Raw genomic sequence first — 72,089 nt, forward strand, 5'->3', positions numbered from 1 at the left:
CGGCTATTTACGTCAGCCCGATAGAAGTGGGCATTCATGGGACTTCCAAAAATATTTTCAACGCTCCCACAGGAATGAAAGGAGGATGTCCACGCATGCGCGGTGATCCCTCCAGCACTTTCCAGGCTCCGTTCTAAGTATAGGTGTGTGTCTTATAGGGTTAACGCACCTATCATACATTGTTGACATATCCTAGCGATATGCCCCCAATATCCGAGATGGGAATACCCCTTTAAGCCTTATGCAAAATACAGATTCTGTCCATGTGTCATCCACATTTTTTTGTGGACCTATTGACTTCAATTTTACTTGTCATCTGACTGGCTTGCTCAGTTAAGATAAGGCTACTTTCACACTTGCGTTCGGAGCTGATCCATCTGGTGTCTACACAGACGGATCCGCTCCTATAATGCAAACAATGGTATCCGTTCAGAACGGATCCGTCTGCATTATATTTCACAAAAAAATCTAAGTGTGAAAGTTAGTCAGACGGATCCGTCCAGACTTTACATTGAAAGTCAACGGGGGACGGATCCGTTTGAAATTGCACCATATTGTGTCAACTTCAAACGGATCCGTCCCCATTGACTTACATTGTGAGTCTGGACGGATCCGTTTGGCTCCGCACGTCCAGACGGAAACCCGAACGCTGCAAGCTGCGTTCGGGTGTCCGCCTGCTGAGCGGAACGGAGGCCAAGCGGAGCCAGACTGATGCATTCTGAGCGGATCCACATCCACTCAGAATGCATTGGGGCCGTACAAATGCGTTTGGGGCCGCTTGTGAGAGCCTTCAAACGGAGCTCACAAGCGGAACCCCGAACGCTAGTGTGAAAGTAGCCTAACTTGTACAAAGAATTTCTGGCATTAAATACTGGTGACCCATGCTTAAGTCATCATAATCTCTTTATGTTGTCTGCTTTAAACCCGACATCACACTGAGGCACCAACTGGTTCACACAAAAGAGCCAACGCTAAAACACAAAAAAAGCAATTTCTCGTGCATGGCATTGGGGGACACACACCATGGGAATATGTCCAACTACCACTAGGAGGCGACACTAGACATAAAAAGTGTTGGCTCCTCCCCGTTGGGCTATACCCTCTCCACAGGCACTAGGCAGCTCAGCCTTGTTCTAGTTTCCATAGGAGGCAGACCTGACCTGCTTTTTTTGTGCAGGTCATCCTGCTACTTTTTTATTTTATTTTTTCTTCAATCATTTTTTCTTTTTCTGCAGGTTTCGGCCTGCAGCAGGGGTGGCTCCATCGTGTTCCACTTTAATTGCCCCCCTGCGGGCAGGTACCTGGCAGCCACCCAGTCCCCACTTGTAACTGCTTCCGCAGTGGAATTCCGGTAGACCCACAGCTCCCGTGTTGAGTCCGCCGAGGGGGTGATCTTTGCTGCGCCTGAAGACATCGGATGGTAAGTAGGGATCCGGATCCATTGTGGGGGCCCTGTAGTCCCCTTCTCCCTCCCTCCTTCCCCCTCCCCAACTCCCTCCCATGGCCTCTTAGGGTCTGAGGCACTTTGCTGGGTGGTCCATCCACTTTATCTCCCCTATCCCCATGAAGGGGGTTATTTTGGGGCCAGGATACCTGCAGGGAGGCCCATGTCTCCTCTGGGTCTGGCACTTCCACGGATGTCGCAGCATTCCCGCATTAATGGGGGTAATTTTCGGGTGTTTTCCTGAGAGGGCTTTCTCAATTCCCCTCGGCCCTGTGTTCCTCCCGCTCCGCGGTTGCTTCCGGTCGCCTCCGCGATCGCGGGCGTCCGTTTCCGGCTGCACTTTCCTAATCCCCTTCCCGACAACCCTGGCCGTTGGTTGTCGGGGTATGCGGGCGGGAGGCTTATCGGAATCTGGGAGCCCCCTTTAATAAGGGGGCCCCCAGATACCGGCCCCCCACCCTAAGTGAATGAGTATGGGGTACATCGTACCCCTACCCATTCACCTGCAAGAAAAGTGGTAAAAACACAAATAAACCACACAGTGTATTAAAATATTTTATTTTTCTGCTCCGGAGGCCGCCCCCTGTCTTCTTTATTAGCTCTTTTACCAGGGGGGGGCTCTTTTTCTTCCGCTATCCCGACGGGTCTTCTCCGCTATCCGGGGGGTCTTCTCAACTCTCCGGGGTTCTCCTTCTGTCTTCTCCGCTATCCGGGGGGGTCTTCTCAACTCTCCGGGGTTCTCCTTCTGTCTTCTCCGCTATCCGGGGGGGTCTTCTCAACTCTCCGGGGTTCTCCTTCTGTCTTCTCCTTCTGTCTTGTTGACTCGGCGCACCCCGGTTCTTCGTCTCGCGAGACTCGGCGCACCCCGGTTCTTCGTCTCGCGAGACGTCTCGCGAGACGAAGAACCGGGGTGCGCCGAGTCAACAAGACAGAAGGAGAAGACAGAAGGAGAACCCCGGAGAGTTGAGAAGACCCCCCCGGATAGCGGAGAAGACAGAAGGAGAACCCCGGAGAGTTGAGAAGACCCCCCCGGATAGCGGAGAAGACAGAAGGAGAACCCCGGAGAGTTGAGAAGACCCCCCGGATAGCGGAGAAGACCCGTCGGGATAGCGGAAGAAGAAGAGCCCCCCCTGGTAAAAGAGCTAATAAAGAAGACAGGGGGCGGCCTCCGGAGCAGAAAAATAAAATATTTTAATACACTGTGTGGTTTATTTGTGTTTTTACCACTTTTCTTGCAGGTGAATGGGTAGGGGTACGATGTACCCCATACTCATTCACTTAGGGTGGGGGGCCGGTATCTGGGAGCCCCCTTATTAAAGGGGGCTCCCAGATTCCGATAAGCCTCCCGCCCGCATACCCCGACAACCAACGGCCAGGGTTGTCGGGAAGGGGCCCTGTCCTCATCAACATGGGGACAGGGTGCTCTGAGGTGGGGGGGCCGCAGTGCGCCCCCTGCCCCAGAGCACCCAACCCCCCCATGTTGAGGGCATGCAGCCTGGTACGGCTCAGGAGGGGGGGGGGTGGCGCTCGCTCGTCCCCACTCCCTTCCTGGCTGGCCGGGTAGCGTGCTTTGGATACGGGTCTGGTATGGATTGTAGGGGGACCCCCTACGCCGTTTTTTTCGGCGTAGGGGGGGCTCTCCTTACAACCCATAACAGACCTAAGGACTTCCCCCTCAGGATTCATAACAAACGCCGCACACGTGTAGAATTGGCGGGAATCCAAGTCGGATCTCCCGTCGCTTCTATGACGGCTCTGTCTCCATCGCGGCAAGCCAGCTCGGCGCTGGCTCCCGCGATGGGGCTCGTAGGTGCTCAATCTCGCCGAGAAAGAGAGCGAGATTGACACAAAATCGGGTTCACCTACTGTAGGTCAGCCCTGCTGCTCTATGAGGGCCTCCTCTCCCAGCCTCCTTATCGGATCGCCACGTATTTCACGTGCGTCCGTTGTCTACGGAGGTTTCCATGTGGTCTGCTTGTCGTCGTCCCCCTTTCCACCCTTTTGGGTAGGTCCCCCCTGAATGGGCTCCCTCCCTGTCGAACCATGCCTGACTCGCCCAATCCCCGACGGAGTCGCTGGAGCGCTACCTACGAATTGCGGTCTCCCCCCCCCCCAGGCTCACGCTCAGATACAGGGTCACGCAAGGAGTAGCCCACGGACCAACCTCTGGTGGTCTTAACTAGCTTCCACCCCTCCTCGGCATCCTTGGGTCGTCCCAGGACAGGCCTGAGGCTGGTGACGAAGCCTTCTCTGTCAGTTGCCTCTGGGGACACCTCTGCACCGATTCCCTCGGAACAGAGCATCAGGCGGTCTTCCACCATACAGAATCCCTCTGTGAGGTCAAGACAAACGTGCTCGGAGGAACCTACCCTACCCAGGTTTCGGTGCCCCTCTAGTGGACTTTCGGATGGCGCTCTCCTGCCTGCACAGGTAATTACCGCACTGGTAAGGCAGCCGTCTCCGTGCTTAGCAACTGGGACACCTACGCGGTGTCTCTGGTACGTACGCCCTCGTAGGCTGTACACGACAGACCTTCCTGGTTTCCCTATCCAGGGGCTATGTTCCAGGCAAGCTGATACTTCAGGCAAACGCCTCTTGTAGGGTTGGTAACCCTCCTCGGCCTCTAAAGGTTCTTTTGTAGTAGAGAATTGTATAGTGGGCACTCAATATCTGCAGCTACACACAGGGTACAACACGTTTATTGCATAACATTAAATAGCATTCAATAAAACACACAAGAATTGTATTAAAAGATTGTTGGCAAAAAAAAATTATTGGCAATTTTAGATAAAAGAGATATTAATTATATAAATAAATTTCATAACCTATATTGTTAATTCATTAGAATAAAACCATCCTAAAAATTCCTTAAAAAACTCCTTCACACTAATATATATAGCGTGAATAAAATGTGGTTGTGCTAGTCCCGATAGTTCAAGCACTTTTGTGCTATGTCCGTGCTGTTCCACAAGGTAAAAAGTCACAAATATTGATGATCAGGGTGGTACTTTAGATTTATGGGTTAGTATAATGCAGTATATAGATTGTACTCACTGCTTGTAGTCCAGTCTTTTTTCTATTATTGGCTGTAGTGGCGTCCCACTACAAGTCAAAGCACTCACCCCTCTTCTTCTATCCAGTAACGTGTGTAGGTTTGCGGTTTGTCCTAGTCACGAATACCGCGTCTGCTTGGTAAGCTTCTTCCGGTTTCTGCTTAGCGTCCCACGTGTTGATGGTATCTCACGTGATCGGAGCTTGAGGGAGTTCCAAGTGATCTGTGTTCTGTTCCGGAGGCGGTACCAACCTCTGTACGAACAAATGCTTACACAGATATTTTCCTGGGATTTTTCACAATAATACCGGTAGTTATGATGCTGTACAGTGTCTTCTTAGTTTGAGGATCTCATCCGCTATCTTTTGTAGTAGCCTGTATCAGAGAATACAGGCCGGCTTTTATTGCCGTGGCGATTAGTTCCTACACTTACTCCAGATGCTGTAGCCATTACCCCTGGTTGGCTCGATGGTGTTCCACGTGGCACTATTTCCCCCTGCCGGGTGAGATATACAGGCCGCCTTCAATTGCCGTAGCAATTGCCCCTGTCTGTTTCCAGCCACTTTGCTCCCTTCATAGGTAGAGTTCCTACACCATCTCCAGATGCTGTAGCCAATACCCCTGGCGGGCTCTATTGTGTTCCATGCGGCAACATTTCTCCCTACGGGCGAGATATAGAGGCCACTTTCAATTGCCATAGAATTGCCCCTCTCTGGTTCTAGTGGGCACCAAGTTGCCACCTTGATCCCTTCATAGGTAGAGTACCTGCACCATCTCCGGATGCTGTAGCCGTTACTCCTGTCTGGCTTTATGGTGTACCATGTGCCATTTTCTCTCCCTTACCGGACGAGATATTGAGGCCTCCTCCAATTGCCGTGGCCATTGCACCTACCTCATCATAGTGTGCACCAAACAGCCATCTTACTCTCTTCTTAGGTAGATTCCTGCACCGTCTCCGACCTGCAACCGTTACACCTGTCTGGCTCTATGGAGTACTATACGGCCCTGTTTCCCTCTGGTGAAATAGAGGGCCTCCTTCAGTTGCCATTGCACTTACTTAATTGTAGTGTGCACCTGTCGTTCTTTGTGGTACCGTGTGGCCCTATTTTCCCCCTCCCGAGCGGAATATAGGTAGCATTGCTAACGCGGTAGCCGCTGGACTTCTCTGGTCCTAGGGTGCACCATGCGGCCACATTGCTCTAATCTAGTACCTCTACCATCTCCAGATGCTGTACCCATTGCACCTGTCTGGTCGTATCTCCGCACTACACAGCTGTATTGCTACTTTAACAGGTTGTGGACCTGTACCCTCCAAATGTGGTTGCATTTCCGGATGCTGTGGCTTTGTTTCCACTCTCCTTAGTGTGCAACATGCTGCCACTTTAGCTCGGTTTTAGGCGTGTATTTTTAGCCCACGTGCTGGGCCATATGGTGCAATCTGTGGCCCATACAGTTTCTGTATTACGGGGTGCTTCCTTCCCCGGACTCTATTCTATGCTCCAGACATGGTTACTGCTCTTCTTTTTTGGTTCTTCCATACATCTGCCACTCCGTTACTGTCGTACTCTATGGTCTTCCTGTACTTTCTCAAGGCACTGTCTACAACAGGCCATCCTGGTTCAGCATGTACATGGTAACCATATCTGGCAGGGGTGGGCCAGCCCAACCCCCACCTCCACCTTGTCGGTCTACTGCTACTTCTGGTGTACCCAGTATATGGCTGATCTGTTCTGATCTGGTGGGTGGTCCACATACAACCATGCTCCCTACACCATGGCCAGGTGGTTGTTGGCTTTTGTGCTAGGGTTGCTCTTGCCATCCCTATAAAGTATTTCTGTCTGCGGCACTCCGCGTTACCCCATATTATAAAGGATTACCCGCTTTTTTCTGTTACAGGGCGGACCACTCCTGGTGGAGTACAGTGATCTCCACTGGATCTTTTTCCTTGTTGGGGTACGTAGCTTGGTGAGCACCGGCCGCTGCAGCGGTTTTCGGTCATCACTGGATGTCCTCCGCCACACGGAATCCTTCTGGGGTCAGCGTTTTTTCCTCATTGGACGTCCTCCCTGATGGTCAGGGACGGAAACACTAAGCGCCACACACCTGCCTGGTAGGTGAATTTTCTGCTGATTGCTCTGGCATCGGACAGGGTTCCGTAGTTCCTTCTGGGTCCGGGTGTTCCCTTATATTCTCTGCTTAGTTGTACTATATGACAGAGGGCAGTTCCCTTGGACCTTGCTATTGTCTGCGCCTGTCTGGTACTTTCTCCCCCTGGGAGTCTTCCTCGTGTCGGTCGCAGCTGGTTTCTACATTTCGTGTAGTCACTCCCAGTTTCTTTATAGCGACTTCACCATTCCTTATGCGTATGGGTGTTTGTCGATTTTGTGGTACAACCCAAGCCGCTGTACTTGCCCTCCCCGGGACAATGTATACAGATTGCTAGCCACTATTCTTAGAATGGCTAGTTGTCCATGACCAATCCCTTCCCATATAGCGTTTCTTTTCATTTTTTCTTGTATATTCTGCCTTTCGTTGTCCTCTGGTGGTTCAGTTCCTGGTTCCTTGTGAGCCCATACTGGGTACTCCTTTCTGGAGTCCCTGTCCCCGTTCATGGACCACGCAGATTCTGTATGATAATCGTTGTTTGTTTGGGGGGACCTGGGTTGATTGTTCCCCTTGTGGGTTCCAATAGCCTTGTGGACCTCTTGGGATTCGTGTCTATCTTCCCATCCTCCCACGTCAAGTATCTGGTATTGAGTGGTTTTGTGCTACGCTTTGCATTTCCACCTTATGGTCTCCTTCAGGAGGGACTTCCTCCTGTTTGTAGAATCTTCCTCCTTGGATTGTTGGGAGTACTCTCCTTCTCCTCCCATGTCTCTCAGTCCAGTGTGTCCCTGCTGAGATTTCCTGGGCCTGCATCTCCCTGATACTTCATTTGGCCGGAGTTTCTCCGGTCTTGCGCTTTTCAGCGATATTTTGTTTTCAGAGGCTCGTTCCTCGTCTCCTGGTTTTGGGATGCAGGTCTTATCTTATCTTATCTTTTTTCCTGGCCTTTACTTGCAACCCCCTCCCTTTCCAAGGGTTGGCGGTTTCCCTTGGCGCCTTTGGGGTTTTCACCTTTCAATAGGGCGCTTAACTTCATCACCTGCTTTGCGGTGGGGGGAGACCTGCTCACTTCATTGTGAGCCTTGCTATGGCTTCCCTCACTCCAGTGTGTCCCTGCTGAGATTTCCGGGGCCTGCATCTGGTCCCCTTTTTTCCCTGATACTTTGTTTGGCCAGAGTTTCTCCGGTCTTGCGCTTCTCAGCGATATTTTGTTTTATGGGGCTCGTTCCTCTTCTCCTGATTTTGTGATGCCGGTCTTATCTTTTCTCTTTTCCTGGCATTTTCTTACAACCCCTTCCCTTTACAAGGGTTGGCGGTTTCCCTTAGCGTCTTTGGGGTTTCATCACCTGTTTTGCGCTGAGGGGAGGCCTGCTCCCTTCTCATGTGAGCCTTGCTATGGCTTCCCTCACTCGTTTGGCCTTCAGTGAGTCCATGTTCCCTTGTTCCCCTGGCCTGTCAGGGGTTGACCTCAGGGTGTTTGTGCTTTTGCCTGAGTCAATTAGAATGTTGGGTAACTCCACTACGTGGTGCTGTCCTACTTTCTCTCTCCAGGCTTTGGATGAGCTGGGTGTTTCCGTTTTGCCTTCTTCTTGCATTTGGGTCCTTCTCCCAGGCATTTGTCCTGGGGTGCGGGCAGTCTTCGCTGTTGCTTCATTGGGGTTTTCTCCCTTATTATGAGGCTTCTTGCCTATTCTGTGCTTTCCTCCTGTTGGGTCACATGGTTCTCCCGCACCTGTATGCCCAACCGGTGGCATGGCTGTCCTTTTCCCAGCCTCGGGGACTGCTTTGGGACGTCCCATGGTGCTGTGTCCCCCAATGCCATGCACGAGAAAATTGGATTTTTTGTACTCACTGTAAAATCCTTTTCTCGTAGTAGGCATTGGGGGACACAGATCCCACCCTATGTTGTTTTACTTCCGCTTCTCCGGGCTGGTCTCTTGATTTTTCCTGGTACGGGAGTTGTTGGTTCCTTGCCTTTCTTCTCTCTCCTACTGCTTTTGGTACAAACTGAGCTGCCTAGTGTCTGTGGAGAGGGTATACCTCAACGGGGAGGAGCCAACACTTTTTATGTCTAGTGTCGCCTCCTAGTGGTAGTTGGACATATACCCATGGTGCTGTGTCCCCCAATGCCGACTACGAGAAAAGGATTTTACAGTGAGTACAAAAAATCCAATTATTGTGTATACGGTCCATTGAAAGGAAGATGGCACAATATGGTACAATATTTTTATCTGTTAAATTCTATGTAAGAAAAAACATTCGCATAAGGCCTCCTGCATACGACCGTATGGCTTTTTCAGTGTTTTGCGGTCTGTTTTTCACGGATCCGTTGTTCCGGGTTTTTTTTCCGTTGTTTTTCCGTTTCTGTTCCGGTTTTCCGTTCTTCCGTATGGCATATACAGTATACAGTAATTACATAGATAAAATTGGGCTGGGCATAACATTTTCAATAGATGGTTCCGCAAAAAACGGAACAGAAACGGAAGACATACGGATGCAATTCCGTATGTGTTCCGTTTTTTTTCGGACCCATTGACTTGAATGGAGCCACGGAACGTGATTTGCGGGCAATAATAGGACATGTTCTATCTTTAAACGGAACGGAAATACGGAAACGGAATGTATACGGAGTACATTCAGTTTTTTTGTGGACCCATTGACTTTCAATGGGTCCGTTGAAAACTCGGCTAATGCACCGTTTGTCATCTGTGTCCATGATCCGTGGTTCCAGTCGTGTCAAAAAAATATAACCTGTCCTATTATTTTCGCGGAAAACGGTTCGCGGACCCATTTAAGTCAATGGGATCGCTAAAAAACACGGAGGCACACAAGATTGTCATCCGCGTCCGCGCGTCCGTTTTTTTCCTATCATTTGCATGGCAAACCTGTTTTAGATTTTTTTTTACTTTACTTCATGTCTGGTAATCCTCCAAAAATAAAGGAAGACACACGGAAACAAAAACGGAAACGGATCACGGAACAACGAAACCCCATTTTGCGGAACGGAACACAACAACGGTCGTGTGCATGAGGCCTAAAACTGAAAGCATATGGAGAAATGGTTAGGCCTACAGACCTCTATAGGTGCCGTATTACAGCGTCATACAACTCGCAGATGTAAGAGCCATAATACATCAGTATGACTCAATCCATAGACTGAGTATGCGTTAATATAAGTCTGTTATAACCTGTATAATTTGCCACTCAAAACAAGCCATCAAAATTCCTGTTACTTGCCAAAGTCAGAAAATAAAAAAGTGCAGATACAACTTGAATATAGCACTATACAATTCCTCAAACCACGCTCCTCCGCTTCAATCCTCCTCTAGATCCTTTAACTTCGGTCTCTGTTTAAGTTAACAGCGAGCATTAGAAAAAATAAAGCACAAAGGTAATTTATTATTGTTTTTGCGCCACTTTTTGGCATATTTTTGTTGCAGATTTTGTCGCAAAGGAGTTTTGCAGCAAAATCTGCAAATATTTCCCACTCACACCACTTTTCTGAGGTGGCTAAAAAAGGGGGCTTGGCGTGGGGGCGGGGAAAAGAGTGGGCTGGCCATCATCTTCCACACCATTTTATGGTGTATGGTGTAAACAATGTTGCCCCGGCCGGCCGCACCAAGCGCCAAAGTTATGTAGAGGCCTGCTTCTCTACAAAACTTTGGCGCATCCACCACCAGCGCAGGGGGATTAAGACCGGCGTCTAAATTGACCAACCTAATAAATGACCCCCAAAGTGCTTTTTGGAGAGCAGAGAGGTATACTAAAAGCACTATACTATACATATTGCATAGTTGAGGAGAGCTCCGGTGCCTCGCTATCCAAGAAAGCAGGGTTACGGTATCTCCACGTCAGCATGTCAGTATTGCAGACGACAACATATCCATAGCAGTAGATTTATTAAAGGGGTTGTCCAGGGTTCAGAGCTGAACCCGGACATACCCTTATTTTCACCCATGCAGCACCCCTGATGTTGACATCGGAGCATCTGAGGCTCCGATGCGCTCCCTTGCCCTGCGCTAGATCGCGCAGGGCACTGTCACGCCCTCCTCTGTGGGTGTTCTGAGACAATCTGTCAGAGTTGCTGCACGTGACTCGATCTGACAGTTTGTTTTCTTTTGGGTTTGAACAGAATCCTACCTCCTATTAGGTGTGGTTCGTTTGGTCATTGGGGAGGCTATTTATTCCTCACTCTCCCTATAGCCTTTGCGAGTTATAGTTCTACCTTGTGTGAGCTTTGGATGCTCGGTGGATCGTCCGCTCCTTCTCGTATCAGATAAGTCTTTTCCCTTCTTTTTCCCCTTTTGGTTTCTGTTTGGTCTAGGCCTCTAGTGGGGACGCTAGCGCTTTTGGTGGTAGAAGACGCTGGTTGTCTATTACCCATTTTCCCTATTGCTGAGGGTCTGTTTAGTGTGTTATCGTCTTAGGCACGGGGACATGTGTATATCTACCATTGAGGTATGCACATGGGCTTAGCAGCCTATGGAAAGTGTGTCAGGGAAGGCTAGGTGGTGACCTTGTTTTCCCTAGCTTGTGGGGCCTAGTCCGTTGTTTAGTTTGTCTTCCAGTTTGCTGTTCCCTTCCCTACCTATCGTGACAGGCACAGGCTTTTTTGTTTACAATAACACATTGCTGGGCGGAAGCTCTAAAGCCCCATGGAGAGCCCGGTACGTCACCGGAACTCTTGAAAATGCCTTTGCCTTGCGCAATTTAGTGCAGGGCAAAGGAGAGCATCGGAGCATGAACTGCTCCGATGCTCAAGTTAGGGGGGCTGCCTGGGTGAAAATGGAGGTATGTCCGGGTTCAGCTCTGAACCCGGACAACCCCTTTAACACAAGGCGATATTAGAGGGGTTGTCTTGCTACAGCAAAGGGCATTTATCATGTAGGCAAAATTAATACAAGGCACTTACTAATGAAATAATTTTTCCATCACATTATACACTGCTCGTATCCAGGGGTTATGACCACCCTGTAATCCAGCTGCGGTGGCCGTGCTTGCTCACTATAGGAAAAAGCACCGGCCTATGCGTGCCCTGGCAGTCCCAGGGAGGCCAGCGCCTTTTCCATCTGCTGAAGTGAGACAACCCCTTTAAAAACCATCTATAATCATTAATCATCAAAATATAATTAATCACCACATATATATAGTATGTTACAGATCGCAATGAAATGCTATAATTCAGCTGTGACGTATGCACCATACTAAGTGCAGTCTGGTGAGAATCTCTCATTGATTGAGCAGTGTGGGGGAATTTTTAAAGCCTTGCCTCCAGACTTCGGTCTTCAAAAAGTAATAAAATAGGCCTGCTTCACTTTTTGAGTTTGTTTGTGCAAAAAAACATTTTCCATTTTTACACTTCTCACTCCAATTTTGAAAAGTGGGTGGGAAAGTGATGTGGCCAGTCACTGTTTTAGGCCAGATTTATCAACTGAGACTTTTTATAAAGTCTCAAAAGTTGTCAGATTCTTACTCCAATACTCCAAGGGTGTCGTAGAAAGTGGAGTAAAATCTCAATCCAGAAGTGCTAGACTTGTGCCAAATTTGGCGCTAATTACCGCAATGGAGACTCCTGCAAAATTTACCTTAAAAACGACCCTCATGATAAATCTCCCCCTGTGCATGTGGGGGTCAAGAAGGCTTAAGGCAGTCCTACTGCAATGGTACAATTGTGGGTACAGCTGCTAATAGTTGACTACATTTGACTTCATTGTTTTAGGCTAGGGCTACACTGCGACATGTGTCGCGCTACAATATGTGGCACGACATATAGGGTACAACTACACTGCAACATGTGTTGTGCGACATTCGTGTTGCACCAATGTCTCACAACATATTTTATAATGCTAGTCTACAGTGTTGCTCTGCGACATCTTGGATGGGTTTTACACTATAGACTAGTATTATAAAACATTACTGAGACAAATGTTGTTGTGTAGCCTTAGGCCTCCTGCACACGACCGTGGGTGTCCCGATGCCGTATTGCGGACCGCATTTGCGGATCCGCAATACACTGGCACCGTTCCTTGTGCATTCACTTTAATGGGTCCGCAAATCCGTAGATTCGGAATGGTGCGGAACGGAAGCACTAAGGAGTGCTTCCGTGGGGTTTCGTCCCGTACTTCCGTTCCGCAAAAAGATAGAACATGTCCTATCTTTTTGCGGAACGGCCAGATCGCGGGCCCATTAAAGTGAATGGGTCCGCGATCCGCTGTGACTTCCCCACGGACGGTGTTCGTGCATTGCGGCCCGCATTTTGTGGGCCGCAGCACGACCACGGGGCGCATACGTTCGTGTGCAGTAGGCCTTATACAGAACTGTATGATAAATCTCGATTTAATTTCTGTTTATAGGGTTCAGAACTCAATTTTTCCAGTACTGAGCTTTGACTCATGGGCTTTGGGACGGAATTTGTTTTCTGAGTACATTACTTATTAGTATTACTTACTTTAGCATTAAAGCGCACTAAGCACTAAATATGGAAGTCATAGAACCTCTCTTAGGTGGATATACAGAGATATTATATAAGGTAAATACAGATAATAATTTAATATCTGAACAAATAAGCTCATTTATTTTTCCGGGCTCATCCTTTTGCCAACATTTGGTGGGTGAGCAGCATAGGGCGTGGTTGGTTGAATACTAATCAAATAAACAGGACTACTGGAATACTATCTCACTTATGTCCATAATCCCAGGAACAAAGACAGCTGTCCGCAACCTTTGAATGTACCAGCATCTTGTTCTCTACTACACAGGGCAGTAATAATCACTTTTACAGCCGTATAAACAGTTCAACTACAGAGATTAGTCTCAAAAAGTAATCAAATAAAAAAAGGGTTCACTCCATGTAAAATGAGGATTTCAAGAGAGATTATCGGTAATCACGTTCTATTTAGAAGCTATTTATTCCTATTATATTGGCATGTACAGGCTACTAAATGGAGAACTCCCAGAAGTGTCACATATAAATGTTTTATCAGTATGTTATATTATGCAATATATTCAGAATTACAGTATGATGAGAAGTTTGGAATCTTGGATGTAATGTAAAGGATGTCACAATGCCAGTTGTGCACAAGACCACAGAATTGGACTTCATCTAGAGAAGTCGCCTTTCCAAGTACTCATCATTAGAATTGAGCGGACACCTGGATGTTCGGGTTCGGCCGAACTTCAGAAAAAAGTTTGTGTTCGGGACCCGAACCCCATTGAAGTCAATGGGGACCCGAACTTTTGAGCACTAAAATGGCTGTAAAAATGTCATGGAAAGGGCTAGAAGGCTGCAAATGACAGCAAAATGTGGTTAAGAGCATGGCAAGTGCTCTGCAAACAAATGTAGACAGGGAAATGACTTTAAATAACATAAAATACGTAAAAATAAAAATTAATAATCTTGATCTAGGAGGACGAGGTCCACATGGAGTAGGAGGTTGAGGAGGCGGTGGATGTGGCGGTGTAGGTGGAAGCGGCGGTGGAGGAGGTAGCCTACACTGCTTTTTGTATTAAAATTTATTTATATATTTTTTAATTAGGGTACACCCCAAAACATTGGGAAATATAACCTGTGATAACCCCCTCCAGTTGTGCTAAACACACGTTCAGACAATACACTGGCTGCAGGGCAGGCCAGCACCTCCAAGGGGTAAAGGGCAAGCTCAGGCCATCTGCCCAATTTGGAGACCCAAAAGTTGCAGGGGCTGACCCCTGTCAGTCAGTTCGTGTAGGCGTGTGCATACTTACTTCCCCACCATGTCGCACGTCCCCGTGATGTTCACGATCCAATTTGATATCTGCTCTATCAACTTTCGATGTTCTTTTATGCGCCTACCATTGTGATCACGGGTGGCGGGGAATCAGGGTTCCAGGCCGGAGAGGGAGCATGAGAAAGAGAGACCACATCCAAGGGAGGATTAATTTTTTCAAATGTTAAATTATAGAGCGGAAATATGGGACAAAGTATTAAAGCGTAAAAGTGGGACAACTTTTTAAAGTTTAATCATTGAATGAAAGGATGTGTCGCGCATCAATTAATGAAGAATTTTTTAAATTTTATTCCCTGTCAACTATGCAGAGCAGGGGTTTCTATCTGGCAAAATTTAAAAAATGTCGCCTGACAATCGATTTGACGATTTTTTACGTTTATGTTCCTGTCACCTATGTAGAGGTGCCCCACTGACATCCACCATCCATTTGGATATCTTCTCTATCAACTTTCGATGTTCTTTTCTGAGCCTACCATGTTGATCACGGTTATCGGCGAATCAGGGTTCCACGCCGGAGAGGGAGCGTGAGAAAAAGAGACCAAATTTAAGGGAGATAAATTTATAAAAAATGTTTGGGATCGAGCGGAAATGTGGGAAAAGCTGTTAAAGCGCAAATGTTGAAGAAATTATTGAAGCGCAAATGTACAAATTACAGAAGCCCAAATGTGGGCCAAAAGAGTAAAGCGGAAATGTGGGACAAAGTATTGAAGTGCAAATGTTGGCAAAAAGAGTAAAGCGGAAATGTGGGACAAAGTATTGAAGCGCAAATGTTGGCCAAATGAGTAAAGCGGGAATGTGGGACAAAGTATTGAAGCGCAAATGTGGTACAACTTGTTAAAGTTTAAGCATTAAATCAAAGGAGGTGGCGTGTATCAATTAAAGAAGAATTTCTGAATTTATATTCCCTATCACCTATGCAGAGCAGGGGTTTATTCACGTCTAAAATTGTATAATGTCAACCCAAGAATGTAACAGAAAAATTACAGAAATTTATTAACCTGTCTACTTGGTCTACTTGGGGTCTATGACAGAAAACAAAAATTATTGTCACCCGAAAATGTAAAAGAAAAATTATTGAAATTTATTAAGCTGTCAACTAGGTAGAGGAGGGGTATATTACACCCAAAAATTGGTGAATTTCACCTGGAAATGTAACTGCCAATTTATTTATTTATTTAACCTGTCGACTAGGTATAGCAGTGGTACTTCACACCCACAAATTGGTGAATTTCACCAGAAAATGTAACTGACAAAGTAGTGAAATGACATAAAATAAAATACGTACAAATAAAATAAAAAAAAATTGATTTATGAGGTGGAGTAGGAGTTTGAGGAGGCGGTGGACGTAGCGGTGTAGGTGGAAGCGGCGGTGGAGGAGGACGAGGTAGCCAACACTGGTTTTTTGTTTTAATTTATACATTTTTTTTATTAGGGTTCACTCCAAAAGAGTGTGAAATATCCAAAATACAAGAATGAGCAATTGCGCTGCAGTATAACAATGGCTGGTTAAGGCAGGTATACATGTCTATTCTGCACAAGGTACTGACAAATCCTGTGGGATCCATGCCTGGTTCATTTTAATGAACGTGAGCTTGTCCACATTGGCTGTTGACAGGCGACTGCACATGTCTGTGATGATGCCCCCTGCCGTGCTAAACACACGTTCCAATAATACACTGGCTGCAGGGCAGGCCAGCACCTCCAAGGCGTAAAGGGCCAGCTTAGGCCATGTGCCCAATTTGGAGACCCAGAAGTTGAAGGGGGCAGACCCGTCATTCAGTACGTGTAGGCGTGTGCACACATACTGCCCCACTATGTTGGTTAAATGCTGCCTCCTGCTAAGACGTTCCATATCAGTTGGTGGTGCTGGTTGTTGTGGCGTGCTGACAAAGCTTTTCCACATTTCGGCCATGCTAACCCTGCCTTCTGAGGTGCTGGCGGTGCCCCAGCTGCGTTGGCGACCTCTTCCTCTGCCTTCGCCTTGTGCTTCCACTGTGCCCCCGCTGTCAGGTGGGAATGCTACCAGCAGCGCGTCTACCAGCGTGCGCTTGTACTCGCGCATCTTACGATCACGCTCCAGTGACGGAATTTAGGACGGTACGTTGTCCTTGTAACGGGGATCCAGCAGCGTGGCCACCGAGTAATCAGCACAAGTTAGAATGTGGGCAACTCGACGGTCGTTGCGGAGACACTGCAGCATGTAATCGCTCATGTGTGCCAGGCTGCCCAGAGGCAACGAAAAGCTGTCCTCTGTGGGAGGTGTATCGTCTGTGTCCTCTTTATCCCCCCTGCCACGCACCAGTGATGGCCATGAGCTGGTCTGTGTGCCACCATGCTGTGAACATGGTTCCTCCTCATCCTCCACCTCGTCATCCTCCAGAACTGTGCCCTGGCTGGACAATTGTGTACCTGGCGTTTGTGGGTGCAGGAACCCACCCTCGGAGCCACTTGTGAATGTCTGGCCAGAAACCCTACGAAATGATCCCTCTTCCTCCTCCTCCTCCTGTGCCACATGCTCTTCAATCATCGCCCGAAGCGTTTTTCCAAGGAGGCATAGAAGTGGGATAGTAACGCTGAGAACGGCATCATCGGTACTGGCCATGTTGGTGGAGTACTCGAAACAGCGCAACAAGGCACACAAGTCTCGCATGGAGGCACAGTCATTGGTGGTGAAGTGGTGCTGTTCCGCAGAGCGACTCACCCGTGCGTGCTGCAGCTGAAACTCCACTATCGCCTGCTGCTGCTCGCACAGTCTGGCCAGCATGTGCAAGGTGGAGTTCCACCTTGTGGGCACGTCGCATATGAGGCAGTGAGCGGGAAAGCCGAATTTACGCTGCAGCGCTGACAGGTGAGCAGCAACAGGGTGAGAACGCCGAAAGCGCGCACAGACGGCCCGCACTTTATGCAGCAGCTCTGATATATCGGGATAATTTTTAAGGCATCTCTGCACCACCAAATTCAGCACATGCGCCAGGCAAGGGACATGCGTCAAACCGGCTAGTCCCAGAGCTGCTATGAGATTTCGCCCATTATCGCACACCACCAAGCCCGGCTTGAGGCTCACTGGCACAAACCTCATCGGTCTGTTGTTCAAGGCCCGTCCACAGCTCCTGCGCGGTGTGGGGTTTGTCCCCCAAACAGATAAGCTTTAAAACAGCCTGCTGTCGTTTACCCCTGGCTGTGCTGAAGTTGGTGGTGAAGGTGTCACGCTGACCGGATGAGGAGCCGGTAGAGGATGAGGAAGCGGAGGTGGAGGAGGAAGCAACAGGAGGCAAACTGAAGTGCCCTGCAATCCTTCGGTGGTAGAAAGACATGCGCCAAACTGCTATCCGCCTCAGGCCCAGCCGCCACTGCATTTACCCAGTGTGCTGTTATAGAGATATAGCATCCCTGACCGTGCTTACTGGTCCACGTATCCATAGTGAGGTGCACCTTGCCACAGATGGCATTGCGCAGTGCACACCTGATTTTGTCCCCTACTTGGTTGTGCAGGGAAGGGATGGCTCACCTGGAAAAGTAGTGGCAGCTGGGCATGACATACTGTGGGACAGCCACCGCCATAAGGCCTTTAAAACTCTCCGTCTCCACCAGACGGAATGACAGCATTTCAAAGGCCAGTAATTTAGAAATGCTGGCATTCAGGGCTAGGGATCGCGGGTGGGTAGGGGGGTCCTTCCTCTTCCTCTCAAGTGTTTGGGAGATGGAGAGCTGAATTCTTCCGTGGGACATTGTAGAGATGCGTGGTGGTGTTGCTGGAAGATCCTCTGTTTGCGGGGTGGCAGGTGGCACTGTCACTCCAGAGGTGGATGAAGAGGCCGAGACTGAAGCAGAAGAGGAAGCAGGAGGAGTTAGAGACCTTTCTTGGTTTTTGAGGTGTCTACTCCACTGCAGCTCGTGCTTTGCACTTAAATGCCTGGTCATGCAGGTTGTGCTCAGGTTGAGAACGTTTATGCCTCGCTTCAGGCTCTGATTGCACAGCATGCAAACCACTCATGTCTTGTCGTCAGCACATTGTCTGAAGAACTGCCACGCCAGGGAACTCCTTGGAGCTGGCTTTGGTGTGCTTGGTCCCTTGCTGTGGTGGGCAGTAGCAGGCGTACTGTCTAGGGCAGTGTTTCCCAACCAGTGTGCCTCCAGCTGTTGCAAAACTACAACTCCCAGCATGCCCGCACATGCTCCCTCTTCTGCTGTGCTTTTGGCTCTGTGCGACCACCGCCTCTTCCTCCGAACTACACAGGTCACTCGCATGACCTTGATTCCATGTGGGGTCGAGGACCTCATCGTCCTCCATATCATATTCCACCCAGTCTTCACCCCTGCCCTCCTTGTCGGTCTGCACACTTTCGAAAGCCACAGCAGTTGGCACCTGTGTTTCGTCATCATCCGAGACGTGCTGCGGTGGTCCTCCCATGTACTCATCTTGAAACATAAGTAGTTGGGCATCGGTGCACTCAATCTCTTCCACTTCTGGAGCAGGGCTAGTTGGATGACCCTGAGAAACCCTGCTAGAAGAGTCATCAAAAAGCAGAAGAGACTGCTGCACGAATTGGGGCTCAGACTGCTTGGCTGATTTGCAAGGGGGTGAGGTGAAAAACTGATGGACATCGGCTGCAGGTGCCAACTCTGATCTTTCAGCAGGAGACTGGGTGGGAGACAATGTGAAGGAAATCTACTATCGCCTGTACTTGTTCTGGCCTCACCATTCGCAGAGCCGCATTAGGCCCGACCAAATACTGCTGCAGGTTCTGCCGCCTACTCGCACCTGAGAAAAAGGTTTCACTTGTGCGTGTAGCTGGCACAGATCGACCACGTCCTCTCCCTGCAACAGGATCTCCACCAGCAGCACCACGACCTGGGCCACGTCCCTTATTTGGCGCTCTCCTCATATTTTTCTCGAATTTAGGATCTTGCCCTAAATGGGTGTTTAATTAATAGTAGAATAGAACGACAGTATGTACAGGATGTATCTCACACGCCCTGAACCAGACTAGGCCTCAATTAAATTTGTTTGCCCAAAATGGCTGTATTTCAAATACCTGAATAGAACCCCTGTATATAAATGGTCTATCTCACACGTCCTGATCCAGACTAGGCCTCAATTAAATTTGAAGGGTGTATCTCACAATGACATCTGCAGCAAAGGCTGCCAAATAAACTTTTTTTTTATAACTGAATATGACAGCAGTATAAAACCCTGGAATTTCAAACGTCTTGATGCTGCAAGGGCTGTAAAATGGTGTATTTTGGGAAAAAAGTGTGTTTTTAAAATCCCAGAAAATTATGGCTGTATTTCTAGCTTAAATTGCACACTGACTAATCCTGCAAATGCAACAGATGTTGTATATTGCCAAAAAAGGGTGATTTTTTTCAACCAGATTATTAGTGCTGTTTTTCAAGCTTGGATTTCAATGTCATAAAAGCTCAGATGCAGTGCTGGTGCACTGAGCTTGCATAAAATCGCCGCCGCCGCCCACCTAACCGACTTATAAAAGTTTTTTTTTTTCGGTCACTGGGCTCAGGGCAGGATAAAAAGATTGTGCCCTGCACCCACAAAACAAAATGTATGTAGATCGCTGAGTTAGATTCACGTTTTGAACAAAGATTCAGTCCTATTCTCTCCCTGAAATCAGCAGCCGCATCCTCTCCCTACACTAGTAACAGCAGAGTGACGTGCAGCGCTACGTGACTCCAGCTTATATAGTGGCTGGATCACATGCTACACTGGCCAATCACAGCCATGCCATTAGTAGGCATGGCTGTGATGGCTTTTAAGGGCACACAGTTAAACGCTTGTTGATTGGCTGCTCTGCAGCCTTTCAAAAAGTGCCAAGAAAGCGCCAAACACCGAACCCGAACTCTTACTGAAATGTTCGGGTCCAGGGTCCAAAAATCCTAAAGTTCGGTACAAACCCGAACTTTACAGTTCGGGCTTGCTCAACCCTACTCATCATGTCTCTGGGCAGGGGCGGACTGACCGGTCGGGCACTTCGGACATGGTCCGAGGGCCCGGCCGGGATGGGGGCCCGCCCCAGAATAACATAACACCGGGCCCCGCTCACTGTAATAGTAATATTCCTAAGTGAACAACTTGAAATCCCCTGCGATCCTCTCCCACTTTGTACTCACAACCTCAGTAGCATAGAGGCAGCAGCAGGCAGTGTAATAGGAGCCGACAGTGGAAGCTAGCCCCGCCCCTCCCCGCCCTCCAACCAATTAGAGGCAGCCAGCACTGACTCACAGCACTGGGGGAGTCGTGCAGGGACTCAGAGAATCGTCTGAGAGTTTATTAGTTAAAAGAATCGAATTAGTCAGAGACTGTGTCACCGAGTCCCTGCCAGACTTCCTGCTCTGCGGCTCCCTGTCTCCTGACAAGTCCGTCCGGGGGGGTGGTATAGTATTGCATGTAGCAGGGCTGTGTGTGTACAGTGTGCTTGCAGCAATGTAGCAGAGCTGTGTGTGTACAGGGTGCTTGCAGCAATGTAGCAGAGCTGTGTGTGTACAGGGTGCTTGCAGCAATGTAGCAGAGCTGTGTGTGTACAGGGTGCTTGCAGCAATGTAGCAGAGCTGTGTGTGTGCAGGGTGCTTGCAGCAATGTAGCAGAGCTGTGTGTGTACAGGGTGCTTGCAGCAATGTAGCAGAGCAGGAAGCCTGGCAGGGACTCGGTGACAGGAATTTTTTAACTCAAAGAATCAAATGAGTCTCTGACTCACTTGATTCTTTTAACTAATAAACTCTTAGACCATTATCTAAATCCCTGCAATAACTATACAGTGTAATTACATCAGTCTGCTCCACTGCAGTAGAGCTGTGTTTGCCAGGAGCGAGTCCCTCCAGACCTTCGGTTCACTTCAGAGCCGACTCAGCAAGTGAACCGAAGATTCGATGAGCTGAGCATGCGCATTGATCTTCAGTTCACTTGCGTCTACCGGCTCAGGAAGTGAACCGAAGATCCGATTAATGAAAAAGATCCGAACTTCCCATCTCTAAAACTCAGTAGCAGGCCGGGCGGCAGCGCAACTCACTGACGTCACGCGCCTGCTCCTCCTACTTCATTCATACTTCATTCGGCCTGCTACTGAGTTTGTGAGTACGGAGAGGGAGAGGATCGCAGAGGATTTCAAGTTGTTCACATCGGAATATTAGTATTACAGTGAGCGGGGCCCGGTGTAATAGAATACAGTGACTGCACCGGGCCCCGCTGCCATTACAACACCAGATGCCGGTGTTCCGTTTACTTGACAGTATTATGTCTATATCGTGGGAGATAGTTTTGCATTACGTCTAGCTTGAACTGCTGACTAATATAACATTTTAAATCTTTATTTCATTTCCTTAAAACTATTTTCCACGATATAGACATAATACTGTCAATTAAACGTCACAGAGGTGCTGAAGAGGTCTAGATATTTGCATTTTGTTAACCTTTATTTTTGTTTGCATTTTGTTAACCTCTACTGCGCCTGCGCCAAGTCGTCTTTTTCGCGCATGCGCAGTGTATTGGGGATCATTCACTCACAGGGACACTGTTATGGGGGATCTGTGGATGACACTGTATATGCTGCTATATATGTGTCATCCACAGAGCCCCCCCCCCACAACAGTGTGTCATCCACAGAGCCCCCCCCCACAACAGTGTGTCATCCACAGAGCCCCCCCCACAACAGTGTGTCATCCACAGAGCCCCCCCCCCCCACAACAGTGTGTCATCCACAGAGCCCCCCCACAACAGTGTGTCATCCACAGAGCCCCTCCCACAACAGTGTGTCATCCACAGAGCCCCCCCCCACAACAGTGTGTCATCCACAGAGCCCCCCCCACAACAGTGTGTCATCCACAGAGCCCCCCCACAACAGTGTGTCATCCACAGAGCCCCCCCCCACAACAGTGTGTCATTCACAGAGCCCCCCCACAACAGTGTGTCATCCACAGAGCCCCCCCACAACAGTGTGTCATCCACAGAGCCCCCCCACAACAGTGTGTCATCCACAGAGCCCCCCCCACAACAGTGTGTCATCCACAGAGCCCCCCCCACAACAGTGTGTCATCCACAGAGCCCCCCCCCCACAACAGTGTGTCATCCACAGAGCCCCCATAACAGTGTGTCATCCACAGAGCCCCCATAACAGTGTGTCATCCACAGAGCCCCCCCCCTACAACAGTGTGTCATCCACAGAGCCCCCCCCACAACAGTGTGTCATCCACAGAGCCCCCCCCCACAACAGTGTGTCATCCACAGAGCCCCCCCACAACAGTGTGTCATCCACAGAGCCCCCATAACAGTGTGTCATCCACAGAGCCCCCATAACAGTGTGTCATCCACAGAGCCCCCATAACAGTGTGTCATTCACAGAGCCCCCATAACAGTGTGTCATCCACAGAGCCCCCATAACAGTGTGTCATCCACAGAGCCCCCATAACAGTGTGTCATCCACAGAGCCCCCATAACAGTGTGTCATCCACAGAGCCCCCCCACAACAGTGTGTCATCTACAGAGCCCCCCCACAACAGTGTGTCATCCACAGAGCTCCCCAACAACAGTGTGTCATCCACAGAGCCCCCCCACACAACAGTGTGTCATCCACAGAGCCCTCCCCCCACAACAGTGTGTCATCCACAGAGCCCCCCCCCCCACAACAGTGTGTCATCCACAGAGCCCCCATAACAGTGTGTCATCCACAGAGCCCCCATAACAGTGTGTCATCCACAGAGCCCCCATAACAGTGTGTCATTGACAGAGCCCCCCCCCCCACAACAGTGTGTCATCCACAGAGCCCCCCCACAACAGTGTGTCATCCACAGAGCCCCCATAACAGTGTGTCATCCACAGAGCCCCCATAACAGTGTGTCATGCACAGATCCCCCATAACACCTTTTGGTTCAAAATATTTTATTTGGCTATTCCCCACCCCTCTTGTAATTGTTCCGCTACTTGTGGGCTGCGCGGGAATGAGTTGAGTCACTTCGGTGGCCAATCCCGTCCTGCAGCGCGTGATCCCGCAAGACCTGCCGCTGTAGGTCATGGGTCTCGCGGGATCACGCGCCTCAGGATGGGATTGCGCACCGAAGTGACTGAACTCATGCCCATGTAGCCCGCAAGTAGTGGATCAGTGGAACAAGTACAAGGTGGGTGCGGGGATGATCTGTGGGGTTGCCCAGACGGCTAGGCCCTTCACAGTAGTTATTAACCCCTTTCAGCAGTCCCCCATTCACTGAAGGGGGGATTGCTGAAAGGGATTAATAACTACTGTGAAGGGCCTCCCCCCCTTTCACAGTAGTTATGCCCAGATATGTGCCCCCTTCACAGTAGTTATGCCCAGATATGTGCCCCCTTCACAGTAGTTATGCCCACACTGCTTCGAACAGAGGCTCACTAATGGACGCTGAGATTAGATCACCCCATATGAGAGCATTGAATCAATGCTTTCCTATGGGGAAAAATTTGACCCTGGAGGTCATCATGCAGGGTGTGAGGACATCCAGCGTCAGATACCGGACCAAAGGTCTGTTTTACTCCAGGAAGCCCTCAGGTGGCTGCCAGCCACTAGAGGCCGACTTATTGCTGGAACGTAAACAATGCAGTTTCTCTAGAACATTGCAGCTCGATTTGCAAAAGGGACACTGTACCCAGACCACATCAATGAGCTGAAGTGGTCTGGGTGCCTTTTGTGTCGCTTTAACTTTGAAATCTTATTAAAGATTGTGTAGGGTGTGGCTGGAGGCGGGGCATGGAGGCGGGACAAGGGTGCGGCTTGCAGCAGAACATGGGTGGGGCCTGTAAGGGGGCCCTTGATTTATTTTGCCCGGGGGCCCTGAGGGTTCTCAGTCCGCCCCTGTCTCTGGGTAGTCAGATTCCCCCAGTACTTACAATAGGGCAAAATCTCACAAAAACTGGACAGTCACAAAAACAACATATATGAAGCACATATCAACAATGGCAGAAAACAAGGTATGAATAGACTTACTGATAAAGAGTATGGAGTGGATGGCAGCATGGTGGCTCAGTGGTTAGCGATGGGGTCCTAGCTAACCCGACCAAGGACAACATCTACACAAAGTTTGTATGTTCTCCCCATGTTTGCGTGGGTTTCCTCTGGGTACTCCGGTTTCCTCCCACACTCCAAAGAGATACTGATAGGGAACTTAGATTGTGAGCCCCACTGAGGACAGTTGGGTGCTAATGTCTGTAAAGCGCTGCGGAATTTAGTAGTGTTATATAAGAGTGTAAAATAAATACAGGTAGAGAGCAGAGGAATGACAGTGAACAAATGGAGCAATACTGAAGTAACTCTATTTGAATTCAACCCAACAAAGGACTAGACAACAGCACAACAACAAACAAATCCCAAACACAGCAAGAAAAAAAATTGAACAACAAATCCCAGAATTCACTGAAAACACACTAGGCTAGAACAAGATACAGATCCAAGAATATGCTGTAAAAGAAACAAACTATCTGGAAGTAACTAGCATAAAGCAACACAGAGATTCCTGTTGCTTGTAACACAGGAGAGGCAAACTATAACTTAAATCCAAATATTATGTTCCATTTATATTACTCCCGTTTGTTACAGTCCAACAACGGGTTTAACTGACTCAGACTCTCAGCATCACAGGATTTTCTGATGCTGTGAGTTTGGGTCAGTTAAAGGGGTTGTCCCTCAAAAAAATATTATATAGTTTTCAAACCAGAACCTGGATCTGAAAACTATTGTAATTGCATGTAATTAAAATTTTAGCATAGCCACTGAGTTATTCAATAAAATGTATCTGTGTAGCGCCGCCTGCTGTTTGTTTTTTTATTTCTCTTTGTCCTGCTCACTGAGAAGGCCGCACATGCTCAGTTTCATCCTTCAACTGCCTCCTGAGCTGTGATAGGTAGAGCATGGACACGCCCCCTGAGCTGCAGCAGAAAAGACACTCCCCTTGAGCTGTCAGCTTGATATAAATCTAGCAGAGCAATGAATGGGGAGATCTCTGGATCCATGTGAGGTACAGGGCTGGTTCTAGCTTTGTTAGAAAGAGATAATCATGTGCTATATGATATCTGATTTTCATTTTTTACATTACTCATGGGATAACCACTTTATGGCCTCCTGCTCACTGGCTGACAATAAAATGTTTATGGGGAGCTCCCAAATCTCATCTAACAGATGAAGTCAGAGGGTAGAAGGAAAGGATGCATTAAAGTTATCCCAGGAGATAAGCCGCTGACAGTGTCTGGAACAGTCTTTCTCCCCTTTCCCCACTGAAAACACATACACATTCATTTAAGCCAAGCATGGTTGTATGTAGGGAAGTTGGAAGAGATACAGTAGCTGTTGGCTAAACAAGTGTCCAGCCAACATCTATTGGGGGTTTATGGGCACCTTTAGATAGTTATTGGGAGCACACCATGATTTGGCGCATTAGATTACACACAATGATGGACATTTACCAATATTAAGCTAAGGGGCGAACTGACACAAACCCGACCCAAGAAAGAGTCACAAGAACCATCCTACAGTATATAAATGCACATCCAACAATCGTTATGGATAAAAATTTATGTATAAAGTTTATTAGACACACAAACAAACAAACACATTAAAAATTGTATACAATATGAACAGCATGTCGGTGTGAAAATATATGATGTCACCGACACATACAGAATCCACTGAACGTCCACTGAGTAAGGACATGCAATATGACCCAGCTAAACAATATGTGCACCTATAGACAACATGAAGCAAATGTCAAAATAAGGTAAGACCACTGAGTGAATGAAAGCAAACCACAATAAGGTTAAATGACAAGAGCCAAAACCTGTGTGAACAGCTGGTGCAGTGGATCTGAATAAATGAGAAACGCCCCCAACGCGTATCGCCGGCGCAGTCCGGCTTCCTCAAGGGTAATGAGTAGAGTTGAGCGGACACCTGGATGTTCGGGTTCGGCAGGTTCGGCCGAACTTGAAAAAAAAGTTCGGGACTCGAACTTGACCCGAACTTGACCCCGAACCCGAACCCCATTGAAGTCAATAGGGACCCGAACTTTTGGCCACTAAAATGGCTCTAAAATAGCCCTGGAAAGAGCTAGAGGGCTGCAAAAGGCAGCAAAATGTGCTTAAGAGCATGGCAAATGCTCTGCAAACAAATGTGGATAGGGAAATGAATTCAAAAAACATAAAAGACCTTAAAAAAATAAAAATTAGGAATGATGTAGGAGGAAGAGGTTGAGGAGGCGGTGAATGGGTGGATGTGGCTGTGTAGGCTCACGTGGCGGTCTAGGTGGAAGCGGCGGCGAAGGAGGAATAGGTAGCCAACACAGATGTGTGTTATTTTGCATTTTTACATAGGGGTATCCCCCAAAATATTGGGACAAATAAAAAAAAAAGGAATAAATGCACTTGAGTACAAGGATGGATGGTTGAGGCTGTTAGAACTGTCTATTCTGCACAAGGTACAGACAAGTCTTGTGGGATCCAAGCCTGGTTCATTTTAATGAACGTGAGCTTGTCCACGTTGGCTGTGGACAGGCGGCGGCGTCTGTCTGTAATGACGCCTCCTGCTGTGCTAAATACACGTTCAGAGAGTACACTGGCTGCAGGGCAGGCCAGCACCTTCAAGGCATACAGGGCAAGCTCTGGGCATGTGGACAATTTGGAGACCCAGAAGTTGAATGGGGCATTACCATCAGTCAGTACGTGTAGTCGTGTGCACAGGTACTGTTCCACCATGTTGTTCAAATGCTGCCTCCTGCTAACACGCTCCATATCAGCAGTTGGGCCGGTTGTTGCGGCGAGGTGACAAAGCTTTTCCACATGTCGGCCATGCTAACCCTGCCTTCTGAGGTGCTGTCGCTGACACAGCTGCGTTGGCGACCTCTTCCTCCTCCCCTGCCTTCGCCTTGTGCTTCCACTTGTCCCCCGGCATCAGTCGGGAATGCTCTCAGGAGCGCGTCTACCAGCATGCGCCTGTTGTCGCACATCTTCCGATCACGCTCAGTGAAGGAATTAAGGACGGCATATTGTCTTTGTAACGGGGATCCAGCAGGGTGGCCACCCAGTAGTCAGCACACGTTAAAATGTGGGCAACTCTGCTGTCGTTGTGCAGGCACTGCAGTATGTAGTCGCTCATGTGTGCCAGGCTGCCCAGAGGTAAGGACAAGCTGTCCTCTGTGGGAGGTGTATCGTCTGCGTCCTCCGTATCCCCCCAGCCACGCACCAGTGATGGGCCCGAGCTGCGTTGGATGCCACCCCGCTGTGAACATGCTTCATCCCCATCCTCCTCATCCTCCTCCTCCTCCAGTAGTGGGCCCTGGCTGGCCAAATTTGTACCTGGCATCTGCTGTTGCAAAAATCCTCTTTCTGAGCCACTTCTAAAAGTGTTAGAGATGACCCCTCTTCCTCCTCCTCGTCCTGGGCCACATCCTCTTCCATCATCGCCCTAAGTGTTTTCTCAAGGAGACATAGAAGTGGTATTGTAACGCTGATAACGACGTCATCGCCACTGGCCATGTTGGTGGAGTACTCGAAATAGTGCAACAGGGCACACAGGTCTCGCATGGAGGCCCAGTCATTGGTGGTGAAGTGGTGCTGTTCCGCAGTGCGACTCACCCGTGCGTGCTGCAGCTGAAACTCCACTATGGCCTGCTGCTGCTCGCACAGTCTCTCCAGCATGTGCAAGGTGGAGTTCCACCTGGTGGGCACGTCGCATATGAGGCGGTGAGCGGGAAGGCCGAAATTACGCTGTAGAGCAGACAGCTGAGCGGCGGCAGGATGAGAACGCCGGAAGCGCGCACTTTATGCAGCAGCTCTGACATGTCGGGGTAGTTGTGAATGAATTTCTGCACCACCAAATTCAGCACATGCGCCAGGCAAGGGATGTGCGTCAGACCGGCTAGTCCCAGAGCTGCAATGAGATTTCGCCCATTATCGCACACCACCAGGCCGGGCTTGAGGCTCACTGGCAGCAACCACTCGTCGGTCTGTTGTTCTATACCCCGCCACAACTCCTGCACGGTGTGGGGCCTGTCCCCCAAACACATCAGTTTCAGAACGGCCTGCTGACGTTTACCCCTGGCTGTGCTGAAGTTGGTGGTGAAGGTCTGTCGCTGACCGGATAAGGAGGTGGTAGAAGAGAAGGAGGAAGCCGAGTAGGAAGAGGAGGCAACAGGAGGCAAAGAATGATGCCCTACGATCCTTGGCGGCAGAAGGAAGTGCGCCAAACAGCTCTCCGCCTGGGGCCCAGCCGCCACTACATTTACCCAGTGTGCAGTTAGGGAGATATAGCGTCCCTGGCCGTGCTTACTGGTCCACGTATCTGTGGTTAGGTGGACCTTGCCACAGATGGCGTTGCGCAGTGCACACTTGATTTTATCCGATACTTGGTTGTGCAGGGAGGGCACGGCTCTCCTGGAGAAGTAGTGGCGGCTGGGAACGACATACTGTGGGACAGCAAGCCACATGAGCTGTTTGAAGCTGTCCGTCTCCACCAGCCTGAATGACAGCATTTCAAAGGCCAGTAGTTTAGAAATGCTAGCATTCAGGGCCAGGGATCGAGGGTGGCTAGGTGGGAATTTACGCTTTCTCTCAAAGGTTTGTGAGATGGAGAGCTGAATGCTTCCGTGTGACATGGTGGAGATGCTTGGTGATGGAGGTGGTGTTGTTGGTGGCACATCCTCTGTTTGCTGGGCGGCAGGTGCCAACGTTCCTCCAGAGGCGGATGTGCAGTATATCAGAGGCTTTTTATAACCCCAGTAACCAAAAAGCCGTATTTGTGGCCTAAATGTGACACTCACTTATGCATGTCTAATCCCAGATGTGCAGTATATCAGAGGGTTTTTATAACCCCAGTAACCAAAAAGCCGTATTTTTGGCCTAAATGTGACACTCACTTATGCACGTCTAATCCCAGATGTGCAGTATATCAGAGGGTTTTTATAACCCCAGTAACCAAAAAGCCGTATTTCTGGCCTAAATGTGACACTCACTTATGCACGTCTAATCCCAGATGTGCAGTATATCAGAGGGTTTTTTAACCCCAGTAAGCAAAAAGCCGTATTTGTGGCCTAAATGTGACACTCACTTATGCACCTATAATCCTAGATGTGGACTATATGACACAGATGGGTTTTTTTTCACCCCAGTATGCCTGTCACGGCTGAGGATGGGGGAAATCCTCAGCCGTGCGGTGGCGGAAGATGTCCAGTCGCAACTCGCCAGGAACACAGAATTAGGGAGCAGGTTACCTCCTGTTGCGTCCCTAACGCTGACCCGGTCTCCTACCTGCATGGGCCGACCTTGATGGTAGGAGGACCAATGCGCAGGAACCTCGGATCCCTGACTTACCCTCCGACCGGTCCCTGGGCGAAGGAGCAGGGTAAGACAACCCACTCCTCCTAGGCACGGAGGAGCAGGAGTCTCACTGGCCAAGCAGCATGAAGAAGGGGGTACATAAACAGGACTATGGATAAGACAGGTGAACCAAACAGTTCCACACAAACCTGTCTCAGCCTTGCTGACTGGAACCCGTGCTAAGGAAAAGGCTGTCCACACAGACAAAGGTAAACAGCACACACATGAAGACACACAGGGACCAGGACATCCATAGCTGCACAAAAACCAAAGACACAAGACATCAACAACACATCACGGTATTAGAACTTATGACCGGAAGGGTGGCCCTTACAAGAAGATGGAAATCACAGGAGGCTGCAACTGCAAAGCATGACTGAAGCAACCTACTGAGCCATGCCAAAGGTAGAGGCTTTATAGGCCTAAGAGGCCACACCCAACGGTCAGACACACCCAGTGACATCACACACACTGGGAAGGGAGTTAACCCTTCCAGCACCACAGGAAAGGGAAAACACCAAATTAAAGGAACAGTGTCAAACATAACAAACACACTGTGGTTGTTGCCGCAGGCAACGACATGGGTGGCAACCGTGTCCTGGGAGTCAGCCCCAAGGCCGGGACACTGCCACCACATGTACACAACGACAAAGGTTGCCACGGGCAACCACAGTGCAGGAAAGGTGTCCGTGCACACCACACACTACACAGAGTGCACACAGACTCCAAAGGGACCGCACACATACCTGTTGTCCGCGGCAACCGCACTTGAGGCAAACAACATCAAGCCTCAAGCTGCGGTTGAAACAACAACCCAAACCGCGGGCAACTGTATGCGGCTCCCAAGGAGTCACGGCCAAAACCGTGGCCGTGACAATGCCCCAGTATGAGAAACCTGTATTTGTGGCCTAAATTTCACAGTCACTTATGTACGTCTAATCCCAGATGTGCAGTATATCAGAGGGTTTTTTCACCCCAGTAAGCAAAATGCTGTATTTCTGGCCTAAATGTGACACTCACTTATGCACGTCTAATCCTAGATGTGCACTATATGAAACAGATGGGTTTTTTTCACCCCAGTAAGCAAAAAGCTGTATTTCTGGCCTAAATGTGACACTCACTTATGTACGTCTAATCCTAGATGTGCACTATATGAAAAAAGGTATTTTTTAACCCCAGTATCTCAAAGCAGTATTTCTGGACTTGCAGACATGCAGATATCCTGTGCTGGTGCACTATCGTTGCATAAAATGGCTGCCGATTATGTATTGATATTGACTAACTGAAGGAAAAAAAAGTTCATTTTCAGCAGTAGTTGGCTTAGGGCAGGCTTAAAACAATTGTGCACTGCACCCACAAAACACATTTGCTGTAGATCGCTGAGTAAAGAAGCAGTTCTTCATAAGATTTCTCCCTGATCTCTCCCTCACAGCAGCTGCAGTCTATCCCTACACTAATCCGAGCAGAGTGACGGGCGGCGCTACATGACTCCAGCTTAAAGAGGACCTTTCACTAGAATAAAACATCTAAACTAACTATACATGTAGAGCGGCGCCCAGGGATCTCCCTGCACTTACTGTTATACCTGGGCACCGCTCCGTTCTCCCGTTATAGCCTCCGGTATCTTCATAGTTAGGCTCCACCCAGGGGAACCTACCGGCGTCTCATTCTCCCATGCTGTAGCGCTGGCCAATCGCAGCGCTGAGCTCATAGCCTGAGAGGCTTTTTTTTCTCTCAGGCTATGAGCTGAGCGCTGCAATTAGCCAGCGCTACAGCCTGGGAGAAGGAGACGCCGGCAGGTTCCCCTGGGTGGAGCCTAACTATGAAGATACCGGAGGCTATACCGGGCGAACGGAGCGGCGCCCAGGTATAACAGTAAGTGCAGGGAGATCCCTGGGCTCTGCTCTACATGTCTGTATAGTTAGTTTAGATGTTTTATTCTAGTGAAAGGTCCTCTTTAAATAGAGGCTGAGTCACAAGCTGCAGTTGGCCAATCACAGCCATGCCAATAGTAGGCATGGCTGTGATGGCCTTTTGGGGCAAGTAGTATTACACTTGTTGATTGGCTGCTGTGCAGCTTTTCAAAAAGCGCCAAGAAAGCGCCGAACACTGAACCCGAACTTTTACGTAAATATTCGGGTCCGGGTGCCGAAAAACCTAAAGTTCGGTACGAACCCGAACTTTACAGTTCGGGTTCGCTCAACTCTAGTAATGAGCCCAATGTAAGTGTGTCATATACAGTACAGACCAAAAGTTTGGACACACCTCATTCAAAGAGTTTTCTTTATTTTCATGACTTTGAAGGCATCAAAACTATGAATTAACGCATGTGGAATTATATACATAACAAACAAGTGTGAAACAACTGAAAATATTCTAGAGTGAAGGAAAAAGGGCCAACAAGTGCTAAGCATCTCTGGGAACTCCTTCAAGACTGTTGGAAGACCATTTCAGGGGACTACCTCTTGAAGCTCATCAAGAGAATGCCAAGAGTGTGCAAAGCAGTAATCAAAGCAAAAGGTGGCTACTTTGAAGAACCTAGAATATGACATATTTTCAGTTGTTTCACACTTGTTTGCTATGTATATAATTCCACATGTGTTAATTCATAGTTTTGATGCCTTCAGTGTGAATCTACAATTTTCATAGTCATGAAAATAAAGAAAACTCTTTGAATGAGAAGGTGTGTCCAAACTTTTGGTCTGTACTGTATATATACAGCAAGATGTAATCAGTCAATAAAATATCTTGTTGTATATATATGACACACTTACATTGGGCTCATTACCCTTGAGGAAGCCGGACTGCTTCTTGTTATTTAACCTTATTGTGGTTTGCTTTCATTCACTCAGTGGTCTTACCTTATTTTGACATTTGCTTCATGTTGTCTATAGGTGCACATATTGTTTAGCTGGGTCATATTGCATGTCCTTACTCAGTGGACGTTCAGTGGATTCTGTATGTGTCAGTGACATCATATATTTTCACACCGACATGCTGTTCATATTGTATACAATTTTTAATGTGTTTGTTTGTTTGTGTGTCTAATAAACTTTATAAAGAAATTTTTATCCATAACGATTGTTGGATGTGCATTTATATAGGGTGGTTCTTGTGACTCTTTCTTGGGTCGGGTTTGTGTTGTATCAATTTTAACCACCTTCTTGCTCTCCTTAGATTATTTATATTTATTGGTGTGCCCCCTCTTCCCACATTTATTACTAAGGGGCGAACTGGCCATAGACCCTACAGGGAAAGTTCCTGGTGGGTGATGCCCAGGGGGCCATACAGGCCCTCCTCACAGCTGCCGGCCGGGTACATAGTGATCTAATACTCTCAGAATTACATAATGCTCAGGACCTATGCATCAGGCTGGCAACAGTAAGTGCCCTCCTGCATTCAACTGCATTGCCATCCTCAGGACGATGATACAGTTGAATACTGTGGCAGGGGGTGGCAGTATTTAGTGCTGCACTGTGGTATTTGGTTCTGCTGGGGTGGTATATTGTGCTGCAATGCAGTATTACTGTCCCTGACTACTTCTGTTGTCCCTGCCTACTTCTGTTGGCCCTGCCTTCTGTCAATTTGAACTCGCTTACAATATGGAGCCACTTTTAGTTTTTCTTTCCAGGGTCATTTTAGAGGGGTTTTCCTGGAAAAGATAATGATCACTTATCCTCAGAATAGGTCATCATTATCACATTAGCGGGGGTCCAAGTCCCGGCACCCCCGCCTATCAGCTGTTTCAGGTAGCCGCTGTGCTCACTTGAGGTCTGGTGAGAGAGGCAGGGTCCTGGCTGCTTTCCAAGGTCAGTGCCATACATCGTATAGTGGCAGTGCTTGGTATTGCAGCTCAGCCCCATTCAAGTCAACTAGGCCATATAACTGATGTACAGTGATGTCAATGGCCTAGGAAGAGGCTGCGGCGCTAGAGACCTCTTCTAACAGCTGATTGGCTGCGGTCCCAGGTTTCGCTCTCCCTCAGATCTGATACTGGTAACCTATTTATGAGGATAGGTAATAAATATGTTTTCCTGGATAACCCCTTTAAGTTCCTAGTCCGCTTCTGTGTGAGATTCTCCAGAACTGTTCTTACATGAGGATGCAATTAGTATTAGTTGCTAAAACAGACATGTCAGGAGAGGTGACAGGCCCTTATTAAAAAAGCACTGCACTGTCTGATGTTCATTTTTTAACTAAAAATGGTTGAAAAATAATCTCTTTTTAGTGACAGATGCTTTCTTCCCTGGCTTCTGGTCTGCAAAATAGCGGCCACCATTCTGAGCAATTCATGCTGGACAAATCACAAAAGTTTTGTATTTGCTAAAATTGGAATGTTTTCCAATTGGAACGAATTTGATTGAGTCAAATCAATGTAATCATTTCTACTTGTAAGTAATAGGCATTTGACATCCTCTTTCTAACAAAGCTAAAACCAGCCCTGTACTTCACATGGATCCAGAGTAAAGCTCTGCGGAATATAGTAGCGCTATATAAGTGCATAAAAAAATTAATTAATAGATCTCCCCATTCATTGTTCCGATTGTTCTGCTAGATCAGGGGTCAGCAACTTTCGACACTCCAGCTGTTGTAAAACTACAATTCCTAGCATGCTCCATTCATTTCTATGAGAGTTCTGAGAAGAGTAGAGGAAGTATGCATGCTGGAAGTTGTAGTTTCACAACAACAGCTTTAGTGCTGGAGGCTGCTTATCGCTGTGCTAGATTTATTTCAAGCTGTCAGCTTGGGGGATATGTCCCTTCTCAGGGGTGTGTCATTTCTACTGCAGCTGGTGGCAGTTAAAGGATGGAACTGAGCATGTGCTTCCATCTCAGTGAGCAGGACAGAGAAATTAGAAAAAGAGTAAACAGCAGGTGGCGCTGTATAGATGAATTTCATTGAATAGCTCACTAGCAATAATACATTTTTACTGTGGCTTTGCAAAACATTTATTATTAACAATATTTCGCCCCAAGAAACAGGCAAGAATATTATGACTGGTGGATCTTCCTCTAGTGATTATGATAGCAAACATAGATGACCTACCTTATTTTTTAACTTTTTTAAGTGTTAGTGTGTTTACTTCTGTTGCACATGCTGTATAGAGAATACAGATATCATAGAGGGGGTCCCCCACTTAAGGGGATTGTCTAAAAAATATTCTTTAGTTTTCAAAACTACGCCTCGATCTCAATACTTTTGTAATTGCATGCAGCGCCGTCTTTAACACAGGGCAAAATGGGCAGCCGCCCCGGGCCCAGTTGCTCCTGGGGGACCCAAGGCAGCTGCCTCTTGAGCCCCGCTGGCTACTCTAGTGGCGTAACGCAGCCCCGCAAGTGTTTTTTTTTTTTTTTTTTAAGTGCGGCGGCCGGGCCCTACCTGTATTTGAAGTGCGGCTGCACTGAATTCTACTCCTTATCTTGTCATCGTGAGACCCGAGGTCTCACGGAATCACAGCTGGGACTGGGAGGGTATCGGGATTGCGATTTGCGCGCCACCTAACTGAAGCCCGCCGCAGCCCGTAACTTAGTACAGAGCGGAACAAGTAGGTAGCATTTTTTTTTTTATAATGTATTTCACTGCCCTGGCACACTATTCCTGCTTCATCCTGGGGGAATCTGAGGTGAGGTGATGATCAGTGGAGTGGCAGTGCTGGCTGCTGCCGGCTGTATGAGAAAAGGAGGGCATGGCACTGGCAGCAAAAGCAAATCCTTCATAGGGGCCAAGCCCCGAGGGCAAAATCATCCACAAAAGTGGCAAAAAAATACATACAGTGGCCTTGGGGGCAAAAATTTTTATATATACAGAGGGTGGAAAATTAATATATTATATATCCATTTTCCCCCCTCTGCATACCCCCTCTGGAGATATATATATAAACAGAGGGGGCAAAAAATTGAATATATACATATGGGGGGATGGATATATTTTTTATGTGAGTTAGGCCGGGTTCACACGAACATGTGTGACCCGTGCCTGTGAAGCGGCCCGCAAATAGCGGGCCGCAATGCTTGTTCGCCGGCCGTAGGTCAGCCGCATCGGATCGCGGACCCATTCACTTTAATGGGTCCGCGATACGGCCGTTCCGCGAAAAGATAGGACTTGTTCTATCTTTTAGCGGAACGGAACAACGGGACGTAACCCCAGGAGGCACTCCGTAGTGCTTCCGAGGGGTCCCGCCCCGTGCGGCCGTTCCGCGATTCCGGATTAGCGGACCCATTGAAGTGAATGGGTCCGCATCCGTGATGCGGAATTCACACGGAACTGTGGCCGTGTATTGCGGCCCGCGATTTGCGGGCTGCAATACGGCCACGGGTCACGCACGTTCGTGTGAACTTAGCCTAAGGGTGCTGGGTGGTTGGAGAAGGGGGAGGGAGGGGTGGATGGAGGGGTTAGTAGTACAGTACTATCTTCACATTGTACAAAAATAAGTAATCTGCAAAATACTATATACAGTGGATATAAAAAGTCTACACACCCCTGTTAAAATGTCAGGTTTCTGTGATGTAAAAAAATGAGACAAAGATAAATCATTTCAGAACATTTTCCACCTTTAATGTGACCTATAAACTGTACCACTCAGTTAAAAAACAAACTGAAATCTTTTAGGTGGAGGGAAGAAAAAAAAAAAAACTAAAATAATAAGGTTCCATAAGTGTGCACACCCGCTAATAACTGGGGATGTAGCTGTGTTCAGAATTAAGCAATCACATTCAAAATCATGTTAAATAGGAGTCAGCATACACCTGCCATCATTTAAAGTGCCTCTGATTAACCTCAAATAAATTTCAGCTGTTCTAGTTGGTCTTTCCTGAAATTTCCTTAGTCGCATCCCACAGCAAAAGCCATGGTCCACAGAGAGCTTCCAAAGCATCAGAGGGATCTCATTGTTAAAAGGTATCAGTCAGGAGAAGGGTACAAAAGAATTTCCTAGGCATTAGATATACCATGGAACACGGTGAAGACAGTCATCATCAAGTGGAGAAAATATGGCACAACAGTGACATTACCAAGAATTTATGAAAAGACAAGAAGAAAACTGGTCTGGGACGCTACCAAGAGGCTTACAGCAAAATTAAAGGAGCTGCAGGACTATCTGGCAAGTACTGGCTGTGTGGTACATGTGACAACAATCTCCCATATTCTTCATATGTCTGGGCTATGGGGTAGAGTGGCAAGATGAAAGCATTTTCTTACGAAGAAAAACATCCAAGCCAGGCCACATTTTGCAAAAACACATTTGAAGTCTCCCAAAAGCATGTGGGAAAAGGTTTTATGGTCTGATGAAACCAAGGTTGAACTTTTTGGCCATAATTCCAAAAGATATGTTTGCCGCAAAAACAACACTGCACATCACCAAAAGAACACCATACCCACAGTGAAGCATTGTGGTGGCAGCATCATGCTTTGGGGCTGTTTTTCTTCAGCTGGAACTGGGGCCTTAGTTAAGCTAGAAGGAATTATGAACAGTTCCAAATACCAGTCAATATTGGCACAAAACCTTCAGGCTTCTGCTAGAAAGCTGAACAAGAGGAACTTCATCTTTCAGAATGACAACGACCCAAAGCATACATCCAAATCAACAAAGGAATGGCTTCACCAGAAGAAGATTAAAGTTTTGGAATGGCCCAGCCAGAGCCCAGACCTCAATCCGATTGAAAATCTGTGGGGTGATCTGAAGAGGGCTGTGCACAGGAGATGCCCTCGCAATCTGACAGATTTGGAGTGTTTTTGCAAAGAAGAGTGGGCAAATCTTGCCAAGTCAAAATGTGCCATGCTGATAGACTCATACCCAAAAAGACTGAGTGCTGTAATAAAATCAAAAGGTGCTTTAACAAAGTATTAGTTTAAGGGTGTGCACGCTTATGCAACCATTTTATTTTATTTTTATATTTTTTCTTCCCTCTATCTAAAAGATTTTAGTTTGTTTTTCAATTGAGTTGTACAGTTTATAGGTCACATTAAAGGTGGAAAAAGTTCTGAAATGATTTATCTTTGTCTCATTTGTTTACATCACAGAAACCTGACATTTTAACAGGGGTGTGTAGACTTTTTATATCCACTGTATTTGTGTCAGAAGTTAAAGGGTTTCTATCACTTCGTTTCACCTATTTAGCTTTCAGACACTAGCGATCCGCTAGTGTCTGCTTTATCTAACCATCCTAATATAAGAGCTTATTGTCCTGCCGTTTAGCTAAAAAAATAACTTATATAGATATGCAAATGAGCCTCTAGGTGCTATGGGGGCGTTATTAGCACCTAGAGGCTCCGTCTACCTTAACAAACTGCCGCCGCCCAGCGCGTCCCTCCAGTCCGCCCATCTCCTCCGGAATGCGATGCTCCTCGTATTCGGCGCATGCGCAGTGAATGTCTGATCGCTTCCCTGCTCAGACATCTCCACTGCGCCTGAGCCGATGACGTCATAGTGCTCCGAGGAACAGGCGCAGTGGAGATGTCTGAGCAGGGAAGCGATCAGACATTCACTGCGCATGCGCCGAATACGAGGAGCATCGCATTCCGGAGGAGATGGGCGGACTGGAGGGACGCGCTGGGCGGCGGCAGTTTGTTAAGGTAGACGGAGCCTCTAGGTGCTAATGACGCCCCCATAGCACCTAGAGGCTCATTTGCATATCTATATAAGTTATTTTTTTAGCTAAACGGCAGGACAATAAACTCTTATATTAGGATGGTTAGATAAAGCAGACACTAGCGGATCGCTAGTGTCTGAAAGCTAAATAGGTGAAACGAAGTGATAGAAACCCTTTAAGTTTTAGAATAATGATACAGCCATTTTATTTGATACTTTTGTGCTGATTCTTTTTTTCCCCTCTATATTAAGTGACACTATAGTCACCAGAACCACAACAGCTAAACGTAGTAGTTCTGGTGGCTATAGCATGTCTCTGCAAGCTTTTTAATGTAAACACTGCCTTTTCAGAAAAAAAGGCAGTATTTACATTACTGCCAAGGAACACCTCTAGTGGCCATTCATCAGACGGCTTACTAGTCAAGTGCTGCACAACGTTGAGGGTGTGATTGCATGCTAAGGTCTGGGAAAGCGGGATTCAGGGGGCCCAAGTAAATTCTTGCCCAGGGTCCAATCAATATTAAAGATGGCCCTGATTGCATGTAATTAAAAATTTTGTATAGTTTCCAAGTTATTCAATACAATGTATCTTTATAGCGCCACCTGTTTGTTCTTTTCCTCATGTCTCGCTGAGATGGTCACACATGCTCAGTTTCATCCTTTAGCAGCCATATCTTGTTAGAAGCTATGACAGGATACTCCCCCTGAGAAAGGACACACTGCCTGAGCTGCCAGCTTGAAATAAATCTAGCACAGTACTTTGAGAAATTAATGGGGAGATCTCTGGATCCACGTGGGCTGGTTCTAGCTATGTTAGAAATAGACTGTCATGTGCTATATGATAGTAAAAAGGAAGTGAGTGGGCACTCTTATAAGTGGATTCACATAGACTCAATATATAATGTGTCACTAAAATTTATTTATTAATTGGATGTAAGTATAAAATATAGCTAGAAATATATAAAATATATGTGTATATATAAAATGTCCGAACAGATATCTCCAAAATAATATAAGCAAAAGAGGAAAATATATCTAGAGCAAAGCAATAGCAGCACTGCGGTTATTCAGTAAAGTATGGGTATCCGCTAGTAGGCTTGTAAAATAGCTACTGAGATGCAGGTACTGAGATCAGGGCACAGTTCATTCCAATCTCAAGCAGAAAGAGTCCAAATAAATCATAAATGTAATGTCGTGAACAGACTTCCTTATGGCAAAATTGAGAGCCACTGAGGAAGAAGACAGCAGAGTCTTCGAAACGCGTCTGGCGTATAAGATAAGATATATTTGATCTGGCACTACAATAACCGGCAATTGGATATCTAACATCGCTCTCCTAGTCGATGTTAAAGAAAGCGCTTTCAAGCAAGAAAAAAAAGCCCAGAAACTACGGCAGTGATCGGCGTGCTACAGGAAGTAGCAGGAAGCTAGCTGAGCTCCATCACCTGTACAGGCACCGTCGGAGACACGAGGGACGCCAAAGACACACAGGGGGCCTCACTACAAGCCGATTCTGGGACCACTAAAGAAGAACTACGATATGCAGCAGAGCCCCGTCTACCAGTCATAACAGACTGCATCTGCTGTAGTGAGGTATTATCGAAGGCTGCTATTAGAGATTGCAATAGACAAAAGTCAGAGGTAAGCTTACCCTATACTCACCCCACGTGGGACGCCACAAATACGATATTACCGACATACATGTGAGTACTGGAATAACCCTCAGCAAACCGCACTGTGTATCACTGAACTACTTTGATCATATTGTGAACTCAAGTCCCAGACTGTAACTTTGTATTTGAACATTAGCTAGTAACTATGAAGTTACATTCTCCAGAGAAACGACTTTGGTATTACTATTGCGGAGTTCCTTCATACAATTGGCAGCATGTCCATATCGTCACTTTGACTATTATTCTCTCCACAAGCACGTCTGCACTTTAGAGAATACTACCTCTATTTTTGCTGCACCCCCTGTATCGTCTTTGCAATATTTAGCATTTTTTATATTTTTTGCATTGGTCGGACTTTGTGTATTTATTTATCCATTTAACCTTTGATACACTTTTTTCGACGCATTGGCCTGCATTTGCCTTTTTCCATTTGCACAGATTTGGACTATATTTATTATATTTATCACAAATGTAGGTTATAGCTTGAATTGGATATATTTTTTCTACACAATTTTGCCATAAGGAAATCTGTTCACGACATTACATTTATGATTTATTTGGACTCTTTCTGCTTGAGATTGGAATGAACTCTGCCCTGATCTCAGTACCTGCATCTCAGTAGTTATTTTACAAGCCTACTAGCAGATACCCATACTTTACTGAATAACCGCAGTGCTGCTATTGCTTTGCTCTAGATATATTTTCCTCTTTTGCTTATATTATTTTGGAGATATCTGTTCGGACATTTTATATATACACAGATATTTTATATATTTCTAGCTATATTTTATACTTACATCCATTTAAAGGGCTTCTGTCACCCCACTAAACTCATATTTATTTTTTTTTGTGTACCTTTAATCCCTATCCTGCGATATATCTATACATTATGTTATTAATCATTTTCGTTCAGTAGATATGTCCAAAAACTTACTTTTATAATATGCTAATTACCTGTCTACCAGCAAGTAGGGCGTCTACTTGCTGGTAGCAGCCACAAAAAACCGCCCCCTTCTCCTGTTGATTGACAGGGCCAGCCGCGATCTCCTCCTCTGACTGGCCGTGTCAGCATTTCAAAAATCGCGCTCCTGTGTTGATTCGGCGCAGGCGCTTTGAGAGAAGGAGGCTCGCCTCCTCAGCACTCCCTCAGTGCGCCTGCGCCGATGACATCACCGAAAGAGAAGACGTCATCGGCGCAGGCGCACTGAGGGAGTGCTGAGGAGGCGAGCCTCCTTCTCTCAGAGCGCCTGCGCAGAATCAACACAGGCGCGCGATTTTTGAAATGCTGACAGGGCCAGTCGGAGGAGGAGATAGCGGCTGGCCCTGTCAATCAACAGGAGGAGGGGGCTTTTTTTGCGGCTGCTACCAGCAAGTAGACGTCCTACTTGCTGGTAGACAGGTAATTAGCATATTATAAAAGTACGTTTTTTGACATATCTACTGAATGAAAATGATTAATAACATAATGTATAGATATATCGCAGGATAGGGTTTATAAGTACACAAAAAAAAAATAATGAGTTTAGTGGGGTGACGGAAGCCCTTTAATAAATACATTTTAGTGACACATTATATATTGAGTCTATGTGAATCCACTTATAAGAGTGCCCACTCACTTACTTTTTACTATTTGTTTTTGGTGAACAGAGTGCGGCATCAGTTTGGGGCACCTTGCTGTTGTGGAAATTTTATTATGCGGACATTTTTCTTTTGGATGTGGGTGTGTTTTTATAGATTGTCATCTGTCTCCCTGTGTCTGATTTAGCCAAAGAGCGCTCTAGCAGAGGGTACTTTGGCTGAATCGGGACCAGTGGTAAAACCGTCAGTATGAAAACCTTCTCATGGGCTTGGAGACATATCTGCTTTTAAGACATGCATATCTGCCTTGTCGGTATACTAGTACCGTATAATGACAATAGCCGTAGCAATGTCTCGCAGATAATTTCAAGCCTATGGGAACCAGTAGAATGATCTTTATTAGATACTGATCACCTTTGAGCAGTATTGAATGGGTCCATGCTGACAGTGATGGGGGGTGGGCGGCCACCTGGCTGATCGGACAATGGACATGACTCATCCTTCCTTATACAGGGAGGGGGCGTGTGCATTGTCTGCCCGGCCACATTGATTGCCCCGCCCTGTCCTTTGACATAACTTCCTGCATGTTATCACTTCCTGTATCCTTGTCTTGGGCAAGCCCCTTTTACACCTTTTGTTAGTAAATAAAGGTGAGCAGACTGTCACAACCAGACAGCTGAGAAGCTCTGACAGAAGCCTTTCAGAACCTCCTCCTTGAGTTTTCTTTGTTTTGGTTTCAGTTCCTCATCTCGTTAGCCTCTCTCAGCTGTCATGCAGTTGGACTGATTGCTTCCCTTTAAATTCCTCCCCATAATGCAGTAGTGTGCGGCTTATACAACTTCCTGGAGTGTGTGTGCATGCTGTTCCTATATCCCAGTCTTCTGCAAAATAAGTGCTGTATATTTATTTGTGATTTTCTGTTTGCTGGATCTTAGGAGACCCTGACTCCCTCCGTGTCTAGTGTAGGGAGCCGGTGGTAGTGTCCCCTCACTATTGTAGGGTCTTCAGGCGTTAGATAGTCGAGGTACGTGGATATGCGACCATCCACCTTTGGGGTGTTCGCATAGGCTGAGCAGTCAGGGAGAGTGTGCCAGGTCTCATGCAGGGGTCTCCCTTTTGTTCCTTAGTTGTGGATCCAGTGAGTCATAGATTATTTTGCATTGTCTTGTTTCCTGTACACCATCCGTGAAACAGACTGAGCAGGGCGGAGGAGTTGCTCAGAATTTTCAATCAAGATGGTAACACCTGGGTTTGTCTCTGACTGGGGCTGAGGGAAGAGAGTTTCACCTTTTTCCTTACACAAACTTTGATGCGAGCTGATTACAACTATTAATATTTTCTACAACATTGCCATCGCCAACCAGAGGGAGAGCCACCCTAGACATCCTCCTAGATGTGCTATATGATGTCTGATGTTCATATATTACATTAATCATGGGATAATCCCTTTAAGATCGTCCTCTATGACCCAGTATGGTTTGGTGCTCACTACGAGCATTTCCTATTCTGGTGGACTCAAGCCATCCTCGTACCACAAGGGCTGTGATGCCACATGTCTCCTGTAGCTGCAGGGGAAATGCTTGGTTGATTTTGTGATCCTCGCCAATTTTCACAGTGGTCTATGTTTAATAGTTAAAAGTATGATTAGACCTGGATTATGTCTCATTTACTATGTGCGAGTTTTGCAAAAGTTGCTACTCACGCCAGGCAACCTAAAGGTATAAACCACATTGTACTCACACCACATATACTATTAAGGTGCACCAGTTCATACATTTGGTGCAGGCACACAAAGCAAGGCCAGACTTAAAACTGACAACCTTAAATGATAAATTAACCCCTTTATGTACATAGCTGTGATACACCTTCCATGCTGTATATTTAGTGTCAAGGATGGGTCAAATTTCAGTCGCTTATGACAGATCATTGCAGATTAAGAGCAATGGTTGTTCCTACCAGGCAGGCCAATGCTTTGGAGTGCTTGGAGAGAGAGGACCGAAACTTTGGTTGGTTAACAGGCAGGACAGATTCATAGGTCATGTAAAAATGCTATTGTTTGAATATAATAAGAGATCGCCATAAGCAAGGAGTTCTTCTTGGAGGGAACATGTCACCATTAAGCAGGCAGGTTTAGCAGCATCATTGTTGGATTAGATCATTCTTTAGGATTTACTGAATCTCTACAAATATTTATGAGGAGATGAGTAATACAGGGTATATATAGTACACAGTCGGACATACAAGTAGCAAATATTTCTACTGTAGCTTTAGAGAATAGGCATGGAGAAGACATGTTAGTGACAAAACATAAAAATGATAAAAAAGCACTGAGCGTGAGCTACCTATAGGTAAAAAAACATCGAAGAGGAAATATTAGTAATATAACTGCTGTAAAAGCAGATATCTGCAATATCTAGAAATCAAGTGGACGATATATAGCAGTGTCCACACAGTAGTGTCAGACAGCAGAATGGAAGTGCAGAATCCTACAAAATATATTGAAGAGGACCTGTCGCCTCTCCTGACATGTCAGTTTTAGTACCCATTTGCATTCCCCATGTAATAACAATTCTGGAGCATATAACCCTAAGTTGTCCCATTCCTCAGTTTTTTCTGCTACAGGTTTATGAATGAATTGCCATTGGTTCCTACTGGGTGTTACCAGTTGGAGATGTTCCCCTACACAGTCTGACACTATTCGATCATTGCTGCCAGTGTTAGACTGTGCAGGTACCACCCCCCCCAACTGGTAATACCTTGTTGGACCTTTACTGCAGACTACTGTCAATTCATTCATAAACCTCTAGAAGGCATAATAGAGGAACGGCGCAACATACAAGTCCAAAAGATGCTCCAGAATTGTTATTGCATGGGAAATGCAAGTAGTTACTAAGACAGACATGTCAGGAGAGGTGGAAGGTCCTCTAAAGCTATACCATCAAGAAAGTTCTGCTCCCCCCTGCTTGAGAGTATTGATTCTGTAGCTGTTGGGCAGTGGGACATTCTGAATTAGTTCCTGATGGTCAAAAATGCACGCAGTATTAGCACATTGTACCATGCAGTACGTGGTTAGTAGTACAGCAAGTTTTTTTGGTACATGTTGGTCATTAAAGGGGTTGTTTATTCAGACTGCCCCTTTTAAGTTACTGTGAGTCTCACTCCTGGAAAGTACGGTAGCTGATTTTGCCAAGGGAAGCCACGGTCAGCTAATCACCTGTGGGCCGCTTTTTCATATTTTAATAGACATATGGGGTCATTTATCAAACTGGTGTAAAGTAGAACTGGCTTACTTGCCAATAGCAACCAATCAGATTCCACTTTTCATCATTGACAGCTCCTTTGGAAAATGAAAGGTGGAATCTGATTGGTTGCTATGGGCAAGTAAGGCAGTTCTACTTTACACCAGTTTGATAAATGACCCCAATACTGTATATATTCTTTCTCTATCCAGTTATAAGGAAGAGATGGTATCTATCAGAAAAAGGCGCAATGTTTTCCTTGTGTACGCACAACAATCTTCTCCTGAACTCAAGCATCTTGTCTAATTGCTGATATCACATTTTGTGTTCTGAAAATAACTCCGGCCCTCATCTCCACCATCCAAATATGTAACTTTGACAGACAAAATGCATGTATTATGCACATTCCAGAATTGAATGGTACCAGCACAGCAATCCATTACCGCAGAACAACCCCCATTAATGCATACCTCGGCCACACGTACCTGCATAAACATGACCCAGAGATCTGTAACTACTAATATAACTCATACAAAGTGCATAACAGAGGATCAATGGGATATAGTGAAGTAGTCATCCGTAAAAGTAAAGATTCTTATACGAAAACTATTATTATTGACCAAGATCCAGCCAAATACAATTTCTGATATTTGGGGGGTCATTTATTAAGACCGGTGTTAATAAGCCCCTGCACTGGCTGTGGATCGCCGAAGTTATGTAGAGGCGCCGGCCTCTACATAATCTGCGCCTGAAATACGCCTAATATAGGCGTATGTCAGGTTAATAAATGACCCCCATAGTTTTTATAACTTACTGGCCCATCAGAGTGCTGGTGGCCATAACAGAAGTGTAGGAGAGGTCCTGTATGACAAAACTGCCATCCACTGGGCTTTCTACCCAGGACTCTGCTATAGAAAATCCATCTTTTCTGTGGAGACGGATCAGAACTTTTAATTGATAGGGTCCTGTCTCCATTCACTATAAGAACGCAGCTGCTAAAATTCATTTATGGGCTGTCTTCAGCTTTACTGCTTAAAGGGAATGTGTCGTCAGAAAATGACCCATTGCTATTTTTGCGTTGAATATATATTAAAAATGTTTTGGTAATGTTATTTTAAATTTTTTTATGTCACTATATTAAAATTAAAAAAACTGCAATTTTCGCACTGGCCACTAGGCCTAAAATTAGGCGCCACTTCTTGTTCTGTACAGTTCAATTTGCTTCATTATAATCACAGGCAGGATTACAATGACAGATATCACCTATATACATAGAGATAACACAGGATCCACCATTCCAAAAGGTGATTGTCAAATCTTATCTTCTCCCTCCTGACCTCTGCCCAGGTCACAGAGCATGCCTAGAAAAATCTCTCCTATCCATTGTGTCTACGGCTCATGGAGGCAACAGCTCAGCCAAGATGGCCGCCCCCACAATCATGTTCAGGAAATAGAATTCAAAAATCTACAACCAGAAAAAAAAAATCAGATTAGAAAAAAAGGATATGTGTCGTTATTTGGTTTTAACTGGCAAAAAAAAAAAAAAAAGATAGGTGAGACATTCTCTTGAAATCTCAAAAAAGGATATCTAAAGCTTCTATACACACTAAGGGGCCTATGTCACAGATTCCACTAAAAAGGCAGGACTAAATAACACCGCATACTGTGCTATTCTGTCCAGTAAATGTCGGGCTCTCTGACGGAAAACCTAATGGTTTCCATTATATGATGGATCCGGTGCTGTTTTCATTTTCCCTCTTCCTAGAGTGGAACTGAAAACTGAAACAAACACCACAGATATGAACATAGTGTAAAATGTATAACTAATACATTATTGATTCCGAATGTAGGCTTGTGACTGACTTAAAGGGGTTGTCCCATGAAAAATATTCTACATTTTTAAAGCAGCACCTGGATCTGAATACTATAGTAATTGCATGCAAAAAAAAAAACTAAAGCTATACTCAATAAAATGTATCTGTATAGCACCACCTGCTGTCTGTTCTTTTCCTTATTTCTCCATCCACCTCAAAGAAGTGGTCGCACCCGCTCAGTTTCAATCCACTGTCACCAGCCATATCTGACTGTAACAGGAAGAGACCTACAGTAGAAAGGACACACCCCCTGTAAAAGAACATTCCCTCTAAGCTGCTAGCATGAAATAAATCTAACAGAGCAACTGAAGCAATGAACGGGCAGATCTTGGGATCCGTGTGAGGCACAAAGACGGTTCTAGCTTTGTTAGAGATTGTCATGTACTATATGATGTCTTATTTAAATTTTTACATACATACTGTACAAGAATGCTATAACCATAGAATCACCAAAACCAGTAATAGCTTAGTAATCCCACTTGTGCGTAATGTGATGACAAGCTACCTTTACTGGGATTTGGACAGAATCTTTAAAATGCGCCATGCCCTGTTTGCTGAAGCTGCAGTAGAAAACGGCGCATTGTGCTAAGCTGCTGTCACTCCTGATATTTGTACCTTACAATGACAGCAAGTACAAGTGGCTGAGAGAACGCTCAGTGGACAGTAATGGCACACTGACCTGTAGTTTGAGTCTTGTAAAAAGTTTAAGCATTTTGCTTTATTTGCCAATAGAGTTATTACCATTATTTTATTCACTCATTGGTGTATAAAGAGAAAAGAAACAAAAGATGCTCCATAGTGCAGAATCACTAGATAGCAGGTTTAATCATCAATGCAGTTTTCCAAGATGTTAATACTGAAGACCTATCCACTAGATATCAGGTCATCAGTGTCTGATCGGTGAGGGTCCGACATCTCTGAACCCTTGCCGAACTGCAGTTCAAGAAGGCCAGCAGAGCTCGCAGTAGCGCCGCGGCCTTCTCGCTGCACGTTCGTCGGTCACATGGCCTAGGACAGCTGCTATACAATGTATGGCGCTGTGCTTTGTGAGCATGGAGAAGGATGAGGCGCTCACAGAAGCGCTGGTGCCTTCTCAAACAGCTAAGCGGCTGGGGTCCCGGATGTCGGACCCCTACCGATCAGATACTGATGACCTATGAGGATAGTAGAGATAGAAGGCCACAGCAGCATATCCAACCAGTTCTTCTTTATTATCGAAAACTCCACGGGATAGGTCATCAGTATTAAAATCTCAGAAAACCCTTTTAAAATAGATTTAAGGTGTTGACCAAACCAAGCAGAATTATATCAGATGTATTAAAGATTTCTATGACCTGAGGAAGTCACCTCTCCAATCCGACCACACATAGGCCCAGTTCATATGTTTTCATTGTGTTCTGGGGTAAAAAAAAATGCTTAGCCATAGGAAAATTTACCATTTCCTCTTTAACTTTGTGACAATGAGACCTCATCCTTGCTTTTAAGTTTCTATACTGTTTCTCAAACATAGAGACCCCCAGCAAGACCTATAGTGCAGAGAATCAGGTACACAACATTGGTGGTAGAACATTTGAATGTCCCAGGGTTCTTGCAGTCCTGCTGTGTGTTGGGGGTTTTGCATCTCCTTACATTGCAGGGAAAGGTTCCGTTTTGTGTAGTACAGGGCAATGTACTCCTGATCAGAACAGTTCTCTGATTTGGAGATTGTCAGTAACATTGCAGGGGTGGGTCTTGGAAAAATAGCTTTAAGCTGGTCATCCTTGGGACATTATGTAAAAAATTTTCACTGTTCTCTCAATACCTCTAGTGGGTTGTAGGTCACTACCATAGGTATACAGTGGTTCCCTTCTTTTTCCTTGTATTGGAAAAGTAGACTTATTGGTATTCTGGTGGCTCTTGTGATTTGATCTTCAAATAAAGCGGGATGACAGCCCTGATGTAAAAATGTCCTTTTCAGATGGTATAAATGTTCATCCCAGTCTGATGGGTTGGAACAGGTGTGATTATAGATGGTCTGACTGTAGATGGTTATTAATGAGTTTGGGGTGGAAGCTGTCCCATTTGAGGTATGTGGGCTGATCAATAGGTTTTCGATACAGAGATGTCTGTATTGAGCTGTTTTGAAGTTTTATGGTGGTGTCTAGAAGGCTGATTTCTGTATTTTAATAGTTATGGGTCAGGTTTATGGTGGAATGAAATTCATTGAATAGTTCATGGAATCTTATTAGTTCATTTTCAGAGTTAGTCCAGATAGTTAGGATATCATCAATGAAATTGAAGTAGGCTAAGGCTTTTATGGGGCAGGATATCAAGAAGTTACTTGCCATAAAAAGGTTTGCATATTGTGGAGCTATTTTGATGCCCATGGCACCTTCAGGGAGGGGACCTATGATTGCAAGTTTGTTGATGTCCTGTAGGTAGTTTGTTTTATTCTTAACCAATCCTAAGATTTTTTTCACTGAGGGTTCCCACACCTGAGATGATCGGCCTCCCTGGATTACCCAGTTTATGTATTTTGGGAAGGATGTAGAATACTCTGATCCTGGTTTCTCTGGTACCAAAGTTTTTGGTTTACTTCTTTAATATAGTCCACAGTGTTCAAAAGCACTATAGTACCAAATTTCCAAGAGAGTCAATGTACTGGTCCAAAATGGTATTGCAGCCAGGTGGGGGTATCCAGACTGCTGCTTGTCAATTAGCCCCAATTGTGTTTGGCTGCGTAAAGATTTTCTCTCCTCTTTGTCATGGAAGAACTCTTTTAGTCTTAATCTCCTGAAGTACTCTTCCATTTCATTACGGAGTTCTGTTTCGTCAAGATGTTTAGTAGGACAGAGTGAGAGTCTGCTCAAGAGCACCTACATTGGTGGGTTTGTATGATGGCAGATTAATGACAGAGTTGAGTGTATCGGGGTCCTGTTGGAAGTTCCGCTCTATACTGCCAGCTTTGGGTTGTACTTAGGTGGTGTCTGAATACCGCCATACCGCAAGTCTGTGGAGTTTTCTTTTTCTTGTTGTCTATTAATTCTAGTTGTGGTGTTGTATGATACTGTTGCACTTTCAGTACCAAATTCTTTGTAAGTTCACTCCATTTTGATATTTTCTTTCACACCGCTTAGACTACTTTCACAATAGCGTTTTTGCTGGATCTAACAGGGTCTAGCAAAAACGCTTCCGTTACTGATAATACAACCATTTGCATCCGTTATGAACGGATCTGGTTGTATTTTTTTAACATAGCCAAGACAGATCTGTCATGAACTCCATTGAAAGTCGGAACCGTTTTCTATTGTGTCAGATTGTGTCAGAGAAAACAGATCCGTCCCCATTGACTTGCATTGTGGGTCATGACGAATCCGTCTTGCTCCGCATCCCATGACGGAAAGCAAACCGCAGCATGCTCCGGTTTGCTCTACGGTATGAAAACGCAAGCATTTTGGAGCATTCCGTTCTGTTCAGTTAAAATTTGTCCTCATTGACGGAAGCGTTATTGTAAAAGTACCCTTACCTGTAAGCGAATTAAGGAGTCATTTTCCAAGTTCTTTTGTTATTCTGTTCTTTTTAAAGGGAACCTGTCACCTCAAAAATGCATCACACCCGTCAGCAGAACCTCATAGTTGCCCACAGCCTGTTAATATTCTTATGTTTCATCCTGTTGCCTGATGCTGCATAAGTGCAAAAAGCGCAGTTTTATTCTCCATCAGCGCTATGTTGCTGGCCAGCTTGACGTCAAGGGGGCAGCGGCCTCCTTGCTTCATGTCAAGGTAACAACGCCCCCTAACCATCCCCTCTTGCCTGAGAGTGACAGCATGCAGTGCGACCGCAATTCCCCAAGTCTCACGCATGCGTGGTGCACTCTGTAGTAATGCACGATCACATCTCCTGCTGCTGCTGTTAGCCAGTTTTCAGCGGTGCAAATCGCATGCGCAAGACTTGGGGAATCGCGGCCGCACTGCAGGCTGTCACTCTCAGGCAAGAGGGGACGGTTAGGGGGCGTGGTTACCTTGATATGAAGCAAGGAGGCCGCTGCCCCCTTGACTTCAAGCTGGCCGGCACTATAGCGCTGATGGAGAATAAAACTGTGTTTTTTGAACTTATGCAGCATCGGACAACAGGATGAAACATATGATTATTGCCAGGCTGTGGGCAACTATGAAGTACTGCTGGCGGGTGTAGATGCATTTTTGAGGGGACAGGTTCCCTTTAAATGTTCATTTATTACACCATGTCTCTAATCTTTTGTGTGTATATATATATATTGTGGGGACTCGCTCTGGTAGACAGGATTAGTAGACGCAGTATAGAGGCAACAACAAGTTCTTTGGATCAAACAGTTCAGTGTTTTATTCACACTTTAGGCAAGTGACAAAACAAGCAGTCATATTTAAACAAAAAGTCACCTTGCAGTGTTGGTGGTAATTCACACCATGCGGAAATTCTGCCTCAAAGAGTCCTTGCTGATAGCAGCACCAACCTGTTTTCACGCCAAACAGGTAGCAAGCCTTCATCCAGACACAAGACTACCAGATCCCAACACAGAGACATGGCTTCTGAGCCCAGCTGCCTATTTAAGAACAGCCAGGTGCTGCCTAAACCCGGACCGGCATTTAAAATCCGGTCCGGTATTAGAGCTCACCTGGCTGTAAATCAGCCCAGCAGCACATGCTGGGAGGAAAATACCTTAGACACTATGTATATTATGCCTGATGACGAGATCTAAGTTGTGTTGAAAGCTGGGTAAATGGTAAACAATAGTGTTCACTGAACACAACATGTTCTGCCTTAGTACTAGTAATGGGACCATCACAGTTCACAGGAGGGCTGAAGAGCACCTACTGCCATCATGCATAGTGCAGAGACACACAGGATTAACACCACGTGTCATGCTGGGGAGTGCCCTTAGCTACCATGCACATTCCCATCTTGTAGTCATGGAGGAACATTGTCCAGCCTTTAGTATGCCCAGGACATCAGAGAACCAGTCTTCCTGACTTTGTTGACTCAGTTAGGAGATGTGGTGTTCCAACAAGATTAACAAAATAACACTCGCCTACCCAATGCCCACACTACACAATATGCTCTTCAGGATATCCAGCAGCTCCCCTACCCAGATTTATCACCAAATGTCTCTCCCATAAAGAATGTCTGGGACTGGATGAGGCGACAGATTTACCATGCACAGCAACCAAAAATCACCTTGGCTGAACTACGGGTCCATGTTGAAAGAGCTTGGCATGAAATACAACAGGATATCCAGCATATGTATGACAATTACCATGCCACCCAATATTAATATGACCCTGCCTCTGCATCTACCCTTCTGCAGAACCCAAAATACTGTAAAGGTTGCACCAGCTTGGTTTTGTGATCATTGACTACCCAAGCAGTTTAATTACCCCTAGCAGTTTCTACTTTGTCAATCTCAGCTCATACCTAATACGTTTTTCAGATGTTCTTTTTTTTCCTTTTCTGCTAGTGCATATGTCCAAGTCGTACCCCCACCGATTTGACAAAGATAGTCTCTATATATTAAGAATGGATTGTCAATATTAAAATTTTGGAAAATGCATCTAAGTGGTTGACAAAATTGGGAACAAAGGGAAAATAAATTATATAATAGCACATGTTAGTCTTTTCAATTGTCCCTCCCCCTCTTGCATAGGAGCTGAGACTCAAACAGTAGGATATCTTTTAACATGACATGGAGCAATAAAAAAAGTCACAAAATGCAGATTCTCAACAAGGGATTGGTCTACTTGGGACTTTGATGACATATCACTAGGACATGCCATCAATATCAAATTGGTGCAGAACCCACATCTGAGACATGCTTCTAACTGCAGAACAGTGCCCCCGAAGTTAACTGAGAGCAGCCACGCATGTGCGTTCACCCTGTGTTTACCACTATGGGAGCTGGTTCAGCTATTTCCGCAGCCCCATAGTGGTGAATGGGGAGGTGGCCATGCTTGCGCAGTGCACTGTCCATTTACCACTGTGCAGGCTTAGACTGGGCCATAAGGGAACAGGTGAAACCCCTGGGGGAACCCTGAGCCAGGGTGGGCCCTAGTCCTCCTGCCGCTGCACTAGTTGCACATGGCATAGTAGACTGCACTAAATGGATATTATAGAAACAAGTCCCAATCCGTATGACAAAACTTTCCGCAGCGGTTCCCAATTGTGAAGTGGGTAAAGATCACAGTTCAGACCATGCGTTTTTGAGGGACCGCGCGTTCCCTATTAAGGGGGTCAGACTTCTTCAATATTGAGGCATCCGAAGTTTCTGACACAGGCAAATAAATCAGGTCCCCACTATCAGTACACTAAGGCACCTGTGGGTGTCACGGCCATGGCTATGACCGTGACTCCTGAACCGCATGCGGTTGTCAGCGGTTTTCATTGGTGTTCAATCACAGGTGAGGGCTGTGGTATTGGCCTCACCTGTGGTTGCCGCTGGCAACAGTATGTATGTGGCAGCGTAGCAGGCTGAGCTGTGCCATGCAGCTCGCTACGCTGCGCATGCGGTTTTGTGTGTGATGTGTGGATGTGTGCACTGTGTTTTATGTTATTGTGTGCACGTTCCCTTTAAGTGGTGTTTTCCCTTCCCTGGTGTTGGAAGGGTTAATCCCCTTCCTAGTGTGTGTGATCACTGGGTGTGTCCGACTGTGGGGTGTGGCTTCTTGGCCTATAAAGCCTCACTGCTTTTGCAGGCCTTCAGGTTGCTTCAGCCATGCTTAGCTGAGAGCAGCCTCATGTATTTATTACCTGCCAGTAAGAGCCACCCCTGTGGTCATAAACCATAATGTCATAACCATATTGTGCTTTAGTTATTTCCAGTTATGTGTGATGTCCGTGTGATGTTTTATATGTGATTTTGTGCAGCTATGGATCTGGGTCCCTGTGTAGGGATGCGCTTGTGATCTGCACCCTGCTAACACAGGGATCCAGTCAGCAAGGCTGTGGCAGGTAGGTGGAACTCCTTGTTCACCTGCCATATCCATAGAGCTGTTTATGTCTCCCCTTTTCCTGCAGCTTGGCCGTTGAGACTCCTGCTCCTCCGTGTCTAGGAGGAGTGGGCTGTCTTACTCAGCTCCTAGCTTAGGGCCATCTTGAGGGCTAGCAGGGACTTCTAGGTTCCGGAGCATGAGCCCTCCTACCATCAAGGTTGGCTCATGTAGCTAGGAGCCAGGGTCAGGTTAGGGATGTGTTTAGGAGGTGACCTGCTCCCTAATCCTGTCTTCATGGCCAAGCAGCCGTAACATCACCGGGCTCCACACGGCTGAGGATTTCCCCCATCCTCAGCCGTGACAGTGGGATAACAGAAAGTTTGCATATAGTGAAGCACTGCAGGTCACCAGGAAATTCCTTGTGTGTAGATACTCACAAGCACAGCTTGATATATAGGCACATAATATAGCTCCACGGCTCTCCTCTATCCACGTCTCTTCACCACCACTAAAACAAGGATTCCTCTAATAGTGAAGTACCGCTAGCAAGTGGTTATATAAAAAGTATTTATTATACTCACAAACATATGATAAAACAAAGCAGTCAAGGCTGTCTTTTTCAAATCTGCCCAACCCGGGTTTCGCTCCAAGCTTTGTCAGGGGCGTCACTATACTCTTCCTCCCACATGTTATATACCCTCCACCCCTACATGCATCTTAAAGTAAAACCATAGGATCCCTATAACCAGTAAAACTTCCTTTAAAACTTTTTCCTTCGGCATCTACAATCACATCCTAGATATAGTTATCTCCCTTTACATTTCCATTCAGTTTTAAAGGGCTTCTGTCACCCCCCAACCCCCAATTTTCAGTTTTTGACTTATTATATTTGTTAATATAAGCAGATTCCATATATGCCCCTCTTACCTCGGGCTGTGCAGTAATTACAGTAAAAACGTACTTTTATTATATGTAAATTTCTTCACTACCAGCAAGTTGGGCGGACTTGCTGGTAGCCGCCGCATCCTCGGTTTGAAAAAACACCCCTTCTCCACTTGATTGACAGGGCCAGCGAGCGCTCTTCTCCTCTTGCTGGCCCTGCCTGCAGCCTCAAATCCCGCGCCTGTGCTGTACCGCTCGTCATTCGGCGCAGGCGCTCTGAGAGAAGGACGGCCGCTTCTTCCTCAGTGCGCCTGCGCCGATGACGTCAGCCCTACACCCGGAAGAGAAGACCTCTCTTCTTCCGGGTGTAGGGCTGACGTCATCGGTGCAGGTGCACTGAGGAAGGAGCGGCCAAGCGAGCGTCCTTCTCTCAGAGCGCCTTCCCCGAATGACGACCGGTACGGCGCAGGCGCGGGCTTTGAGGCTGCAGGCAGGGCCAGCAAGAGGAGAAGAGCGCTCGCTGGCCCTGTCAATCAAGTGGAGAAGGGGCGTTTTTTCAAACCGAGGATGCGGCGGCTACCAGCAAGTCCGCCCAACTTGCTGATAGTGAAGAAATTTACATATAATAAAAGTACGTTTTTACTGTAATTACTGCACTGCCCGAGGTAAGAGGGGCATATATGGAATCTGCTTACATTAACAAATATAATAAGTCAAAAACTGAAAATTGGGGGTTGGGGGGTGACAGAAGCCCTTTAAGTTTATTCATTCATAAAGCCACTCTTGATTACTCACTTACTATCCTCATTCATGACGAGAAATTCAGAACACTCCCCTAGTACACACCCCTTAGTACACACCTTCCTATTTTGATTGGTCTCAATCGTCGTGTCTTCTTTCAGTTACACACCTCCCTCACCTTATTGGCTGGCCGCGATCGATCTTTTACTTATTCGAAATCGGCTATTTTATTCCACCAGGCATGATTTTAAGTCCAATTCGAGATTAAGGCCCTGTGGCTGGATAGTATCTAACTCATAGATCCAGCTGACCTCCCGCCGATCTATCTTCTTAATCGCATCTCCTCCCCGCCAGTCATTTCTCACCACCTCTAATCCAGTGAATGCAAGCCCTTTAGGGTTTTTCTGGTGAACTTTTTTAAAATGCATCGATACCCCATGAGTCTCCAATCCCTTTTTAATATTGTTCACATGTTCCTGTATCCGAATTTTTAGTTTTCTGGTTGTGCGACCCACATACTGGAGGCCACACGGGCACTCCAGCATGTATACAACCCCTATACTGTCACACGTAATTTGCCCATTAATTTTAAAATCTTTATCTCTTTTATTCGAATGGATCACTGTGGTGTTAATTTTTTTCTCTTTATTACTTCTATTTTTACACGGAAGACAGAAACCGCACCACGAAAAAAATATTTTTTCTTTTCGTTGCCTTTTTGAAAATAAAATCGGGATGACTGGGGATTTCTGCACCTATGATCGGATCGTTCTTGAGTACACTCCAATTCTTCCTAATGGCATTTTTTATAAGGCCTGCTTAGACTTTTAGGCAAATCTAAAATCTTTCTTATTCTTCTTTTTTTCTCCCTCTACTTTATTGGTTAACCCTTTTTTGTCCCACGGCTACATTTCACTAGGTCCTCTATTATATCCCTTCTCCAGGAAACGATCCTGGATCAGTAAGCTCTGTTCTTGGAACGTTGCAGCATCAGTGCAATTGCGGTGGATTCTCCTGATCTGACCCTTCGGGATGTTATTAAGCCAAGGGCCACAGTGGCAACTGGTCATATCGATAAAACCATTCACATCCGTTTTTTTGAAAAAGGTTTTTGTTTTAAGTTGCCTATCTTCTATAAAGATCGTGAGATCGAGAAAATTCACCTCTTTGTCACTGATGCTGCTCGTGAAGTTGATATTCCAATCATTAACATTTAACTGTGCGATTAGTTCTTCTAAACCTCTTTTTTCTCCTTCCCATATGAGAAAGCAGTCGTCTATAAATCTTCGCCATATATTAAGTTGGCCGAACTCTGTCTTTCTCTTTAAAAGGGGGGTTATTCTCTCTGATTCCCATGCCGACATAAACAGGTTGGCAAAACTTGGGGCGAATTTCGCCCTCATCGCCGTCCCAACTTTCAGGAGGTAATAGTTCTCCTTAAACCAAAAGTAGTTGTGTGTTAAACAAAAATCTACACATTCCACAATAAATCTCCCTATTCTTTTGTCATCTCTGGATCAGCTGTCAATACTTCATGAATGGCCCTAATGCCCAAGTCCTTTGGTATAATAGTGTACAGTGATGTTACGTTTACTGTACTAAGCCACATATTCTCTCCACAGGTGTCTATATTTTTTATCAGATTCAATACACATCCCGTGTCCTTTAAGTATGACGGGGCCTCCACAACATACTTCTGAAGGAAATGATCTATATATTCTGTTAGTCGACTTGTCAATGAGTTAAACCCGGACACAATATGTCTCCCCAGGGGATTAGTCATATCTTTATGGATCTTGGGGAGTTGATATATTACAGGGATCACAGGAAATTTTATCATCAGATAATCAAGCTCTATTTTTATTTAGGATCCCTTCATTAAATCCTTTTTGTAACAAGGAATCTAGCTCTTTTTTATATTCCATCGTGGGATTCTTTTTCAGGAGCTGATATGTAGTCGTATGCATTAGCTGTCTGTCTAACTCTGCCTCATATTTATCGATATCCATGATTACTACCCCCCCCCCCCCTTGTCGGTCGGCTTGATCACTATATTTTTATTATTTTCTAGACCTCTAAGTGCTGTTTTTTCTTCCCTAGTTAGATTATGTACTGTGGATTTTATTTCAATTTTTTCCAATTCTTTGAGTACCCCCCTTTTAAAGGCTTCAACACATTCATTGTTTTTATTCTTCGGCAAAAAATTTGACTTTTCTCGAAGTGATGTGTGTATGAACTCCTCTTTCCCTTCATTGTTTTCGGTGAGGTTCTTAGTCTTATTTTTTCCTTAATTTTTTTCGGCGAAGTTTCTAATCGAAGCTGCTTGACTATTCGCAAAGTATTTAGCTAAATTTAACTTCCTAATGTATTTATGCACATCCAAGAACATTTTGAATTTATTTATTCCTCGCGTGGGTGAGAATTTTAAACCCTTACTTAGTACACTTTTTTCTTTTTCTGATAACATGTGCTTACTCAGGTTAAAGATGCCTATTTCTCCCCCCTGACTTTTTTGGGGGTTGGTTCTATGCTTGACACCTCCCGTTTTACCCCTCCTAACATTCTTTTCTGGGGGGGTTGGAATCTTTTGTCTCTCTCCAACTGCATCTCCCATTGAGCTCTCCCTTTGTATCCCCTTTATTGCCTGGTGTGGAAAATTTTGTTTTTCTACTTGATTTAATTCTCGATTCGCCGATTGTCTCTCTACTTGTGTACATAGTGAATTTTCCATTTGGGTATTTTCGTCCCTTCTTCTTGGGTTCCTTTGTTGGTTATTTATATTATATCTTTGTCTATCTTCATAAGACCTGTATTGGTACGAATTCCCATACCCATTATATTGTTGATGCTGATGGGGTACAAAACCCCCCCTATAATTTGGATAATAGTTGTCACTCCACTGGTTATAATCTCCTCTTTTAAAATTCCCATAAAATTTATTCCAGGGTCTATAACCCTGTATGTCACCATTCACATAGTGCGGTTTTCTAGCGTTTTCTTGTTTACCCCCATATCTAGGGCCTCTATATGGATTACCTGCAACTCTCTGATTCCTGATATTACCACCATAGTCAGTTATGCCTGTGCCTTCTATGGATACCTCTCCTTTGTTTTGGTTTGCCTTCTTATCCTCCTTAGTTTTCCATTTATACACCTTATTGTTATCATAATCTTCACATAATTTCTTATACTTTTTTTGTTTCTTATTTTTTATTTCTGTCTCAGCTCTCATAAGGTTATTCTGACACTTATTACTCAGGTCTAGATATTCTTCTCCTTAAAAGGTTTCAATAGCTCCTGAATTTTCTCTATATTATTGGTAATTTTTCTGAGCTTTCTCCTTCTTAAACCAATTATAAAACTAATGGTTCGAAGACTACATTCATTCATATGTTTTTCCCATTCTATTAAATCTTCGGGTTCTTCTGATTTAAGGGGTAGCTGCCACCTCAGGCCCTCTGGGATTTTTTTCTCGGATAAAGATTTCTCTAGAGCCAAAATATCCCAGGTGGTCCTGACCTCCTTAATCAGATCCCTCTCAAGTTCACCAAACAGGTCATTCAAATCATTACTTTCACTTGTCTTCATATTAGGTGCAAATGCAAATTCAATATCACAAACAAAATTCGCTCTAAAATCAAAAATATCCATTTGACAACGTAAAGGGACAATCCCACACTAAAACTATGAAAATTATAGAAAGAAGTCCCAATCCGTATGACAAAACTTTCCGCAGCGGTTCCCAATTGTGAAGTGGGTAAAGATCACAGTTCAGACCATTTCAGGAGGTCAGACCTCTTCAATCTTGAGGCATCCGAAGTTCGCCCCTGACGAAGCTTTGAGCGAAACCCGGGTTGGGCAGATTTGAAAAAGACAGCCTTGACTGCTTTGTTTTATCATATGTTTGTGAGTATAATAAATCCTTTTTTATAACCACTTGCTAGCGGTACTTCACTATTAGAGGAATCCTTGTTTTAGTGGTGTGAAGAGACGTGGATAGAGGAGAGCCGTAAAGCTAGCCGTGGAGAGCCGTGGAGCTAGAGGAGAGCCGTGGGATATAATAAAGAGGACCTAGTGAAATGTAGCCGTGAGGTTCAAGAAAATTGGGACAAAAAAGGGTTAACCAATAAAGTAGAGGGAGAAAAAAAGAAGAATAAGAAAGATTTTATATTTTCCTTTCTCACTAAATATACAGTCCAAGCAGGCCTTATAAAAAATGCCATTAGGAAGAATTGGAGTGTACTCAAGAACGATCCGATCATAGGTGCAGAAATCCCCAGTCATCCCGATTTTATTTTCATAAAGGCACCGAATTTAAAAAATCGATTGGTTCACCGTGCGATTAAAAATAAGTAAAAGATCGATCGCGGCCAGCCAATAAGGTGAAGGAGGTGTGTAACTGAAAGAAGACACAACAATTGAGACCAATCAAAATAGGAAGGTGTGTACTAAGGGGTGTGTACTAGGGGAGTGTTCTGAATTTCTCATCATGAATGAGGATAGTAAGTGAGTAATCAAGAGTGGCTTTATGAATGAATAAACTTGAAACTGAATGGAAATGTAAAGGGAGATAACTATATCTAGGATGCGATTGTAGATGCTGAAGGAAAAAGTTTTAAAGGAAGTTTTACTGGTTATAGGGATCCTATGGTTTTACTTTATGATGCATGTAGGGGGGGAGGGTATATAACATGTGGGAGGAAGAGTATGGCGACCCCTCTGACGAAGCTTGGAGCGAAACCCGGGTTGGGCAGATTTGAAAAAGACAGCCTTGACTGCTTTGTTTTATCATATGTTTGTGAGTATAATAAATACTTTTTATATAACCACTTGCTAGCGGTACTTCACTATTAGAGGAATCCTTGTTTTAGTGGTGGTAAAGAGAATTGGATAGAGGAGAGCCGTGGAGCTATATTATGTGCCTATATATCAAGCTGTGCTTGTGAGTATCTACACACAAGGAATTTCCTGGTGACCTGCAGTGCTTCACTATATGCGAACTTTCTGTTATCCCACAGGTGCCTTAGTGTACTGATAGTGGAGACCTGATTTATTTGCCTGTGTCAGAAACTTCGGATGCCTCAAGATTCAAGAGGTCTGACCTCCTGAATAGGGAACGCGCGGTCCCTTAAAAACGCATGCACTAAATGGATATTCAGTGTATAGCATCTCAACTGGCCTATGTGTCCATATCAACCCAGTTTGTTATTGTAGATGCATCAGATGGCTTAGATGACTTCTAGGTACAAAGACAGGCCAGTCAGCATCTTCTTTCCTCAGGGACCTACCTTTTTAAAGTTGCTTAAGTTATCTTGCAGTGTCTTCCTGCTGCCTCATGCTGTGCAAGCACGTGTTCTTGGCTCAGATAACTAAGGGGGCCACTTTCTGGAGATAGGAGTGAATCCCAGTGGTGGGACCTGCCTCTATCCTACATTGATGGTGTATCCTAACGATATGCCATCAATGTCCCAGATGGGCCAACCTCTTTAAATTAACCACCTCAGCCCCCAGTGCTTAAACACCCTGAAAGACCAGGCCACTTTTTACACTTCTGACCTACACTACTTTCACCATTTATTGCTCGGTCATGCAACTTACCACCCAAATGAATTTTACCTCCTTTTCTTCTCACTAATAGAGCTTTCATTTGGTGGTATTTCATTGCTGCTGACATTTTTACTTTTTTTGTTATTAATCGAAATTTAACGATTTTTTTTGCAAAAAAATGACATTTTTCACTTTCAGTTGTAAAATTTTGCAAAAAAAATGACATCCATATATAAATTTTGCTCTAAATTTATTGTTCTACATGTCTTTGATAAAAAAAAAATGTTTGGGTAAAAAAAAAATGGTTTGGGTAAAAGTTATAGCGTTTACAAACTATGGTACAAAAATGTGAATTTCCGCTTTTTGAAGCAGCTCTGACTTTCTGAGCACCTGTCATGTTTCCTGAGGTTCTACAATGCCCAGACAGTACAAACACCCCACAAATGACCCCATTTCGGAAAGTACACACCCTAAGGTATTCGCTGATGGGGATAGTGAGTTCATAGAACTTTTTATTTTTTGTCACAAGTTAGCGGAAAATGATGATTTTTTTTTTTATTTTTTTTTTCTTACAAAGTCTCATATTCCACTAACTTGTGACAAAAAATAAAAACTTCCATGAACTCACTATGCCCATCACGAAATACCTTGGGGTCTCTTCTTTCCAAAATGGGGTCACTTGTGGGGTAGTTATACTGCCCTGGCATTCTAGGGGCCCAAATGTGTGGTAAGGAGTTTGAAATCAAATTCTGTAAAAACTGACCAGTGAAATCCGAAAGGTGCTCTTTGGAATGTGGGCCCCTTTGCCCTCCTAGGCTGCAAAAAAGTGTCACACATCTGGTATCTCCGTATTCAGTAGAAGTTGAGGAATGTGTTTTGGGGTGTCATTTTACATATACCCATGCTGGGTGAGATAAATATCTTGGTCAAATGCCAACTTTGTATAAAAAAATGGGAAAAGTTGTCTTTTGCCAAGATATTTCTCTCACCCAGCATGGGTATATGTAAAAAGACACCCCAAAACACATTCCCCAACTTCTCCTGAATACGGAGATACCAGATGTGTGACACTTTTTCGCAGCCTAGGTGGGCAAAGGGGCCCATATTCCAAAGAGCACCTTTCGGATTTCACTCGTCATTTTTTACAGAATTTGATTTCAAACTCCTTACCACATATTTGGGCCCCTAGAATGCCAGGGCAGTATAACTACCCCACAAGTGACCCCATTTTGGAAAGAAGAGACCCCAAGGTATTCGCTGATGGGCATAGTGAGTTCATGGAAGTTTTTATTTTTTGTCACAAGTTAGTGGAATATGAGACTTTGTATGAAAAAAAAAATATATAAAAAAAATCATCATTTTCCACTAACTTGTGACAAAAAATAAAAAATTCTAGGAACTCGCCATGCCCCTCACGGAATACCTTGGGGTGTCTTCTTTCCAAAATGGGGTCACTTGTGGGGTAGTTATACTGCCCTGGCATTTTCCAGGGGCCCTAATGTGTGGTAAGTAGGTAAATGACCAGTGAAATCCAAAAGGTGCTCTTTGGAATATGGGCCCCTTTGCCCACCTAGGCTGCAAAAAAGTGCCACACATGTGGTATCTCCGTACTCAGGAGGAGTTGGGGAATGTGTTTTGGGGTGTCTTTTTACATATACCCATGCTGGGTGAGAGAAATATCTTGGCAAAAGACAACTTTTCCCATTTTTTTATACAAAGTTGGCATTTGACCAAGATATTTATCTCACCCAGCATGGGTATATGTAAAATGACACCCCAAAACACATTCCCCACCTTCTCCTGAGTACGGAGATACCAGATGTGTGACACTTTTTTGCAGCCTAGGTGGGCAAAGGGGCCCATATTCCAAAGAGCACCTTTCGGATTTCACTGGTCATTTTTTACAGAATTTGATTTCAAACTCCTTACCACACATTTGGGCCCCTAAAATACCAGGGCATTATACCTACCCCACAAGTGACCCCATTTTGGAAAGAATAGACCCCAAGGTATTCGCTGATGGGCATAGTAAGTTCATGGAAGTTTTTATTTTTTGTCACAAGTTAGTGGAATATGAGACTTTGTATGAAAAAAAAAAAAAAAATAAATCATCATTTTCCACTAACTTGTGACAAAAAATAAAAAATTCTAGGAACTCGCCATGCCCCTCACGGAATACCTTGGGGTGTCTTCTTTCCAAAATGGGGTCACTTGTGGGGTAGTTATACTGCCCTGGTATTTTCCAGGGGCCCTAATGTGTGGTAAGTAGGTAAATGACCAGTGAAATCCGAAAGGTGCTCTTTGGAATATGGGCCCCTTTGCCCACCTAGGCTGCAAAAAAGTGTCACACATCTGGTATCTCCGTACTCGGGAGAAGTTGGGGAATGTGTTTTGGGGTGTCTTTTTACATATACCCATGCTGGGTGAGAGAAATATCTTGGCAAAAGACAACTTTTCCCATTTTTTTATACAAAGTTGGCATTTGACCAAGATATTTCTCTCACCCAGCATGGGTATATGTAAAAAGACACCCCAAAACACATTCCCCAACTTCTCCTGAGTACGGCGATACCAGATGTGTGACACTTTTTTGCAGCCTAGATGCGCAAAGGGGCCCAAATTCCTTTTAGGAGGGCATTTTTAGACATTTGGATACCAGACTTCTTCTCACGCTTTGGGGCCCCTAGAATGCCAGGGCAGTATAAATACCCCACATGTGACCCCATTTTGGAAAGAAGACACCCCAAGGTATTCAATGAGGGGCATGGCGAGTTCATAGAAATTTTTTTTTTTTGGCACAAGTTAGCGGAAATTGATATTTTTAATTTTTTTCTCACAAAGTCTCCCGTTCCGCTAACTTGGGACAAAAATTTCAATCTTTCATGGACTCAATATGCCCCTCACGGAATACCTGGGGGTGTCTTCTTTCCGAAATGGGGTCACATGTGGGGTATTTATACTGCCCTGGCATTCTAGGGGCCCTAAAGCGTGAGAAGAAGTCTGGAATATAAATGTCTAAAAAATTTTACGCATTTGGATTCCGTGAGGGGTATGGTGAGTTCATGTGAGATTTTATTTTTTGTCACAAGTTAGTGGAATATGTGACTTTGTAAGAAAAAAAATAAATAATTCCGCTAACTTGGGCCAAAAAAATGTCTGAATGGAGCCTTACAGGGGGGTGATCAATGACAGGGGGGTGATCAATGACAGGGGGGTTGATCAATGACAGGGGGTTGATCAATAACAGGGGGGTGATCAATGACAGGGGGGTGATCAATGACAGGGGGGTGATCAATGACAGGGGGGTGATCAATGACAGGGGGGTGATCAATAACAGGGGGGTGATCAATGACAGGGGGGTGATCAATGACAGGGGGGTGATCAATGACAGGGGGGTGATCAATGACAGGGGGGTGATCAATGACAGGGGGGTGATCAATGACAGGGGTGGTGATCAATGACAGGGGGGTGATCAGGGAGTCTATATGGGGTGATAACCACAGTCATTTATCACGCCCGTGTAAGGCTTCATTCAGACGTCCGGATGCGTTTTGCGGATCCGATCCATCCATCAGTGGATCCGTAAAAATCATGCGGACGTCTGAATGGAGCTTTACAGGGGGGTGATCAATGACAGGGGGGTAATCAATGACAGGGGGGTGATCAGGGAGTCTATATGGGGTGATCACCACAGTCATTGATCATGCCCCTGTAAGGCTTCATTCAGACGTCCGGATGCGTTTTGCGGATCCGATCCATCTATCAGTGGATCCGTAAAAATCATGCGGACGTCTGAATGGAGCTTTACAGGGGGGTAATCAATGACAGGGGGGTGATCAGGGAGTCTATATGGGGTGATAACCACAGTCATTGATCATGCCCCTGTAAGGCTTCATTCAGACGTCCGGATGCGTTTTGCGGATCCGATCCATCTATCAGTGGATCCGTAAAAATCATGCGGACATCTGAATGGAGCTTTACAGGGGGGTGATCAGGGAGTCTATATGGGGTGATCACCACAGTCATTGATCATGCCCCTGTAAGGCTTCATTCAGACGTCCGGATGCGTTTTGCGGATCCGATCCATCTATCAGTGGATCCGTAAAAATCATGCGGACGTCTGAATGGAGCTTTACAGGGGGGTAATCAATGACAGGGGGGTGATCAATGACAGGGGGGTGATCAGGGAGTCTATATGGGGTGATAACCACAGTCATTGATCACGCCCCTGTAAGGCTTCATTCAGACGTCCGGATGCGTTTTGCGGATCCGATCCATCTATCAGTGGATCCGTAAAAATCATGCGGACGTCTGAATGGAGCTTTACAGGGGGGTAATCAATGACAGGGGGGTGATCAATGACAGGGGGGTGATCAGGGAGTCTATATGGGGTGATAACCACAGTCATTGATCATGCCCCTGTAAGGCTTCATTCAGACGTCCGGATGCGTTTTGCGGATCCGATCCATCTATCAGTGGATCCGTAAAAATCATGCGGACATCTGAATGGAGCTTTACAGGGGGTTGATCAATGACAGGGGGGTAATCAATGACAGGGGGGTGATCAGGGAGTCTATATGGGGTGATCAGGGGTGATTAGGGGTGATCAGGGGCTAATAAGGGGTTAATAAGTGACGGGGGGGGGGGGTGTAGTGTAGTGTAGTGGTGCTTGGTGGGACTTTACTGAGCTACCTGTGTCCTCTGGTGGTCGATCCAAACAAATGGGACCACCAGAGGACCAGGTAGCAGGTATATTAGACGCTGTTATCAAAACAGCGTCTAATATACCTGTTAGGGGTTAAAAAAAACACATCTCCAGCCTGCCAGCGAACGATCGCCGCTGGCAGGCTGGAGATCAACTCTCTTACCTTCCGTTCCTGTGAGCGCGCGCGCCTGTGTGCGCGCGTTCACAGGAAATCTCGCGTCTCGCGAGAGGACGCGCCGGCGCGTCCAGGAGGAATGAATCAACCACCTCCAGGACGCGTCTGTGCGTACAGCGGTCCGGAGGTGGTTAAACATGTCTGTCATATAATGTAATCATATTTTAAAACAATAAACCGATCAGTTATGACTTCAAATACCTGTATTGTGTATATACAGTATATACACTATACCCGCCCAGCTGACCTGTGCTTTTAATCAGAGTATCCCATAGCTATATTCTACATTGCCCTGAAATTTGTAAGCTAAAAGCCCAGGAGATGCAAGACTGTTAGAGTAGGTCCCGTCTGATAAAAGCCACCTTGTCGCTGGTAGATGCGCCTGACATATTCTTAATAAAAAATATGTGCAAAGAGCTTCTAATTTTCATATAGTAAGTATAGCAGTAATGCAGTTTACATTTATTCATGTTTTCAATGTTTGCATGTGTCTTTGTGCATTAAGCAGTGTTCTGCTACTTGTAGTTCTTGTTTGCTTTTGCATTGCAGCCACATTAGCGTGCACATGAACTTTCTTTATAAATAATTTGGAGGTGCTGGTTTAACTCTCTTTGACATTAAATATATATATATAGTTGTTCTCCAAAAAAGAGAACAAAACAATGTACAGCGTTACTTACAGAGCAAAACAATACTTAATGGTAATTACTAAAACAGATGCTTTAAATCCCCTAGCTTGTTAAACATTTCTAGACTGGCTGGACCAGTTTGAGTGAAATTGAAATAGGCGGTAACCTAAAGTGACATAGTAAGATTAATATCTAATGCAAGGTGTGTAACTACAGTAGAATTACACAAGAACAGAAGGGAAGGTTTCACTGTGTGACAAAGCCAAATTTCCTCGTGCTTCATGTCAGCTAATCGATTTAACCTGAAATAGTATAAAAAACTAAAAAATTCAAACTTACCTTCTCCTTTTGCTCGCGACGGGCCGGCCGCCTCCATCTTGCTTGAAGATCTTGGCCAAAATCCCGTGCGGAACGAGATTACATCATCACACCAGCCGGCGTGATGACGTAATCTCGCACCGCACCGGATTTCAGCCGAGATCTTCAAGCAAGATGGCGCGGCCGGCCTGTCGCGAGAAAATGGAGGCGGTAAGTTTGATTACATTTTTTTTTTATTGTTAAAGGGGTTATCCGAGTTATTTTTTTGTTCTTTCTATGTTCCTAACTGGGCAAATGTAACAGCTTTCCAATTAACTCACTTTATCTCCAGTGGCTGGTTTCTCAGATTTGACTGAGGGTCACATGATGTCAGCTTCTCTCCCTGCTTTGAAAAAGGTTGTTTACAAGCCTGTAAACGAGACATCACTGTGCTGGCCACGCCCCCCTTCACTGCAGTCTGCTCTCCCTCTCCTAAGATTCTTAACCCCTTCAGCTGCACAGACTGGGTAGCTCTGCAGGCAGTGAGGAGACAATTCTGGGCACAGGAGCTGACATACTAGAGAGAGCATTGCACAAGAAGGTAGGGGGAAGATCCTGTGTGTATTAGCAGTGTCATTATACAGGTGGGACTTGTAGTTCTACACTTACAACATGCTGCAGAGTCTCAGAGAAGGCTGTCATGTCACTCAGGGCAGCTCTTGTATCCACTCCCTTAGCAGTGTCATTGTACAGCTGGGACTTGTAGTCCTACACATACAACATGCTGCAGAGTCTCCCAGCAGGCAGACATGTCACTCAGGGAAGCTCTTGAATTCACTCCCTTAGCAGTGCAGGGGGAGGGGCAGAGATTGTTTTTATTGCATGTAAACAAAGGGCCAGAAAAGAACCAGGGACATGAGGAAATATATATTTTTTCTTTTTTTGCATAAAACTTGCTTAGCTTAGTTATATATTGCTGCCCATCAGATTTTCAGTGCTATATATTTTTTTTTTTGATAACTCGGACAACCCCTTTAATTTTCTACTCAGATGCCGCGATCATGTATGAAGACGGCATCTGAGGGGTACAATGACGGAGGCAGCGCTATCGCAGCTCACTGTCATTGCACCTGCTACTTACAAAAAAATGCGCTTTGTGACAAAGTAATTGAAGTGAATTTTTTTGTGAAATTCAGCAAATCAGCCGAATCGAGCTTTTAAGAAATTCGCTCATCTCTAATCATAGTCAAAATGTAATTTCCCCAATATTGGTGCGTTAACATAATTGTTTTTAGTTTCAAACATTTTATATACAGTACAGACCAAAAGTTTGGACACACCTTCTCATTCAAAGAGTTTTCTTTATTTTCATGACTATGAAGGCATCAAAACTATGAATTAAAACATGTGGAATTATATACATAACAAACAAGTGTGAAACAACTGAAAATATGTCATATTCTAGGTTCTTCAAAGTAGCCACCTTTTGCTTTGATTACTGCTTTGCACACTCTTGGCATTCTCTTGATGAGCTTCAAGAGGTAGTCCCCTGAAATGGTCTTCCAACAGTCTTGAAGGAGTTCCCAGAGATGCTTAGCACTTGTTGGCCCTTTTGCCTTCACTCTGCGGTCCAGCTCACCCCAAACCATCTCGATTGGGTTCAGGTCCGGTGACTGTGGATGCCAGGTCATCTGGCGCAGCACCCCATCACTCTCCTTCATGGTCAAATAGCCCTTACTTTCAAAGTTTTCCCAATTTTTCGGCTGACTGACTGACCTTCATTTCTTAAAGTAATGATGGCCACTCGTTTTTCTTTACTTAGCTGCTTTTTTCTTGCCATAATACAAATTCTAACAGTCTATTCAGTAGAACTATCAGCTGTGTATCCACCTGACTTCTCCTCAACGCAACTGATGGTCCCAACCTCATTTATAAGGCAAGAAATCCCACTTATTAAACCTGACAGGGCACACCTGTGAAGTGAAAAACATTTCAGGGGACTACCTCTTGAAGTTCATCAAGAGAATGCCAAGAGTGTGCAAAGCAGTAATCAAAGCAAAAGGTGGCTACTTTGAAGAACCTAGAATATGACATATTTTCAGTTGTTTCACACTTGTTTGTAATGTATATAATTCCACATGTTCATAGTTCATAGTTTTGATGCCTTCAGTGTGAATCTAGAATTTTCATAGTCATGAAAATAAAGAAAACTCTTTGAATGAGAAGGTGTGTCCAAACTTTTGGTCTGTACTGTATATGCTTAACATATACATGCAAAATACATGTAATACTTAACATACAGTATATGGATACCTTGCATGCGTACACTCCATATACAATCCGTTTTTCTCTCTTTATAAGACGCACCGGACTATAAGACGCACCCAGGTTTAGACAACAGAAAATTAGAAGAAATATTTTCTAGGTCCTCTTTGAAGGGAATGTGGTTTACTTGTGGTTTACTGAAGAGATGGGGTCAAGGTCAGTAACTTCTGGTGTAGCATGGGGGGCAATAGTTATGGTCAGCTCCTGTTACCCTTACTGTGTCATCTGCTGACCATTGTAACAACCAGCAATGGTGCATGTGGTCACCTCATTAAATGTACCTATCCAAATAAATGTGTCTCCTGTCATTGCTCTGTTGTATCCTGCCATGCTTCTTGGTCTGCTAGATTATTTTTAGGTATTTGTCTGCGACACACACACAGCACTGCTACACGCAGACTTATCTTTAATAAAAACTCACATTCCCCTACACTAGTGTGGACTGTAGTTTTCCTGCTCTGGCTGCTCCCATCGAAGGCACCATCAAACGTCCTTAAGCTGTACAGTACTTGGGGTTTTCATTTCCTATCAGTATAGCATAGGACCTTCCTCCCCATGTGCTGAACGGATCGTTCAGCCTGCTCTCCTGCCGGCCGCTGATCATACAGATTGATGTCAGGCAGGGAGAGAAGTGTGTAGACACATCTCTCTCACTGCATGCTCGCTCTGCCAGATGATTAAGGAAACAGTCAGGGGGTCTGGCCATGCTGGATCTCCCTGACTGCAGATTATGACGCAGACACTTTTTAGCAAGATTTTTTCTTGCTAAAAGGTGTGTCTTATAAAGCAGAAAATAGGGTACTTGCTTCACACACAAACAATATATAAACACACATTTACTACATACAGTATACACATAGTATAACATATATACACTGCTCCAAAAAATAAAGGGAACACAAAAATAATACATCCTAGATCTGAATTAATTATATATTCTTCTGAAATACTTTGTTCTTTACATAGTTGAATGTGCTGACAACAAAATCACACAAAAAAATGGAAATCAAATTTTTTAACCCATGGAGGTCTGGATTTGGAGTCACACTCAAAATTAAAGTGGAAAAACACACTACAGGCTGATCCAACTTTGATGTAATGTCCTTAAAACAAGTCAAAATGAGGCTCAGTAGTGTGTGTGGCCTCCACGTGCCTGTATGACCTCCCTACAACGCCTGTGCATGCTCCTGATGAAGTGGCGGATGGTCTCCTGAGGGATCTCCTCCCAGACCTGGACTAAAGCATCTGCCAACTCCTGGACAGTCTGTGGTGCAACGTGACGTTGGTGGATAGAGCGAGACATGATGTCCCAGATGTGCTCAATTGGATTCAGGTCTGGGGAACGGGCGGGCCTGTCCATAGCATCAATGCCTTCGTCTTGCAGGAACTGCTGACACACTCCAGCCACATGAGGTCTAGCATTGTCTTGCATTCGGAGGAACCCAGGGCCAACCGCACCAGCATATGGTCTCACAAGGGGTCTGAGGATCTCATCTCGGTACCTAATGGCAGTCAGGCTACCTCTGGCGAGCACATGGAGGGCTGTGCGGCCCTCCAAAGAAATGCCACCCCACACCATTACTGACCCAATGCCAAACCGGTCATGCTTGAGGATGTTGCAGGCAGCAGAACGTTCTCCACGGCGTCTCAAGACTCTGTCACATGTGCTCAGTGTGAACCTGCTTTCATCTGTGAAGAGCACAGGGCGCCAGTGGCGAATTTGCCAATCTTGGTGTTCTCTGGCAAATGCCAAACGTCCTGCACGGTGTTGGGCTGTAAGCACAACCCCCACCTGTGGACGTCGGGCCCTCATATCACCCTCATGGAGTCGGTTTCTGACCGTTTGAGCAGACACATGCACATTTGTGGCCTGCTGGAGGTCATTTTGTAGGGCTCTGGCAGTGCTCCTCCTGTTCCTCCTTGCACAAAGGTGGAGGTAGCGGTCCTGCTGCTGGGTTGTTGCCCTCCCACGGCCTCCTCCACGTCTCCTGATGTACTGGCCTGTCTCCTGGTAGCGCCTCCATGCTCTGGACACTACGCTGACAGACACAGAAAACCTTCTTGCCACAGCTCGCATTGATGTGCCATCCTGGATAAGCTGCACTACCTGAGCCACTTGTGTAGGTTGTAGACTCCGTCTCATGCTACCACTAGAGTTAAAGCACCGCCAGCATTCAAAAGCTACCAAAACATCAGCCAGGAAGCATAGGAACTGAGAAGTGGTCTGTGGTCACCACCTGCAGAACCACTCCTTTATTGGGGGTGTCTTGCTAATTGCCTATAATTTCCACCTGTTGTCGATCCTATTTGACAACAGCATGTGAAATTGATTGTCACTCAGTGTTGCTTCCTAAGTGGACAGTTTGATTTCACAGAAGTGTGATTGACTTGGAGTTACATTGTGTTGTTTAAGTGTTCCCTTTATTTTTTTGAGCAGTGTATATACCACTGACAGATGAAGTGAATAACATCATTTACAATGTCAGCAGTGGGATTCATAGGGAAGCAGTTGAACATTCAGTTCATGAAGCAGATTTTTTAAAAGCTGGAAATATGGGCAAATGTAACGTTTAACAATTATTTTTAAGATCAATTTGTGAAGATTAGGCAAATCAGAGCATCTTTTAAATGGCAGATATTTAGAGGAGTTCCAGTTATGCAGTGGTTAGTACCTACCAAAAGTGTTCGAAGGAAGGACAACCAGTGAACCTGTCAGGATTATGTGTACCCAAGACTCATTGATATGCATGGGGAGTGAAGGCTAGCCATCTGGTCCAGTCTCACAGAAGAGTTACTATAGCACACATCACAGAAAACGTTACTGCTGGCTATGAAATAGTAATATTTGAGGTACTTTTTGCCACATTCTTACATTATGCCACACGTTTCATAAATTTGTCTCATCATTAAACCTAACACCTTTGTCTAGAAAAAGCTACTCCAGTTTTCCTACAGCACCCTCCTTGTGGAGTGAAATAGCGATTTTTTTGTGATTTTTTAAAAAGTCTCGGTGATAGATCTGGAGTCAAACTCATTAACATAGATGAAGACGCCCCCTTCCCCTCTCAAAACTGGTACAAGTGGTGTAAAAATGCAAAAAGTCACAAAAGTCCCATTGGTGGCTTTTTGAAGGCAGAATTCTGGAGTGAAGGCATGATAAATCAGGGCTACAGTATATTGCAGAATGCTGTGTA

This window comes from Bufo bufo, chromosome 3 (genome assembly GCF_905171765.1).
Source record: "Bufo bufo chromosome 3, aBufBuf1.1, whole genome shotgun sequence".
Taxonomy (NCBI): Eukaryota; Metazoa; Chordata; class Amphibia; order Anura; family Bufonidae; genus Bufo; species Bufo bufo.